The 72,089-nt window shown below is 39.3% G+C and overlaps 2 protein-coding genes across 2 annotated transcripts; both read left to right on the forward strand.

The window, feature by feature from the left end:
• Window positions 28,970-39,015, forward strand: LOC109240752 (E3 ubiquitin-protein ligase MARCH8-like). The gene is made up of 3 exons (XM_019407432.1): window positions 28,970-29,047; window positions 29,826-30,139; window positions 38,749-39,015. The coding sequence occupies exons 2-3, from the start codon at window positions 29,829-29,831 to the stop codon at window positions 38,987-38,989; spliced, it is 552 nt and encodes a 183-aa protein (XP_019262977.1). The 5' UTR covers window positions 28,970-29,047; window positions 29,826-29,828; the 3' UTR covers window positions 38,990-39,015.
• Window positions 43,199-45,668, forward strand: LOC109235271. Its single transcript, XM_019401327.1, has 4 exons — window positions 43,199-43,297; window positions 44,799-44,918; window positions 45,002-45,072; window positions 45,162-45,668. The coding sequence occupies exons 1-4, from the start codon at window positions 43,199-43,201 to the stop codon at window positions 45,409-45,411; spliced, it is 540 nt and encodes a 179-aa protein (XP_019256872.1). The 3' UTR covers window positions 45,412-45,668.

Genomic DNA, 72,089 nt, shown 5'->3' on the forward strand with positions numbered 1-72,089 from the left:
TTACCAAAGATCGGGTAAGGGCTCGAAATTACCTTGAGGGGAAGGTGTTAGGCACCCCTCGAGATCCACAACGGTGGGTCCCGGCCGAACTTAAATTAAGCGAATTAGTCTTAGAAGGGAAGAAAACAAATTTAGACAAATAGATATTACTTTAAAACAGGAATTAAAGGGGTCCTGGGTTTTTTAGCCTATAGGATCATTTTCATGCAGTACTTGATAACTTTCCTCAAGTCGGTAGCTCACGGGTCATCATCTCCTTTACTACCCAATTACTATCTTTCAGTTGTTACCTAAGCGTTCTAATAGTTTATAATGTGTACCTTATGCGTGCACTACCCGTCCCTTTCCTATGGTCTTGGAGGTATTTAGGATCTCTATTTAGGGTGGTTCTAGACTGACCTATGTTGCTTAAATGAGAGAAAGTTAGGCGACAAACAAAATTCAAATATGACTATCATGTAAGGAGCAGATAAGGGCTCGTGTTAACCTCCACAAATAGACAATACGCAATTAAACAGACAACTTTATTGAGTTAGGATCCTATAGGCAGGATATCTAGATGAGCAGAAAAGAATATAACAAAGCAGCTTATTAAAGCATTGGGACCTACGGGCTTGCCTACTAATTTGATTAAGTTCTGGAATCTGGGCATGTTTCAAGCAGCACGAGATAAAAGTTTTGGCCCAGGATTCTTTAATAAACCTACAGGTTTGCCTACTGATAACCAGAACAGAATCCTATAGGCATGATATCTAAAGGTTGATTAAAGACCTATAACATGGTTTCTAAGCGAATTACTGTTTTTTAACCCATGAAAACAGATTTTATCTCTTTAGATCCTATAGGCATGCTTTCTAATTTGCAGAATTAATTAACTCCTATAGACATGATATCTAGGTGTCGAAACTGATCTGTTTATTTCCTATAGGCATGGCATCTAAGTTGAAACTGATTTTTTTTTACCTCCTATAGGAATGATATCTATCAATCACATATGGACAGAATTTTTAAGCACATTGCCAGGAAAGGTTATTATTCAAACAGATAGAATCCTATAGGCATGGTCACTAATGCATGTAAGTTAAAAATGTGCATGGATCCTATGTACAGAATTTCAAACGCAGGGGGCCTATAAACAGGATTTCTAGCATGCGAGTAACAAACAAACTCAAACCGCTTCAGATCTAAAGGGATCTGACCCGATTTAGCCAGAAATAGTTAGATTATGTAAAAAATAAATAGAGGTGAAAAAGTTCGGTTTGAACGAGAGGTTTGAAGCCATAAACACGAAGATATCAGTACTCACAGACGTATGAGCGAACACAGACGGATTAACAGAGAAAATGGGAGGTTTAAACCAAATCTGGTTCGAATCTCTTTGAGATTCCATCAAGTATCATGAAAATCGAACAACTAGTAGAGATTTGAGGTCGGATAAGGCTTGAGGTTGAAGAAAGAACCCACGAAATCAAAGGGGTTTTAGTGATGGCGGGCTAGGGTTAGAAGGAAGGTGAGAGAGACGAGAGGAGGGAAGGGGTTTCAAGGGCGGCAGATTTGGGAAAATGGAGTAGGGTTTGGGGGGTTTAGTGTAATAAAAAAGGAAGGTGGATCCTGGACCATTGATCTTATGAGATCAACGGCCAGGATCAGTTTTAGGCTGGGGCGGATTTAATTAGACGGGTAGGGTAATTGAGTCAGGTTATTGGGCTGGCTGGTATTGGGCTAGGTCCGAAATTAGTTAATTAAAAAAAGGGCTATGTTTTAAATACCCATTTAAATTAATAAAATAATTTATAAAAATAATTAATAAATGATAAAAATGCTATTTGTATATCAAAATGATTTAAAAAAATTTCTTAATATTATAAAAATCTAAAAAGTCATTTTCCGTGTAAATAATATAATTGTGCATACATATGAGCTATTATTGCAAAATGTGCAATTCTAGCCTAAAGATACAAATAAAATTATGCATAAAATGATAAAAGCTCAATATAAATATAAATGATAAAAATTAAGCAATAAATTATTTGTGATGCAATTAGTAATTATTTAGATAATAAAATGCTAGAATAAATTAATTAAAATCCTTTTAAAATTACAGGATGTTGGCCAAGTAAAGGTTAGTTTTGAAGACTGACAAAGGAACTCAGACATGAACCAGGTCCATCACGTGGTCCATCCCTCAGGTTCACAAAAACGGGCAGATTCAAGCATGTGGGATGCACGTGAAGGAGATAAGCTTAACTTGGTGTATTTAATATCTCCTGATCGAAAAGGTTGCATAATTGATAAGGAGAAGGAGTCCTTAATCAAAGAGAACACAATCCAAGATAGGGAAGGAGTTAAAAGTTGAAATCAACTAACTCTTCCACCAAGGAAGAGTTGCATCAGAACTCTAGTTATTTCTTCATCTACTAACTCTATAAATTGCAAGATGTTCTCAAATTAAATTGTTGCACAAAAACGCAGAAGTTAAACGTGAATTTGGAGCAAAATAGCAAGGCTTTTTGCAAGCAGTTCGTGTGTGATTCAAGTGTGCAAACCAGAAGCTACATGAACCAGATTGAAGAACCAGCTCCATAAAGAGTTTTATGTGTCTTTCTTTATTTCTAGTTCAATTGTAGTAGGTGTTTCATATTGTACCTTTCAGCTTTATCTAGAAGCAATTGTAATAGGTATTTTGAGTATTCAAGTTAGAGTTAACTTGAAGTTGTCGCAGCAGTTAGAGGCTGGTTGCTACAACGGGATTAGAGTTAATCCTTAGGTTTACAAAGAGTTTTGTAAATGCTGTTTTGGCTCAGTGATTTTAGTGGAAGTTTGGGAAAATCCTACTGAGTAGTAGGTCGTGGTTTTTTCACCTTTTGAGCCAGGTGTTTTCCACGTAAAATCTCTGTGTTCTTTATTTTATGTACTTTTAATTCCGCAAACAGTAGTAATAAGTACACCTAGAAGAACCAGGTCCTTCCAGAAGCAGTTTAAGCGAAAAAATTGAGTACCACACAAATCACCCCCCCTCTTGTGTGGTATTGACGTTTAGAACATCACAGGAAATTATGGAAAAATACTGGTTGATGCTCATGCACTATATTGAAAGTGTATATGCTTTTTTTTTTTTAAAAATATGAGGGAAAAATTGGGTATCAACAGCTGCCCCTCTTTACCCGGGAAGGATGAAAGAGTTATCGGGTAAACAAATGATGACCGATTTTGACCGAACGGGATGTCTGTAAATGTGGGCCGCAGCCTGGTCTTTGAGCTGCCTACATATCCCTGGTTTTACAGGAATATGGCCGTGTGTAATTCTGGACCCAATGGTGAATGAAACCGATGGAATTATTATAGGAATAATCGTATGTTTCATAAAAGGTTCTTTTGGGAAGGATAGTATCCGATGGGTTTATGCGGAGTTATGAATGTGAATTTCAAGCGTAACGGTTGTATTACAGGGAAGATACCTGAACGGTCATAGAGTAAGGGCGAGTAATTGATGGGAGTCGGCTACGTTTGAAATAGTGGCTGGGTGTGAATGGTGTGAGCGAAAATCGGAGCGGAGGTTGCTCCTGTTTGAAGAACGGTTAACTTCAGAATTACCTGCAAAACTTAAAACACAATGCGTGCAAATATATATGGATTACTAGGAGAAATTAAACATGATGCAAATTTCCTTTGGACCATGAAGGTTGTCTTTGGACGGAGAGGATAACGTCCTTAGTCCATGACGTCCTGGGCCATGAGTCATGAGATAGGGGATTCGCAGGCCATGTGTCATGACCCGGATTTCCCACCCTCAGGAGTCGTGATGGCGCCTACTAATGTGAGCTAGGCAAGCCAATTACTGAACAGATTACCTTCACTCATTTTTAAATTCGTTAACAGTTATAATCCAACAGTTAATAATCAACAAAATTTAACAAGCGGAAGACAAAAATTTCAAGTTTAATAATACTGCTAATACCATTCCATGAAAAAACTACCCAAGATTGGTGTCACAAATTCACAGACTGTCTAAGATCACTACAAATAAAGGCTTGAAAGAAATAATACAACACTGTCTCTGGAAATACAAGAAAGAAACAGGAATAATAGCTAGAAGGAGACGCCAAGGCCTGCGGACGCCTGCAGGACTACCTCGGGTCGCCTGATGGACCAGAAGCAGTAACCTCACTGCGGTCTGAAATCCACAACACTGGGATCTGCACAAAAGAGTGCAGAGTGTAGTATCAGCACAACCGACCCCATGTGCTGGTGAGTGCCTAGCCTAACCTCGGCGAAGTAGTGACGAGGCTAGGACCAGACTACCAAATAAACCTGTGCAGTTATATAATATACAGCGGAAAGTAAAGCAGAAATAAACAAGTAAAGATGGGAGGGGGAAAGCATGCTTCGGGGAATAACAGGTAAAACAGAATATCAAGAAAATTATAAAGGAACAAAAATCTAACTACTAACAAGGATAAGGAAAACAAAGGCAGAATTCACTTTCATTTCACATCTTGTTGCAGGCGTGCAACCCGCTCCCATTTCATATATCTCGTTTCAGGCGTGCCACCCATTCCTATTTCATATATCTCGTGGCAGGCGTGCCACGCTCCCATTTCGTATATCTCGTGGCAGGCGTGCCACCCGCTCCCATTTCATATATCTCGTGGCAGGCGTGCCACTCGCTCCCATTTCATATATCTCGTGGCAGGCGTGCCACCCGCTCCCATTTCATTTATCTCGTGGCATGTGTGCCACCCGCTCCCATTTCATTTATCTCGTGGCAGGCGTGCCACCCGCTCCCATTTCATTTATCTTGTGGCAGGCGTGCCACCCGATCCCAGTTACAAATCGACAACAACCACAAAGAATCCCGGCAAGGGAACAAGAGCAATATAACAACATCCCGGCAAGGGAAAAGAGCAATATAACAACATCCCGGCAAGGGAACAAGAGCAATATAAAACCATCCCGGCAAGGGAACAAGAATATCAAAACAAACGTCCCGGCAAGGGAACAATGATGATAGTAACATGTGAGGCACAATAAACCACAACAGAGTCATAACAATTATAATACAAGACCCACGGGCATGCTTGACACCGACGTATAGATACTCGTCAACATGCCTATACGTCGTACTCCACAATTAACACGTAGCAAATAAGATACGACTCTTAATCCCTCAAGCTAAGGTTATACCAAACACTTACCTCGATGCCACGAACACAATTCACGTTTCAATTATAGCTTTACCCCTTGATTCCACCACCAATTCGCTCGTATCTAGTCACAAGTTACTTAATTACATCAATAAACGCTAAATGAATCAATTCTAATGCATAAAAATGAGTTTTCCAAAGTTTTACCCAAAAAGTCAAAAAATTGCCCCCGGGCCCACATGGTCAAAACCCGAGGTTCGAACCAAAACCCGATTACCCATTCCCCCACGAACCCAAATATATAATTTGTTTTGAAATCGGACCTCAAATCGAGGTCCAAATCCCCAATTTTTGGAAAACCTAGGTTCTACCCGAAACACCCAATTTCCCCCTTGAAAATCATTGGTTTTAAGTTGAAATCATGTTAAAAGATGTTAATGATTGAAGGAAACTAGTTAAAAACGACTTACCACTAATTCGGAGGAAGAGTTGTTCTTGAAATCGCCCTAGGGAGTTTGTGTTTTGAAAAGATGTGAAAATGGGTTAAAATTCGTCTAAGTATAGAAGTTGCAGACTGCAGATGTGGGAAATGCGAACAGGGGTTCGCAATTGCGAACCCCGACCTCTGCTAGCTTGGGAATTGCGAAACAAGGCTCGCATTTGCGAACCCTTCAGGAATTTTGGGACATTCGCATTTGCGAAACATGTGTCGCATTTGCGATACATCAGCCTTCCAGCCATCATCGCATTTGCGGGAGGCTGTTCCCAAATGCGAAGTCGCATTTGCGATGATGAAGTCGCATTTGCGACTCAGGCTGCCAGTCCACTTCTTTCGCATTTGCGATGGTTTGTCGCATTTGCGAAGCCTGCAGACCTGATAATCCAGCTGAGAAATCTGCAATTTTTCTAAGTCCGAAATGCATCCCGTGGCCTATCCAAAACTCACCCGAGCCCTCGGGGCTCCAAGACAAACCTGCTTGGCACCTCCGTGCTGCACCGTGTCTCTAAGGACACACAAATAGGGATCATCATACTGCCGATCTCGGATACACTCCAGTAGTGAAGAATGAGCGACTGTGCAAGCTAACACACGGCTGGGCTCAGAAACATCCAACCTCACGAACTGATTGGCCAAAGCCTGAACGTCCAATAGCACCCTCCACCCACTTCCATTTTTTCGTGTGCCCAAAAGCCCGCCCGCCCGGTTTTTGAGACCCTTTCTGATTCCCTGCAAGCGGTCTCTCACCGACCGGAATATAAGCAAGACTGCCCATACTGGCTGACTTCCTGCTCAAAGCATCGGCCACCACATTGGCCTTTCCCGGATGATATAAGATGGTGATATCATAGTCTTTCAACAGCTCTAACCACCTCCTCTGCCTCAAATTCAACTCCTTTTGCTTGAACAAATACTGCAGACTCTTGTGATCCGTGAACACCTCACATGCCACGCCATACAGATAATCCCTCCAAATCTTCAACGCGTGAACAATGGCTGCTAACTCCAAACCATGAACCGGATAGTTCTTCTCATGAGTCTTCAACCGCCGCGAAGCATAGGCAATGACCTTGTCGTCCTGCATCAACACCGCACCAAGCCCAATACGAGATGCATCACAATAAACTGTATATGGCCCTGAACCTGTGGGCAAAACCAACACTGGTGTCGTAGTCAAAGCTGTCTTGAGCTTCTGAAAGCTCGCCTCACACTTATCCGACCATCTGAACTGGGCACCCTTCTGGGTCAACCTGGTCATCGGGCTTGCGATAGAAAAAAACCCCTATACAAATCGACGATAGTAGCCTGCCAAACCCAAGAAACTCCGGATCTCTGTGGCTGATGCTGGTCTAGGCCAGTTCTTGACTGCCTCAATCTTCTTTGGATCAACCTGAATACCCTCTGCTGACACAACATGACCCAAGAATGCAACTGAACTCAACCAAAACTCACACTTCGAAAACTTGGCGTACAACTGACTATCCCTCAAGGTCTGAAGGACCACTTTAAGATGCTGCTCGTGCTCCTCCCGGCTGTGGGAATAGATCTATCATCAATGAAGACTATCACGAAAGAATCCAAATAAGGCCTGAACACTCGGTTCATCAAATCCATAAAAGATGCTGGGGCATTTGTCAACCCAAATGACATCACCAAGAACTCATAATGCCTGTACCGAGTGCGGAAAGCTGTCTTAGGGACATCGGATGCCCTAATCCTCAACTGATGGTAGCCAGATCTCAAGTCAATCTTTGAAAATACCTTAGCACCCTAAAGCTGATCAAACAAATCATCAATCCTCGGTAGCGGATACTTATTCTTGATTGTAACCTTGTTCAATTTCCGGTAATCTATACACATTCGCATCGATCCATCCTTCTTCTTAACAAACAACACTGGCGCACCCCAAGGCGAAACAATGGGTCTAATGAAACCCTTCTCGAGCAAGTCTTGCAACTGCTCCTTCAACTCTTTCAACTCAGGCGGGGCCATACGATACGGCAGGATAGAGATAGGCTGGGTGCCCGGAGCCAAATCAATGCAAAAGTCGATATCCCTATCGGGTGGCATACCCGACAAGTCTGAAGGGAATACCTCAGGAAACTCACGAACAACGGGAACAGACTCAATAGAAGGAACCTCAGCACTAGAATCACGAACATAGGCCAAATAGGCCAAACACCCCTTCTCGACCATACGCCGAGCCTTCATATAAGAGATAACACTGCGGGTAGAATGACCAGGAGTTCCTCTCCACTCTAAACGAGGTAAACCGGCAAGGCTAAGGTCACAGTCTTGGCATGACAGTCCAAGATAGCGTGATAAGGTGATAACCGGTCCATCCCCAATATGACATCGAAATCAACCATGTCCAGAAGTAGCAAATCTACACGAGTCTCAAGACCCCCAATCACAACTATACAAGAATGATGGACTCAATCTACCACAATAGAATCACCCACCGGTATAGACACATAAACATGAGAACTCAAAGAATCACTAGGCATGACCAGATACGGTGCAAAATAAGATGACACATAGGAGTACGTAGATCCTGGATCAAATAAAACTGAAGCATCTCTGCTACAAACCAGAACAGTACCTGTAATAACTGCATCGAAAGCCTCAGCCTTGGGCCTGGCTGGAAGAGCATAACATCGGGGTTGGGCCCTACCACCCTGAACTACATCTCTGGGATGGCCTGCTGTTGGCTGGCCTCCACCTCTAGCGGCCTGGGCTCCACTTCTAATACCTCTACCTCCACCTCTAGCACCTCTACCTCCACCCCTAGCTGGCTGGGCGGGCTGAACGAGTCCCTCAATGAACCTCCTCACTCTCTCTCACTCAGTGGGAAGTATAAGAAGAGCATGATGGGCCAAATCAATAAACCTGGTCTCGTACTGAGTAGCGGTCATAGAACCTTGCTGGAGACGCTCAAACTGCCTCCAATAGGCCTCTCTCTAAGTAATAGGGAGAAACTTCTCCAGAAATAGCTGAGAAAACTGCTCCCAAGTCAAAGCTGGCGACCCGGCTGGTCTAGCCAAACGATAATCTCTCTACCAATTCTTGGCGGATCCAGACAAGCGAAAAGTAGCAAAATCGACCCCATTGGTCTCCACTATCCCCATGTTCCTGAGAACCTCATGACCGCTGTCTAGATAAATCCTGGGGTTCCTCAGAAGATGCACCGCTAAAAGTAGTAGTGAAGAGCTTGGTGAAACCTATCTAACCTCCACAAAGCCTCCGAAGACGTAGCTGATCTATCATCGGTCTGTGCTGCTGTTCAGCTGAAGAAGCGGTACGTGACCTCGCCATTCGTGAAAGGACAAGAGTAGAGGTTTCAATTTAGCATTGAGAGAACAAAATCGCACGACAGGAAAGAATAGATGTGAAGTTTTTCCTAACTCTGTAGCCTCTGGGATAAATACAGACTTCTCTGTACCGATCCCTCAAACTCTACTAAGCTTGTCTGTGAATTGTGAGACCTATGTAACCTAGAGCTCTGATACCAACTTGTCACGACCCGGATTTCCCACCCTCGGGAGTCGTGATGGCGCCTACTAATGTGAGCCAGGCAAGCCAATTACTGAACAGATTACCTTTACCCATTTTTATATTCGTTAACAGTTATAATCCAACAGTTAATAATCTACAAAATTTAACAAGCGGAAGACTTAAATTTCAAGTTTAATAATACTGCTAATACCATTCCATGACAAAACTACCCAAGATTGGTATCACAACTTCACAGACTGTCTAAGATTACTAAAAATAAAGGTCTAAAAGAAATAATACAACACTGTCTCTGGAAATACAAGAAAGAAATAGGAATAATAGCTAGAAGGAGATGCCAAGGCCTGCGGACGCCTGCAGGACTACCTCGCGTCGCCTGATGGACCAGAAGCAGCAACCTCACTGCGGTCCGAAATCCACAACACTAGGATCTGCACAAAAGAGTACAGAGTGTAGTATCAGCACAACCGACCCCATCTGCTGGTAAGTGCCTAGCCTAACCTCGCCGAAGTAGTGACGAGGCTAGGACCAGACTACCAAATAAACCTGTGCAGTTATATAATATACAGCAGAAAGTAAAGCAGAAATAAACAAGTAAAGATGGGAGAGGGAAAGCATCCTTCGGGGAATAACAGGTAAAACAGAATATCAAGAGAATTATAAAGGAACCAAAATCCAACTACTAACAAGGATAAGGAAAACAAAGGCAGAATTCACTTTCATTTCACATCTTGTTGCAGGCGTGCAACCCGCTCCCATTTCATGTATCTCGTTGCAGGCGTGCAACCCGCTCCCATTTCATATATCTCGTTTCAAGCGTGCCACCCATTCCTATTTCATATATCTCGTGGCAGGCGTGCCACCCGCTCCCATTTCATATATCTCGTGGCAGGCGTACCACCCGCTCCCATTTCATATATCTCGTGGCAGGCGTGCCACCCGCTCCCATTTCATATATCTCGTGGCAACCACAACAGAGTCATAACAATTATAATACAAGACTCGCGGGCATGCTTGACGCCGACGTATAGATACTCGTCACCATGCCTATACGTCGTACTCCACAATTAACACGTAGCAAATAAGACACGACTCCTAATCCCTCAAGCTAAGGTTAGACCAAACACTTACCTCGATGCCATGAACACAATTCACGTTTCAATTATAGATTTACCCCTTGATTCCACCACCAATTCGCTCGTATCTAGTCAGAAGTTACTTAATTACATCAATAAATGCTAAATGAATCAATTCTAATGCATGAAAATGAGTTTTCTAAAGTTTTACCCAAAAAGTCAAAAAAAATCGCCCCCGGGCCCACATGGTCAAAACCCGAGGTTCGAACCAAAACCTGATTACCCATTCCCCCACGAACCCAAATATATAATTTGTTTTGAAATCGGACCTCAAATCGAGGTCCAAATCCCCAATCTTTGAAAAACCTAGGTTCTACCCAAAACACCCAATTTCCCCCATGAAAATCATTGATTTTAAGTTGAAATCATGTTAAATGAAGTTAGTGATTGAAAGAAACTAGTTAAAAACGACTTACCATTGATTTGGAGGAAGAGTTGTTCTTGAAAAATCGCCCTAGGGAGTTTGTGTTTTGAAAAGATGTGAAAATGGGTTAAAATTCGTCGAAGTATAGAAGTTGCAGGCTGCAGATGTGGGAAATGCGACCTCTGCTAGCTTGGGAATTGGAAAACAGGGCTCGCATTTGCGAACCCTTCAGGAATTTTGGAACTTTCACATTTGCGAAACATGTGTCGCATTTGCGATACATCAGCCTTCCAGCCATCATCGCATTTGCGGGAGGCTGTTCGCAAATGTGAAGTCGCATTTGCGATGATGAAATCACATTTGCTACTCAGGCTGCCAGTCCACTTCTTTCGCATTTGCGATGGTTTGTCGCATTTGCGAGCCAGGCTTCGCATTTGTGAAGCCTGCAGACCTGATACACCAGCTGAGAAATCTGCAATTTTTCTAAGTCCGAAATGCATCCCGTGGCCTATCCAAAACTCACCCGAGCCCTCGGGGCTCCAAACTAAACATGCACACTACCTCAAAAATATCCTACGGACTTACTCGTGTAATTAAATCACCAAAATAACATCATGAACATCGAATTAAGCCTCAAGATCAATGAAATTTCTTAAAACTTCTTTAAACATCAAATTTTGCATTTATGGTCCGAATCACGTCAAATGGATTCCGTTTCTTACCAAACTTTACCGACAACACATATAAATCATATTGAACCTGTACCAGGCTCCGGAACCATAATACGGGCCCGATACCACAGGTTTCACATAACATTTCACTTCCAAAAACTTTTATATTTTTCAGAAACAATTTCTTTCAAAAATTCATTTCTCGGGCTTGGGACCTCGGAATTCGGTTTCGGGCGTACGCCCAAGTCCCATATTTTCCTACGGACCTTTTGGGACTGTCAAATCACGGGTCCGGATCCGTTTACCCAAAACGTTGACCGAAGTCAAATTAATTCATTTTATAGTCAAATTTTATCATTTTTTACAGATTTTCACATATAGGCTTTCCGGCTACGCGCCCGGACTGCGCACGCAAATTGAGGTGATGCTAAAGGAGGTTTTTAAGGCCTCGGAATGCAAAATTCATTTTAAACTTTTGTGTCATCACACCATGAAATGATGTTCTCGGGCCATGAAAATGGTGCCTCTGAACCATGATGCCTTTGAATAATGATGTGCAGTATTGAGAGATCCTCGGGCCATGACATGGTGTCTTCAGGCTATGAGGATGATGCCTTCGGACTATGACACCTTTGGATAGAGACATGATGATGGATCATATAAGCAAACAAGATAGAGCTTAGTCTTGTATAGAATCGGGACAGAGCTTAGTCCCGGAAAAGGCAGAATAGTGCTAGGTCTCAGATAGTGTAACATTCAGCATTAGATAGGGAAAGGCAGAGCTTAGCCTTATGCAATTGGGAGGAGAGGAGACAATGCTTAGTCTCATGCACTGGAAGGCAGTGCTTAGCCTTATGCAAATAGGGAGGCAGGACTTAGCCTCATGCAAGAAAGGGAGACAATGCTTAGTCTCATGCGACGGAGAAGGCAATGCTTAGCCTTATACAAATATGGAGGCAGGGCTTAGGCTCATGCAAGATTTGAGACAGGGCTTAGTCTCATGCAAAGAGAAGGCAATGCTTAGCCTTATACAAATATGGAGGCAGGGCTTAGCCTCATGCAAGATTTGAGACAGGGCTTAGTCTCATGCAAAGAGAAGGCAATGCTTAGCCTTATGCAGATAGGGAGGCAGGGCATAGCCTCATGCAAGATTTGAGACAGGACTTTGTCTCATGCAGAGAGAAGGCAATGCTAGACTTATGCAAATATGGAGGCAAGGCTTAGCCTCATGCAAGATTTGAGACAGGGCTTAGTCTCATGCAGAGAGAAGGCAATGCTTAGCCTTATGCAATAGACAAATAGAAAATAGGAGCAGAATATTTCTTAGCTAGAGATATATTTGCGTTCGGCGATCCGATTGTTATAAGGATAGTGATTTTGATATGTGTATATTTGCGAATACTCCTGTTATGTTCACTATGCCTGCACCCAAAGAAAAATCATGAGTTTTGTGGGGAGGTTTGTTCGTGTCTTTGTCTTCTTGCTCTGCTTTGCTCTGCTCTGGAGACCCTGTTCGAGTTACCCTGGGTAACACCTGGCTGTCACAGAAATAAAGCTTTCAAAAATATGCACTTATTTGCTAAAATAGAGTTATTTAGAAAACATAGTGGTATATAATGTAGAAAACATAGTGGTATATAATGTCATGTAAATTAGATGAACTAATGATTGTAACACTTTTAGAGACATTGCGGCTTCCTAGCATTAGAATTTTGAGGGTCATCCTCAAAATTCTGCCACAGTTTGGTGAATGATCTTTCGGCCTTTCTGCGTGTAACGAAGTTTGTTGGATCTGCTCCGGAATTTTGAGAATCCTTCTCAAAATTCTGCCCTAGTTACTTAACCGATTTCTGACTGTCTTACATGCGATTGCGTCGGATGGACTTATTCTGGAATTTTTAAGGTCCTCCTCTAAATTCTGTCCCAGTTTCTGGTTCTGGGGGAAATGAAGATTTTATTAAGATGTGACCGAATCCACAGGGCTGCCTACGTATCCCCTCTTAAACGGGAATCAGGTCAAGCGTATTTCAGTTACATCAGATGAAGGAATGTAAACAATCTAAACATAGTATCTCTTGACAGCATATGAATTGATAGGTTTTGGCCAAACTTCTCCGTCCATTTCTGCAAGTATGAGTGCTCCTCCTATTAGTACCTTGTGAACCATGTAGGGACCTTGCCAGTTGGGTAAAAATTTCCCTTTGGCTTCATCCTGATGTGGGAAGATCCGCTTCAGTACCAGCTGCCCCGGTGCAAATTGTCTTGGTCTGACCCTTTTGTTGAAAGCTCTAGACATTCTATTCTGATAAAGCTAACCGTGACATACTGCATTCATTCTTTTTCCGTCTATGAGGGCTAGTTGCTCATAGAGGCTCCTTATCCATTCTACATCACTGAGTTCGGCTTCTTGTATGATCCTTATAGAAGGAATTTCTACCTTGGCTGGAATGACAACTTCGGTACCATAAACCAGTAAGTAGGGATTTTCCCCAGTTGACGTACGAACTGTGGTACGGTACCCCAATAGGGCAAAGGGTAACTTTTCGTGCCATTGCTTGTGATTTTCTACCATCTTCCTTTGTATCTTCTTGATGTTCTTGTTGGAAGCTTCCACGGCTCCGTTCATTTGAGGCCTGTATGCTGTAGAGTTTTTGTGCTTGATTTTGAAGGTTTCACACATGGATTTCATTAGATCGCTGTTGAGATTAGCGGCATTATCAGTGATGATGGACTCGGGAACCCCGAATCGACAAATAATATAATCCATGACAAAATCTGCGATGACTTTCTTGGTTACAGCTTTGTAAGATGCAGCCTCCACCCATTTTGTGAAGTAATCGATGGCCACTAAGATAAATATGTGCCTGTTTGAAGCAGTGGGCTCGATCGGACCGATGACATCCATTCCCCAGGCAGCAAAATGCCAATGTGCACTTGTTGCGTTGAGTTTATTTGGTGGTACCTTTATCATGTCTGCATGTATTTGGCATTGGTGGCACTTCTAGACATACCGGATGCAATCTGTTTCCATAGTCATCCAAAAATATCCAACTTTGAGTATCTTTTTGGCTAGAACAAAACTGTTCATATGTGGTCCGCAGGTTCCGACATGTATCTCCTCGAGCAATTTGGAAGCCTCTTTTGCGTTAACACACCTTAACAGTTCTAGATCAGGAGTTCTTATATACAGGGTTCCTCCGCTTTGGAAGAAGTGATTGGACAGCCTCCGCAGTGTGCGTTTTTCAGTATGGTTCGCCTGTTCTGGGTATTCTCCTTTTGCCAAATATTCCTTGATGTTGTGGAACCAAGGTTTTCCATCCGTTTCTTCTTCAACATGAGCGCAGTAAGCCGTCCAATTATGGATCCTCACCGGAATGGGATCGATGAAATTCTTGTCTGGATGTTGTATCATTGAGGACAAGGTGGCCAGTGCATCTGCGAACTCGTTCTGGACTCTTAGAACATGTTTGAATTCTATCTTTGTGAACCTCTTCGTCAATTCTTGCACATAATACAAGTATGGTAGTATCTTGGTGTTTTTCGTAGCCACTCTCCTTGAACCTGATGTACCAGAAGATCCGAATCATCAATTATCAGCAACTCTTGTATATTTATATCGATGGCCAAATTGAGCCCCATGATGCAAGCCTTATATTATGCCATATTGTTGGTGCACGGAAACCTAAGCTTTGCGGACACCAAATAATGTTGACATGTCTCTAATGCTAAAACTGCTCCAATACCCACGCCTTTGAAATTGGCAGCTCTGTCGAAGAACATTCTCCAACCGTCGTAGGCTTCAGCAATGTCCTCCCCTACGAATGACACTTCTTCATCAGGAAAATACGTTTTTAATGGTTCGTATTCTCCTCCCACAGGATATTCAGCAAGATGGTCTGCCAATGCTTGTCCTTTGACTGCCTTCTGAGTTACATAGATGATATCGAACTCACTTAACAATATCTGCCACTTGGCTAACTTCCAGGTTGGCATGGGCTTCTGAAAGATGTACTTCAGAGGGTCCATCCTGGATATGAGGTATATGGTATAGGCACAGAAGTAATGCCTCAATTTCTGAGCTGTCCATGTCAAAGCACAGCAAGTGCGTTCGATCAAAGAAACCGTGCCTCGTAAGGTGTGAACTTCTCACTCAAGTAATATATGGCTTGCTCCTTTCTTCCTGTCTCGTCATGTTGTCCCAAAACACAGCCGAAAGCCCCATCTAATACGGCCAGGTAGAGTAGCAAAGGTCTCCCAGGTTCTGGCGGGACTAGGACTGGTGGCGTGGACAAGTATTCCTTAATTTTGTCAAAAGCCCTTTGACAATCTTCAGTCCAACTGGTTTCAGCGTCCTTTCTCAACATTTTGAAGATGGGTTCACATATTACTGTGGACTGTGCTATGAAGCGACTGATGTAGTTGACGTCCTAGGAAGCTCATCACGTCCTTTTTTGCTCTTCGGTGGTGGTAATTCGTGGATAGCCTTAACTTTAGACGGGTCCAACTCGATTCCTCGGTGGCTGACAATGAATCCCAATAATTTTCCTGTAGGAACCCCGAATGCACATTTTGCGGGGTTCAGCTTTAAATTATACCTTCTTAGCCTGTCAAAGAACTTCCTCAAGTCTGCTATATGATCTGTGGCCCTCTTGGATTTGATGATGACGTCGTCAACATACACCTCTATTTCCTTGTGTATCATACCATGGAAGATGGTCGTCATGGCTCTTATGTAGGTAGCCTCGGCATTCTTCAGACCGAATGGCATCATTTTGTAGTAGTACACTCCCCATGGTGTAATGAAGGCTGTTTTCTCTGCGTCTTCTTCGTCCATCCAAATTTGATGATAACCCGCGAAGCAATCTACAAAGGATTGGAGTTCATGCTTGGCGCAATTGTCGATCAGGATGTGTATATTTGGCAACGGGAAATCGTCCTTGGGACTTGCTCTGTTTAAATCCCGATAGTCAACACACACCCTTACTTTCCCATCTTTCTTCGGAACTGGTACGATATTGGCTAGCCAGGTTGGGTACTCAACTACCCTGAGGACTTTGGCTTTGATCTGCTTAGTGACTTCTTCCTTGATCTTTAAGCTCATTTCTGGTTTGAACTTTCTGAGTTTCTGTACATTGGATTGGTAGGCAACTTATGAGCCACTATGGATGTGCTCATCAGGCAGGTCATGTCATCATATAACCATGCAAAAAAAATCCTCATATTCTTTCAGGAAACAAGTATATTCTTCTTTTTTTGACGGTGATAGGTAAATGCTTATGCGAGTCTCTTTTACGGTTTCGGAATCTCCCAAATTGATTGCCTCGGTCTCGTCCAGATTGGACTTAGGTTTGTTCTCAAAATTCTCAACTTCTCTGACAACTTCCTCACGTATTTCATCCTCTTCTTCTGAATCACTATCCTTATATTGCGTTGTCTCATTACATGTCACAGTCATCGTTTCATTAGGAAAAGTAATAATAATGTTGTAGAAGAAGAAAAAATGTAGAAGATAATAGTAAATACTAAAGAACAATGCATTAATCAAATTTTGAAAATATCCAAAACAGGTACGGCTCGATGAGCAATTATTTCGAAACAAAATGCGTCTTTTTAAAACAAAATACTGAAAATATCTTAAATGCCTAGGACGGCTATTAAAACAGGTCATGCTAATTGCCAAGCTACCCAGGAACTCGGCGGGCCCGGGATGGTGTGGCAGTCCAATTCTTGAGAACAACTCCCTTCTCCACGGTCTGAATGGTGAGGCCTTCTTCCTCCTCCTCCTCAACTATCATGTTGAAATCCATATTCTCGTCTTCTAGAAAAAAATTCCTTAACCCAGCCAAAGCTTCCTCCTCTACGGATCCCCATATTGTATCGGCCTGGTAAAAGGTCTGACTCAAATGTGGCACTGGCTGCTCGAGAGGGTAATAAGGACCACGCCATGGTGGCGACCAATCATTATATTCTTGCCAGGTGTATGGATATACCAGCCCAAAAGTTGTGTCGTGACGTTTCAATTGTATTGGTTTGGCAATGCCCTGGAGTTTCTTCCCAAGCCCTTTGTCGGGTTCATACCCAGACCATGCCAGTATGCTTTCTATTTTGTTGCTCCACCACTGATCTTTCTCGATTGCGTTGACATGCACAATGTGGTGATAAGTTTCTCCACCTAGCCTTCTTCTATTCTTGACAACCGGGACAGTTTGACTGGTGTAAATGGGGTTACTTCCATCTCCGTGAATGATTACCTCCTAATGGTTCCATTCGAACTTCACGGCCTGGTGTAGCGTGGAAGCTACAGCTCCAGCCGCATGTATCCAGGGTCGACCTAATAGAAGATTGTATGTAGCAGATATGTCTAGTACTTGGAACTCAACATCGAACCAGGTCGGGCCCATCTGCAGATAAAGGTTAATCTCCCCAATCGTGGCCCTTTGAGACTCATCAAATGCCTTCACGTTCATACTTCCTGCTCGTATCTCATGGAAATCATTGCCTAACCTTTTCAGAGTAGTCAATGGACAAATGTTGAGGCTTGAACCTCCATCTATTAAGACCCTGGCGATGAACTTGTCTTCGAACTATACTGTGATATATAGTGCCCTGTTGTGACTTAATCCTTCAGGTGGTAGCTCATCCTCGTGGAAGGTGATCTTGTGACTCTCCAGTACTTGCCCTACCATATTGGCCATCTCCCCACTGGTGATGTTGTTGGGTATATAAGCTTCATTCAATACCTTCATCAGAGCACTCCTATGCGCCTCAGAATTTTGTAATAGCAACAGGATGGATATCTAGGCAGGAGTCTTGTTCAGATGATCGACGATAGAGTATTCCCTTGCTTGTACTTTCCTCCAAAGATCGTCTGGACCAGTTTCAATGACGGGTTGTTTGGTACAGCTTCCTTGCTTGTTCCTCCCAAATTTTCGGGTGTATAGATCCTTCCGGTTCTGGTCATCCCCTGTGCGGCACTAGATTCTTCCATCTTTGCTTTTCCTTTTCTCCTAGCTTCGGCAACGTAATCCCAGGGTATGGCGTTGGACTTGAAAGGAGGGTTGGGTGCTACTATCAGAGTGAAGGGCGTGGATACTTCTACTTCAAATGGAGCTGGTGTAGTCGCAGGTGCTGTTACTTCAATTTCGAACGGGACTGGTGCGGCTACTTCAACTTCGACTGGTGGTCGTATCTGTACCATAATAGGAGTGAGTGTGACTGCAGGTTTAGGGTCATCACCTTCCCGAATAAGCCCAATCGACCCCTCAGGATCCCATTCTTCATAGGTTTCTATCACATTGACTCCTTCACCCCTATGATCTGGGAGAGGATTGTTGCGGACATTTGGTGTGGCTTCCTTTGCTTGTATGACTTTGGTGTCAATCAGGGTTTGAATCTTATCTTTCAGGGTGCGGCATTCATCGATAGTATGCCCTTTCATGCCAGAATGGTATACACAGGTTTTGTTTTTGTTGACCCACTCGGAGGAGTTTTTCATCGCAACAGCAGGAATGGGGGTGACATATCCGGCAGACTTCAATCTTTCATATAGTTGGTCAATGGGCTCAGCAATAGGTGTGTATTGTCTGGCGGCCTGCAATCAAAATTGGTTCTGGGTTTTGGATAGTTTTGACGGGTTAGAGGTGAATGGTAATAGGCTGGCCGGGTGTTATAAGTGTGATAGGTGGTGGCGGGTTAAGAATATCTGGGAGGTGATGGATGGTATGTGGGTGGAGGTGTTTGGTATGTGAGTGGAGATTTTGTACCTTGGCCCACCATTACTGCCCCTACTTCTTTCTTCTTTGATATTCCCCCTGACTGCAATGCTTTGTTCGTGGCCTGCAATGCCTCGAAATTGGTTACCATCCACTCTTGATCCCTTCTTCAATCCTTTCTCCAAGTTTGATGATGTCGGAGAACTTGTGATTTTCCATGACCATTAACCTTTCATAGTATTGTGGATCCTGGGCTTTGACGAAGAATTTGTTCATCTGCTCTTCCTTTAGTGCCGGCCTGACTTTTGCAGCTTCCGACCTCCATCGAGTAGCATACTCGCGGAAAGTCTCCGTTGGTTTCTTCTTGAGATTCTGTATGTAGAAAACATCTGGTGCATTCTCCGTGTTAAACCTAAATCGGTCTATGAAGTCTGGCGCCATGCTTACCCAATTAACCCACTTCTTGGGATTCTGACTGATATACCAAGATAGGGCATCTCCAGTGAGACTTCTCATGAACAGCTTCATGCGAATCCTTTCATCTTTTCCAACACCCACGAGCTTATCACAGTATGTTCTCAAATGTACTTTCGGGTCACCTGTTCCGTCAAACATTTAGGAGGTTTGTAACCCTCCGGCAGTTCCACGTCTGGCTGAATGCACAGAACTTCAATTCCTTTGCCTCCTTCAACACCCTAGACTCGGCTCGTGAGCTTCTTGATCTCTTCGGCCATGTTCTTTATGATCAGGTCCTTCTCGGCAAATTTTGGAGCGTATGATATTGGTTGAGTAGAGTGAGGTAAGGTTTCCACGTATATGGTATTGTTTTGGTGGGTGCCGGGGGTTGGAGTGTAGTGGTGATCGTTAGTGGAGTTTTGCGGATCAGGGATAGGCTGCGGGATATTCTGGGAAGTGTGGTAAGTGGTTTGTGGATATTGGGTAGGAAGATGTTGGTGCTGAGAGGGAGTGGGAATTGGTGGAGGATTAGGATTTTGGGGAGGAGTTGCGCATTGATGGGATGCGGGAGGATTTTGTGGATGTTGGTTTGGTGTGTTTTGAGAAGGTGCTGGGTTTTGAGCATTTTGTTGGTTAACGTCTGGGACATTTAGGGTGAGGGAGAGGTTTGCCAAGTTGCGGACCTGCTCAAGTTCCCCTTGCAACTCCAGTATTTTCTGTTCCAATCGCAGGACCAAATCATTCTGGGCCGGAGTACTCCGACCGTCTGAAGTTTTAACATTCTCAGCATGTACAGCGTTTTCTTTCCAGATACCACTCATATCATCCATATTAGTTTTTCCTTTGCTTTTCAGATTACTCGGATGAGGAGGAGGAGGAGGGCCTCTAGATCTGGTGTGATATGCTGACAATGCCAGTATGTGCGAACCAACCTTAGGGGATGGGAATAATCAAAATAAAAAAAAGGTAGACAAGTCAGTAAGGATTCTGAAAAACATTTGCAGGATTTAAACACATATTGCAAAAACGTAAATTCGTGTCCTAATTTGGGAAACCTCGTTGTGCCCGAGGTAGGCCTAGCGACAAGTAAATTTGGAGAGATTTAATGCCGATAAATGCCTTATTTCATTAATGCAATAAATAAGTCGAACCTAAAAACGAAAATAAATGAGTTATTGATGGCATCTGCCTTATTACATTTGAATTCCAAAATGACTCAAAACAGATAAACTTAATCTACTTGGTCCCGGAGGGACCTTCCCCATATTTGGCCCTCTTGGCTCCATCGACCAGATTCCCCAGTTCGTGCATGTCCAGCAGCAGGTATGCCCTTGCTAGATGCCCTCCTTCGTTGCCTTCTGCATTCTGACAATCTACAACCCTTTTCCTCATCTTCCCTTCCAGTTCCATCAGACCCTGCTCTAAGTACTCCAACCTTTCTGCCGACCTTGTAGCCATTTCCTTCCACTCGTTGATTGATTCCATGTCGAACTTATGTTGCTCCAAATGCTTGGCTTCGGATTCAAGGACCCTCTTGCGTAACTTCTCATATTTCACTTGTGCTTCAGCGACTTCATCTATGACCCTGTTTCCTTGACCAATCCTTGGCTCGAATATTCCTGCTATGTTATCTTCTAACCATGACGGGTAGAAGTACACATGACTGGCGTGATATCGATCTGGCTTGATGGTATCCTTCTCCACGATAACCTTCAAGTGCCACATGTGCTGGGCCTCACATTTGTATGGAACGGCATCATCCTGAAAATCGGCTCTGTAATGGCTCATTTTGGAGATTCGTGGTATGACTTGTTTTTTACCAACTTGTCTCATAACCCTGACAGGAACATTGGGATATATTCCCCTAAACCCAATCAGCACCAAGTGCGGAACATCCCTGGATCTGATGATGAATTCATCGGTAGGGAACCACTCGAACATCCAATGAACCTGGTCCTCGGTCAAATTGTTGAAGAACTGTGCCCATTCTGTGGCATTCTCTGGATGTGCAAATCTGTCTGGGATAAAGGTCATTCTTTTAGGATGGTGGAAAGCGATGTGATCATTCCATGGTCTTCGTGGAAACTCTTGACGGTACTAACCCCTCTGAAGATGTTCTAACAACCAAATCTGTAGTAACATACAACCCTCAAAGTGTTTGAACCCCTTCTTACAACGATCTAGAGCCCGGTATATGTCTGCTACGATTATCGGGACAATAGTATAGGTTTGTCCCTCAATTCGCTCCATTAGTGCTCTCGTTACCATAGCCAACCTGGTTTGAATTCTGTCCCCTTAGCTTGGGAACACTATCATACGCAGAAAGCAGACGATGAATACAGAAACCCTGCGATGAGTCCAACCTAGGGAAGTGATGGAGAATTCGTCATGAAAAATACGGTAAGATTTGTTATGCCCGTATCGTTCATAGAGGAAGTCAAAGGGTATGTAAGACTTCTTCAAGCACTCCAAGTCCTCATTCTTTCTCAGGCCCATCATTTTCAGAAACCCCCTAGTATTGCGGTTTTCTAGTACTAGCAAACCGGGACTATCCCATGGTAATCCAGCGAACCCTCCAATTTCCTCCAAGAGAGGAGTCATTTCTATGTCACCAAAACGGAATATAGCTCTTTCTCCATCCCATAACATAGTAGCAGCTTCGATCAGCATGTTGTTTGGTTGAATGTCCAATAAGGAAGGTAGATTTCCAAGGACCCTTTTCACGTGGTTTTTGTCGCTTGGCGAGAGATTTTCCCACCAGTCTAACAACAGTGGTGGTATACTTCGGACCATGCCGAACCTGTGGACTTCGTGCCTCATTTTCTACAAAACAAACAAAGTTAGACCATTGCCCCCTCCGGATTCGACTATTTACACATTAACAATTAGCATGTCGGCATTTATCTCTCCAAATAATGCACGTATCGTGATTGCATCTATTGGGATTATGGAAATCCCGGTGGACTTTGGACAAGGCTTTCTTAGAGGGTTATTATGTGGACAGCATATTAACCCCGGCTAGGTATGACCATGATGCATGTACAGTTATTATCAGAGCAAGATTTCTATAGAAGTCTAGACTGGTACCCTCAAGCGGACAACTTGAGGGGGAAAGGCACGGCACCGTCGACGGCACCGCTGATCGACTAGTTTTACCGCAAATAAGCCTTTCCGAATTTAAAGGGCGATTTAGGAAGAGCCCAGACACTCATCAAGTGTCGTTATGGTATTAATACGCATGAGTGGAATATGATGTTGAGCATGGAGTTATGCAAAAGAAAATAACACGTTTCTTAGTATTTGCATGATGAATAATGATAAAATGCGGTATTTAATAATTGTAAAGACATTTAAGAAAAGAAAAACAAAGAGACAAGTCAGTTTCCATAGTAAAAGTAATAAAGCAGGAGAGGAAAATCATAAATAAACAAGGATAGCCAAATAAATCCACATAGAATGGGAAGGGGTGTGCAAGAATTAGCGGAATAATAAAGACATGCTTAAAGACCAATTCACAGACAAGTTAGTTATGGTAAGAGCCTAAAGATATCCCCAGCAGAGTCGCTATGCTGTCGCACCCCCTTTTTCTCGTGAAATCGGGTTTCGACATTTCTGGGACAACTCCTTTCCTTTTGGGATGGGGTAAGGGATTTGAAGAGTCGACACCTAATGGATTAAGGTGCGTTAGGGCACCTAAAGTAATTAACTCATATAACCAGTTTACATTACCAGAGATCGGGTAAGGGCTCGAAATTACCTTGAGGGAAAGGTGTTAGGCACCCCTCGCGGTCCACAACGGTGGGTCCTGGCCGAACTTAAATTAAGCGAATTAGTCTTAACAGGGAAGAAAACAAGTTTAGACAAACAGATATTACTTTAAAACAGGAATCAAAGGGGTCCTAGGTTTTTTAACCTACAGGATCATTTCCATGCAGTACTTGGTAACTTTCCCCAAGTCGGGGTGCCACACATAGCATTAGCGCACGGGTCATCATCCCCTTTACTACCCAATTACTATCTTTCATTTGTTACCTAAGCGTTCTAATAGTTTCTAATGCGTACCTTATGCGTGCACTACCCGTCCCTTTTCTGTGGTCCTGGAGGTATTTAGGACCTCTATTTAGGGTGGTTCTAGACTGACCTATGTTGCTTAAATGAGAAAAAGTTAGGCGACAAACAAAATTCAAATAGGACTATCATGTAAGGAGCAGATAAGGGCTCATGTTAACCTCCACAAATAGACAGCAAATGCACGCAATTAAACAAACAACTTTATTGAGTTAGGATCCTATAAGCAGGATATCTAGATGAGCAGAAAAGAATATAAGAGAGCAGCTTATTAAAACATTGGGACCTACGGGCTTGCCTACTGATTTGATTAAGTTCTGGAATCTGAGCATGTTTCAAGTAGCACGAGATCACAATGTTGGCCCAGGATTCTTTAATAAACCTACAGGTTTGCCTACTGATAACCAAAACATAATCCTATAGGCATGATATCTAAAGGTTGATTAAAGACCCATAACATGATTTCTAAGCGAATTATTGATTTTTAACCCATGAAAACAGATTTTATCTCTTTAGATCCTATAGGCATGCTTTCTAATTTGCAGAATTAATTAACTCCTATAGACATGATTTCTAGGTGTCGAAACTGATCTGTTTATTTCCTATAGGCATGGCATATAAGTTGAAACTGATTTTATTTTTTACCTCCTATAGGCATGATATCTATCAATCACATATGGACAAAAAATTTAAGCACATTGCAGGAAAGGTTATTATTCAAACAGATAGAATCCTATAGGCATGGTCACTAATGCACGTAAGTTAAAAACGTGCATGGATCATATGTATAGAATTTCAAATGCTAGGGGCCTATAAACAGGATTTCTAGCATGCGAGTGAAATACAGAACAAAAACAATCAGAAAATCCTATAGGCATGATCTCTAAACAAGTGGTAACATTCACATAATTACCAATAAACCTATAGGCAGGATTTCTACCCGAGTTTCAAACAAAGATATAGAGAAACCCCCCCCCCCCCAGCTTTTACTAATAAACCCCAGATCTGTTTATTACAAGATTATTACAGCCCGGGATGAATAAATTACATAACAATGTCTATTACACTATATGGAGCCTTAGCATGCCCAATATAAACCTGGGAGCCAGGACTTCAAACACAACAGCTTTGAAACACTAGCAGCGATCCACAATACCTTAAACCAGGCTTCCAGTGTGTCAAAGTTCCCAAAGAGCCTCAGGGACCCCGCGCAATGCTCACACTAGAACCACACATTCAACACAGAATTCATATGAGACTGGAAAACCAACCCCAATGTGTCAGAGTTCAAAGGAGTCTCAGGGACCCTAGAAAGTGCTCACACTGAGGGTGGTAGGAACCTAGGTAACTAAGAATTGAAGTTTGAAAACCAGTACATAAGGGGGTAGGGGGATAGTTTTAGAAAATAGTTTGATTTTTAGGAGCAAACAGATTCAAATTACATGACTGCAAACAAAATTTCACCTGGAACAAACAGAATTCCTATTTAGTAAATAGTTCAAATAGATTGGTGTTGATTCAGACATGGATACTGTACTAGCATTTAAGCAATCACAAAAGAGCCAGGATACTTGAACTAATAGACAGAGTTGGCAGCATATTACATGTTTGCAGAACAGGGAACATACAATCGTTTATACAAGGTTTCATATTACTAGAGATAACTTAGTTAACCTTATCACTAGGTGAAATCATATATAGCAAACAGAAGCATGCTGAAATAGGATTGAATAGGGTAACAGAGACTAAAGCATGCTAGTTGAGAAAGCAGTAACAGAAAAACATGTTGAGGTCGAAATAAATTATAAGACAGAATAAGATAACAGGAACTGAAACATGCCAGTTGAGAAAGGAGTAAATAGGAATCATAGATCACACAGAAACATGCTGTGGTTTGAAATAAAATAACCACATAAGCACAGGGAACAGAATAGGACAACAGGAATTAACACATACCGGTTAGGAAGAAAGTAAACAGGAGTGTAATGGTAATTTGGATCCAAAGAGTTTAGCCTTGGCTTTCAGCCGGCTAAATAGTGCAGAAATCAGAGTAGTCGCACAAAGAGAGGACTTAAATTCTTTGAGGAAAAGGAGGAAGCTTTTGAGTTGTAAAGTAAAAAAACTGTAAGAGTGTGTAAGTGTGAGTGTGAGTCAGTAAGCGTGAGCGTGTGTTAAAATCAGAGTAATGAAAGGTTTTTATAGCATACAGTAGAGTAAAACCAAATAAGGTAGGAGAATAAATGGCACCCAAATAAGGCAAAGAGATCAGTTAATCAGTCAATTAGGGCTAACAAGAATCAATTAATAGACAGAATCACGGAAGTATCACTTAAATTAGCACGGAATAAATCAGCAGTCAAGATTGAGGTCTAAATAAGGTAAGTAGTAAGTCCAGAGATCAACTAAAAGTCGGTTCTAATAATTAAAGTACACAAAATCAGGTTAGCAAAAGAATTAAGGAAAGTAGTACCAATTATAAATCACACATGAGGAAAGAATAGGTAAAAATTTGACAAGGAAATATCAGTTTTAAAAAGGAAAGCACAATTTCTAACCCTAATTAGGCAAGTAAATCAATTAATCACTTTAATTGACAACCAAAGTAAACGGGCAAACATTATAGCAAACAGTAGAACAATTGAAAACCCTAGGCAATAAAGACATAGAGATGAAAATCAGTCGAAAAAGTAAAGGAAAAAAAACGGAGTTAAACACTTAAACATTTTAAAACGTTTCTGCAGAAATCTCTTAGAACCAAAACCCTAGCTTTTAAGAAAATGAAATCGGTTGACAATAGTAGGAAAAACAGAAGAATCTTAAAGGAAAAGTAACAAACAAACTCAAACCGCTTCAGATCTAAAGGGATCTAACCCGATTTAGCCAGAAATGGTTAGATTATGTAAAAAAATAAACAGAGGTGAAAAAGTCCAGTTTGAACCAGAGGTTTGAAGCCATAAACACGAAGATATCAGTACTCACAGACGCATGAGCGAACACAGACGGATTAACAGAGAAAATAGGAGGTTTGAACAAAATCTGGTTCGATTCTTTTTGAGATTCCATCAAGTATCATGAAAATCGAACAACTAGTGGAGATATGAGGCCGGATAAGGCTTGAGGTTGAAGAAAGAACCCATGAATCAAAGGGGTTTTAGTGACAGCGAGCTAGGGTTAGAAGGAAGGTAAGAGAGACGAGAGGAGGGAAGGGGTTTCAAGGGCGGCGGAATTGGGAAAATGAAGTAGGGTTTGGGGGGTTTGGTGTAATAAAAAAGGAAAGTGGATCCTGGACCGTTGATCTTCTGAGATCAATAGCCAGGGTCAGTTTTAGGCTGGGGCGAGTTTAATTAGACGGGTAGGGTAATTGGGTCAGGTTATTGGGCTGGCTGGTATTGGGCTAGGTCCGAAATTAGTTAATTAAAAAAAGGGATATGTTTTAAATACCCATTTAAATTAATAAAATAATATATAAAAATAATTAATAAATGATAAAGATGTTATTTGTATATGAAAATAATATAAAATAATTACTTAATATTATAAAAATATAAAAAGTCATTTTCCGTGTAAATAATATAATTGTGCATACATATGGGCTATTATTGCAAAATGTGCAATTCTAGCCTAAAGATACAAATAAAATTATGCATAAAATGATTAAAACTCAATATAAATATAAATGATAAAAATTATCAATAAATTGTTTGTGATGCAATTAGTAATTATTTAGATAATAAAATGCTAGAATAAAGTAATTAAAATCCTTTTAAAATTACAGGAAATTATGGAAAAATACTGGTTGATGTTCATGCACTATATTGAAAGTGTATATGCACTATATTGAAAGTGTATATGCATTTTTTTTAAATATGAGGGGGAAAATTGGGTATCAACAACATAAATGGTTAATATAATATAAAATGTAATGTAGTATGAATTTAAATAAAAGTGATAAATAACTTTTTATTGTAGTATAGCTAGGCAAATATTTCATTTATTTATTGTTTTAATTTATTAATGGTTGAGGTTCATTATGGATAAACAAACCTAATAAAATGGATGATGACAGTATACATTATGTGAAATAATAATTTATAGATAGAAGTGGAACTCATGTCTAGAGATTGATGATATTATTTTATAAAGCTTACAAGTTCTTATTGTGTAAACTTGCAAATAAATTTTGTATTCGGTACCTTAAAAAAGTTAAAGCAAAATTCTAAAGGATTTGAATTCGTTCAATTACAAATATTTAGTTGAATAGTTACTTGGTTGGAAAGAAATGTAAGACCTAATTCATTTTTTGTATGGTATTTAACATTTGACAAGGAAAAAACAACTTTATATATTTGGCTTCTTCCACCAAAGAATTGTAGTTCTTAGAAAACTTCTTATCCGTACAAATTTGAGTCGATTATTTGGGTCACATAACAAGAGATTAAATACAGACATAGGAATTTTTTTAAAGAAAATAATAATGTATTCTTACGAACTACCTCTAATCCATTAAAAATAATTATATTTGCTAGCCAAATATACTATATGTATATTTAAAGAAAATAATATATATATATATATATATATATACACTATATTGGATTATACTAATTATACTAATAGGAATGTAAAGATCGGAAGAGCGNGCTAACATATAATATTATATGTCTTGCCCGAAAGTAACTATATGCTTTCGGCATCTGGGTATTTCGAAGAGTTTATGGGAATAGTGTTTTATAAAATATAGAAAAAGAATAAAAAATAATGATATGAACTCCTATTCAAGTTGAGAACGATTTCCTGTGCAAACGATAATTCCTCAACCACACTTTATTTTAGACTTGATATCTCAGTTAATTTTAAATTCTAAAATTTTAACTTTTTGACATTTTATCCAACGTAGAGTTAATTAGCGCAAGATATCTTAAGGATATTTTGGTTCACCAACATTATATTCGTAAATATTGCATTGGAACCTTGTCATGTAGGATTCTTAAAGTGTAGTATTATGTCCTAAAACTAATAAGATTATAAAGCTAATATCTAGAATTCCGGTTATGTCCTTTTATTATGAGTTATTATACTTAATATTATAAGGTTATTTTTGTAATCCGACATTGTATTCATGCTTTTATAATAATATAGATAGATAGATAGATAGATAGATATAGAATAGATAGATAAATAGATAGATATAGATATAGATATATATAATTCTAACAGATTAAGTATAACGTAATTATTGTAATTAATTAATCCATAAAATATCCGTAAGACCTAATTCGTTGTATGGTTTTTTTTTTTTTTTTTTTGGGCGATGTATGGTAAGGTATTTAATAAGGGAAAAACAACGCTATATATAGGGTTCCTCCTACAAAGAATAGCAGTCCTTAGAATTATAGTATTTGCCAATACAAATTTGAGTCACACAACACAAAATTGCAGAGGGAAAAACTTGATTCTTTCTGGGTTTCTAGCTTAATTCAGCAGGTATATACTGATTTTATACTACATGAAAGATGATCATGTAACAAAAAAATAAAAACACAATATAGCTACTGTGTTGTTCCGTTTTCCACATCTAAATTGAAGCAAATATTTCGATATGAAGTAGCAGATTAACTTGGTGTCCTATTAGATTATATTTTTTTTATCTTTTCATATGATCTCGTGTGTTAAACTGTAGCAAAACTTGGCTAGAAATTCTGGAATTACAGAAAAGAGAAGAAGAATTATCTGTTACTTATTCCACATGTGGCTGGATTTGGAACTGATTTTTAGTATATACTATGTTGTAAATTTTGATTTATATAAAATTAATCTTAAAATTGAACTACTACTAGATTTTGTCCATTCTAAGTGTACTAACATTCTCTCTGCCTTCTAAAATTATGGTTAAATTCAAAGTATACTCACATTCTCTTTGGGCTGGGGTTGATAATATTGAAATGATAGGGAATGTTTCCTCTTCTTCTTTTTTGGGAATACATTGAAATTATGTACAACAACAACAACAAATCCAGTGTAATCCCACAAGTGAGGACCGGGGAGGGTAGCGTGTACGCAGACCTTACCCCTACATTTAAGAAGGCAAAGAGACGGTTTCCACTAGACCCTTGGCTTAAGAAATTATGTAAAAATGTTTTTTTTTTCAAAGTGTGATGTCAAATATTTCGTACAAATTCATCAATATAATATGGTTCAACTTTCTTTTTTTTTGATTCAAAGTTAGAATAGTGCGCTAAATAATAGTAGCAAATTGTTGCAGGGGATGGAAGAAATTAAAGAAGATGAGACAAAACAAGGAGAAGATGATGGCAATTTGAATACTACTAAATGTGGAGGTAATTCAGAGAAGGTTTCTAGTAATGGAGAAAGACAAGAATTAGGAGAAAAAATAGAGAAAGGTACAGAAGTAGTAATAGATATTGATGAAAATCAAGGAATGGAAAAAGTATGTCGTATATGTCATTTGAATGAAGAGTCCAAGGAAATAATTGAGCTTGGTTGTGACTGTAAATCTGAGCTTGGTATTTGTCATCGCCATTGTGCTGAAGCCTGGTTCAATCAGAGAGGCAACAGGTATTCATGCCTTTAACAGGAATTTAACTTATTCACACTGATAGCGTAAAAAATTCATGCAGTATCAATATGTTTTAGTTCGTTTATAGCAGGTAATTTGTCTTATTGAGACGTGAATAATATCATATTCACGAAATGTGCATTTCGCTGCTTTGAGTCACATGTGGTTGTGGGATGTGAATCATCGATCTTATCTTGTTTCTAGGCTAACGCTCCATCCTAAGACAGATTAAAGAAGAGTGGGGAACCGCTTGCTGGTTTTAGAAATTCGACATTAGGGAGTGTTTTCACACCATCGACCATAAAGTCAGTTTCGAGGTGAGGTACTCCGCAGCAGATTTAGACTAAATTTGATTGGTTTGTAGGGGGAGTTTAAGTGGTCTGTTTGAGCATTTAAAACCATAGTATCACCCCTAAGAATAGATATGAACTTATTTGCATCTATCCAGCGAACTATCTAAAAATATAATCGGGCGCATTTCTAAAGGATCTGACACGGGTGCATGAGGGTGCATATTAGCTTGACTTAGAGACTTCTTGGTGAGCTGCTATATGGATTCACACTTGCGGAGTCCTCCACCCAATCAAAGACGTCCATGTTGGACTTTAAGCCATTGGGCTTTAAAGTAGAAGAAGTGTGAATTGGAAATGGAGGGAAATAAAATGGAGGGAAATCGAAAATTAAAAGAAGTGAACTTTTATCTTGCACTTTGTCTCTCATTGGTGAGGGACAACCATATTTGTGTGCTTATATATAGAATCACTTCTTAAAACTCTTAAAAGGAGTTGAAGAGAATTAACCCTCGCGCCGTCGTCGTCGCTCGCTCGGCTCGGCTTCGGCTTTGGATTTGGATTTGTCAAATGATCGATCGATAAGATTATTTTTGGACAAAATTTATTTAATAATTAATTAAATGCCAAATCGCTGCTGAAAATACGCCAGAACCTTGCTGAAGGTTCAGAGGGCCTCTCTGGCCGCGGTTCTGCCGCGACCACGGTAGAACCGCGGCAGGCAGGTTCAGAAAGCCTCTCTGACCGCGGTTCTGCCGCGACCGCGGTAGAACCGCGGCAGGCAGCGTATTCTTCTGAAAAGGCACCTTTTTCCAGACACATCTTCTGATAATTGCCTATAAATTCTGAGGCAAGGCTCCATTTTCTACACACGAAAAACACTCCAGAACTTCTTTCTTTCTGAATATACTGCATCCTAATTTGCAGTCTCTCTCTCTCAAATTCGTAAGTGTGATTTTGCTCCGTTCTTTGAGTTCGTTGGTATCCTGCAGTTTGTATTGCCACTGTTGCAGGAAGGTTTATTCCGTTTTATCCTGGGAGGATTTAATCCACTACCTTGGCAACGTGTGAGGGGGTTAAAATTCCTTAAGGACACTCAAGAAAATTGTGGACTCGGAATATTTCTTAAACTCTTCTGTTTTTCCAGTTTCTTTTATTTTTCTAACAGTTTTTCCTGATTTTTGGTTTAACACAGTAACGCTCACAAGCTTAAGGAATTTTAATACTAACGTTTCTGTGTTGAAACATATACTAAACTGTTATTCATATTTTGTATACTGTTTTGGAGACTAAAGCCTTGTTGCTTTCTACTCCAATAATTCTTTCTGTCCGGTTTAAAGTACATAAAAACTTTGCCGGAATAATAAACGTACGGGTTTGAAGTATATAAAAACTTCACCATTGTTACGTGTTGTATGTTTGGTTTGATATTCAGTTTGAAGATATCAAAACTTCACTGATTTAACAAAGTTCTGTATTGTTTTCAACTTTACAGAAGTATGACGAATGAAAACCAAACTAATGGAAGTGTTGCCGGAACGGGTGCTACTGTTACGAGTGTTGCTGCCTCGTCAAGCCGTTCTACTCCTGCTCATGCTAGGCACCGGCAGAAAAACCCGGAAAGTTTTCCGGTATTGACTTCAAACGCTGGCAAATGAAGATGCTCTTTTATCTTACTACGTTGAGTTGCGACGTTTCATGAAGGAGGATCCTCCGGTCATGGCTGAAAATACTCCGGATGATGAACGACTTGTTGTAACTGAAGCATGGAAACATTCTGATTTCCTGTGCAAAAATTACATTTTGAGTTGTTTGGAAGATGGCTTGTACAATGTCTATAGTGTCATGGAAACTTCAAAAGCGTTATGGAATGCGCTTGAGAAGAAGTACAAGACTGAGGATGCCGGACTTAAGAAGTTTGTGGCTGCAAGGTTCTTGGATTTCAAGATGATTGACACTAGGTCAGTGATAACTCAAGTCCAAGAACTACAAGTCATTGTACATGACCTCCTTGCTGAAGGTATGGTCATAAATGAGGCCTTTCAAGTCGCTGCTTTCATTGAGAAGTTACCTCCGTTGTGGAAGGATTTTAAGAACTATCTTAAACACAAACGGAAGGAAATGACACTAGAAGACTTGATTGTTCGTTTGAGGATAGAAGAGGATAACAAAAATGCTGAAAAGAAGTCACGTGGACACTCGACAATAATTGGGGCAAACATTGTTGAGGAGGCACCACAAAATAAGAAGAGGAAGAAAGCTTCTGGACCAAAGAATTACCCAAGCAAGAAGAAGTTCAAGGGTAATTGCCACAACTGTGAAAAAACTGGGCATAAGGCAGTGGATTGTCGTGCGCCAAAGAATGATAAGAAGAAAAAGAATCAAGCCAACATGGTTGAAGATGAAATGGAAGACTTGTGTGCCATGTTGTCTGAATGCAACTTGGTAGGAAATCCGAAAGAATGGTGGATAGATATGGAGCCACCCGCCATGTTTGTGCTAACAAGGAGTTATTTTCTTCTTATGCCCCGCAAGTCCCGACGAGACAATCTTCATGGGAAATTCATCTACGGCCAAAATTGAAGGAGGCAAGATTGCGTTGAAGATGACGTCGGAAAAAATAGTAACTCTAAACCAAGTCCTCCATGTTCCAGAAATTCGCAAGAATCTTGTGTCTACGTCACTTCTTGTCAAGAATACAAATGTATTTTTGTTTCTAATAGTGTTGTACTAAGTAAGAACGATTTGTATGTAGGAAAAGGTTACCTAAATGAGGGCCTTTTTAAGCTAAATGTAATAGCAGTTCCTATCAATAAAGTGAATGCTTCTTCTTACTTGCTTGAGTCAAACACTTTATGGCATTCGCGTTTAGGTCACGTAAACTTCAAAACATTGCGAAAGATGATAAATCTAGAAGTATTGCCAAAATTTGATTGCATTAATTCTAAATGTCAAATATGTGTGGAATCAAAGTATGCTAAGCATCCTTATAAGTCCGTTGAAAGGAATTCAAGTCCTTTAGACTTAGTTCACACAGATATTTGCGACATGAAGTCAACACCATCTCGCGGTGGGAAAAAGTATTTTATTACTTTTATTGACGATAGCACGAGATACTGCTATGTTTATTTACTTAATAGTAAAGATGAGGCAATTGATGCTTTCAAGCAATACAAGAGTGAAGTTGAAACGCAACTAAACAAAAAGATCAAAATGATAAGAAGTGATAGGGGTGGCGAATATGAATCTCCTTTTGAAGAAATATGTTTGGAAAATGGCATTATTCACCAAACAACTGCCCCTTACTCTCCACAATCTAATGGAATTGCGGAGAGGAAGAATCGAACGTTGAAGGAGATGATGAATGCATTGCTGATAAGTTCTGGCTTACCACAGAACTTGTGGGGGGAAGCTATACTTACAGCTAACCGAATAATCAACCGTGTACCTCATAGTAAAACACAATCCATTCCTTATGAGAAGTGGAAAGGAAGGAAGCCTAGCTTGAAATACTTCAAAGTGTGGGGGTGTTTAGCTAAGGTACAAGTTCCTAAACCTAAAGGGTTAAGATAGGTCCAAAAACGGTTGATTGTGTGTTTATTGGATATGTAACCAATAGCAAGGCATATCGTTTTCTGGTTCATAAATCAGGAAATCCTGAGATTCACGTTAATACGATAATAGAATCAGATAATGCTGAATTCTTTGAAACTATTTATCCGTATAAAAAGGAAAGTGAAGTGACCTACCAAAAGTCAAAACGACCTCGGGAGAAAATAATAGATGATATGCCTAATGAAGAAAATTCGAGAAGAAGTAAACGTCAAAGGACATCTACTTCATTCGGTCCAGATTTTCTGACTTTTCTGTTAGAAAATGAGCCTCGTACCTTCAAGGAAGCAATGTCTTCCTCAGAGGCACAATATTGGAAAGAAGCTGTCAATAGTGAAATAGAATCCATATTGAGCAACCATACTTGGGAATTGGTTGATCTTCCTCCAGGTAACAAAACGTTGGGTTCTAAATGGATTTTCAAGAAGAAAATGAAAGACGATGGTACTATTTACAAATACAAGGCAAGACTTGTTGTCAAAGGTTTAGACAACGAGAAGGTCTTGACTATTTTGACACATACTCGCCGGTAACAAGAATTACATCCATTCGGATGCTAATAGCGTTAGCCGCCTTGTATGGTCTTCAAATCCATCAAATGGATGTAAAAACAGCCTTCTTAAATGGTGATTTAGAGGAAGAAATCTACATGGACCAACATGAAGGGTTTGTGATTCCGGGAAAAGAAAAGAAGGTGTGTAGACTTGTTAAGTCTCTTTATGGACTAAAACAAGCACCCAAACAATGCCATGCGAAATTTGACCAAACAATGTTGTCAAATGGCTTTAAGATTAATGAATGTGATAAATGTGTTTACATTAAGAACGTTCCAAATCATATAGTCATTGTTTGCTTATATGTTGATGATATGCTAATAATGAGCAAAGACATTGCCGATATTCAAGCTACTAAGCGCATGCTTGCTAGTAAGTTTGATATGAAAGACTTAGGAGTTGCCGATGTAATTCTAGGAATTAAAATCCAGAGGACTCCTCAAGGTCTAGCTTTGTCTCAATCACATTACGTGAAAATGGTACTTGAAAAATTCAAACACTTGGAATTTAGAAGTGCAAGAACTCCAATTGACTTAAATCATCATCTCATAAAGAATAAAGGTGAAAGTACGTCTCAATTGGAGTATGCTCGTGTGTTGGGAAGCTTAATGTACATCATGAATTGTACACGACCTGATATAGCTTGTGCGACAAGTAAACTTAGTCGATTCACAAGTAATCCCAACAAACATCACTGGGTAGCAATGAAACGAGTTCTGGGATATTTGGAATATACCCAAGACTACGCTTTGCACTACAATAAATATCCTGCGGTTATCGAAGGATATAGTGATGCTAATTGGATAACCGGCTCATCAGAAACAAAGTCCACAAGTGGATATGTTTTTACTGTTGGTGGAGGAGCAGTATCTTGGAAGTCTTCCAAACAAACGTGCATTGCTCGCTCTACAATAGAATCAGAGTTTATAGCTTTGGATAAAGCCGGTGAAGAAGCTGAATGGCTTCGGAATTTTTTAGAAGACATTCCGTTCTGGCCAAAACCTTTGGCTCTTATTTGCATACATTGCGATAGTGAGGCTGCAATAGGACGGGCAGGGTTATGTATAACGAAAAGTCTCGTCATATACGACGAAGACATAACACCGTTAGACAACTACTTTCTAGTAGAATTATCACTATTGATTATGTAAGATCAAAGGATAATATGGCGGATCCGCTTACAAAAGGCTTAACTAGAGAGGGAGTTGAGAAATCATCTAAGGGAGTGGGACTATGGGCGAGGATAAGTCAACATGGCGGTAACTCTACCTAGAATTTTGGATGTTCCGAGATCTAGGTTCAAGGAGCTCAAACAAAGTTGTGATTGACCGGTTCAACATTGTCAAAATAAAATCTTTGGTCCATTCTCGTGATGAAGACAATGTTCAGTAACAAGGATAGAACTTTACACGTTCTTTAATGATTACCTAAGTTTGATGAGGTATTTATCAAATAGTATCAATCTAAAGGATTACACGTTTAGGAATCACCTATGTAAGTGTGAAGTGGAAGCCGCTTCAATGAGAATTCTGTAAGGCCAATTCTCTACGCACTTATGAGACCAGGCGGTGTTCATGGCTGAAACGAACACAACAATGAGGACTAAAAGACGGTTAAGGGTTGATTGTGTGACATATGGTTGTCTAGGTATACACTAAAGTTCGACGGTTCAAAGATATCAAATCTACCGATTACCGAGTATGTCCGACATATGTTCACTACGGAAAGTTCAAAGGGAAACCTACTTATCCAGATGCAATTAATCCTTACTTGCAAAATCACATAGCTTTCATCTATGATCTTTCTTGATATAGCCATTCACATTCATGTGGGGGATTGTTGGACTTTAAGCCATTGGGCTTTAAAGTAGAAGAAGTGTGAATTGGAAATGGAGGAAAATAAAATGGAGGGAAATCAAAAATTTGAAGAAGTGAACTTTTGTCTTGCACTTTGTCTCTCATTGGTGAGGGACAACCACATTTATGTGCTTATATATAGAATCACTTCTTAAAGCTCTTAAAAGGAGTTGAAGAGAATTAACCCTCGCGCCGTCGTCGTCGCTCGGCTCGGCTTCGGCTTTGGATTTGGATTTGGATTTGGATTTGTCAAATGATCAATCGATAAGATTATTTTTGGACAAAATTTATTTAATAATTAATTAAATGCCAAATCACTGCTGAAAATACGCCAGAACCCTGCTGAAGGTTCAGAGGGCCTCTCTGGCCGCGGTTCTGCCGCAACCGCGGTAGAACCGCGGCAGGCAGGTTCAGAAAGCCTCTCTGACCGCGGTTCTGCCGCGACCGCGGTAGAACCGCGGCAGGCAGCGTATTCTTCTGAAAAGGCACCTTTTCCAGACACCTCTTCTGATAATTGCCTATAAATTCTGAGGCAAGGCTCCATTTTCTACACACGAAAAACACTCCAGAACTTCTTTCTTTCTGAATATACTGCATCCTAATTCGCAAAGTCTCTCTCTCTCAAATTCGTAAGTGTGATTTTGCTCCGTTCTTTGAGTTCGTTGGTATCCTGCAGTTTGTATTGCCACTGTTGCAGGAAGGTTTATTCCGTTTTATCCTGGGAGGATTTAATCCATTACCTTGGCAACGTGTGAGGGGGTTAAAATTCCTTAAGGACACACAAGAAAATTGTGGACTCGGAATATTTCTTAAACTCTTCTGTTTTTCCAGTTTCTTTTATTTTTCTAACAATTTTTCCTGATTTTTGGTTTAACACAGTAACGCTCACGGTCCATACCATAGAGAATCAACCTCGGCAAAAACGAGACTAGGGACCATGCTTCCCATTTTCTTCCTGTGGTTACTATTAGAACATAAGCCATGAAACTCAAAACCACAACACAACCATCCTTTATTACTTGTTTTGGAGTTTTCGTCCTTTGCTTCCGGCTTTGATGAAGGTAAATGGTCAAAAAAGTTCCTCGTAGAACGCGAGCATTGCGGTTTTATTTTTTATTTTTCTTACTGTTTTCTTGATTCAGCTAGTACATTTATATTTAAGACTCAGTTATACTCTATTTAGTAGCTCATGACTTGTACTGCTTAAGATTGATGTAGTATTTTCTGCAATTGTCTATTGTCTTGACACTTATTCATGCTATTATTTATATTATGTAATGCCTTTTAATGATATGTTGTCATGAGTGTTATGTGTGTTAGTTCGCCTATTGGGTCGAGTTAGGTACCATTACGATCTTTATGAGATTTCGGGCCGTGACAAATTTGGCAATATTTTTAGAGAGTCCATGCAACAATATCATAAATAAATAAAATAGTAAAAGAAAAAACTATGCTCCTTAACATTAAAAATTCAGGTACTTAAAAAGTGATAAAGTGAAACAGACAAAAAAGACAACTAATTTTCATAAGGTACTTAATGCAAATAGGATTTTAAATGGAACGATATGGACAACAAGGATTTATATAGTCTTAGAATTGAGTTTGTAATTGTAGTTGCACTTAATACCAATAAAAGTCTCTCGTGTTTTATATATCTAATGCGCATATTGATTAAGGAACGTAACCAAGGGCGTATTTATGTGTTGGAGCATGGGGCACGTGAACTCATGTTTCTCTCAAGATACTAGGTATAATAATGTTATATTTCATAAAAATCCCTTACAGAAACATGTGGTCTCCCAAGTTCAAAGATTCTTGTGTTGCAGGTGCACCTTTACAAATAAAGTTAGAGCTTCAAATATCATCTTGTTGGCATGTCTAGAATCCCTCTTGTGTTTTTAATTAAGTACTTTTTGTCTTTTTTCTTCTTTTTTTATTTGGTTTAATTGTTAAAAATCCCCAAATCTAACACCATGAAATCCTTGATCTCCTTTTATTATCGCAAAATTTTATATAAAAAAACGAATAGCAATAAATGATGTAGCACGGTTTAATGATTCCATCATTTTTTATATGGAGTATAGGTATATATGTGAAAATTCACTAAAATTGCAAGAATTTTTTTTATTTTAACTATTATTTCTAAATGATAATAGTTTCATGGTAAGAACCTAAAGGTTGAATTCGTCAAATATAAATTCTAGACTCAACTCTTTGTAATAGTGCATCCATCTTCTTGGAATCATATATCCGCCTCTCAATGTAACATCATTCTTAAAATCTTGTGATTTTGCAGATCATGCGAAATATGTGAGAAGACAGCAAAAAATGTGCAAATAAGATTACAGGAGAGTAGAATAATGGTGACAGAGTGGAATGAAGGGGCAGTAGAACCCATAAATTCATACACAACCACTTCATCTACTACAGAAAATGCTTGTTTAAGAAGATGTCAGCAATACTTCTGTAATTTACTGCTTGCCTGCCTAGTAATTTATTTTCTTTTTATTTTACATTCTTTCAACGCTAAGAAATAGACTCTGAATTATCTCTGTTTCTATTTTTCTACCAAATTCTCATACCTTGACTCTATGTATAGAAGGAAGTACTAAATTTATATTTGTTCTCCCATTTCATTGTCTCTTTTATTTGGAGGGGTGGCGTAGTAATTACTGAATTACATGTCACGACCTATTTTTCTCAATAGGTCATGAGGGCGCCTGACACCCTTGTCAGGCAAGCCATTTCGGAAATATTACCAAAATAATTTTATTGCTTTTAATTAGAATTAAGCAAAATAAACACTCAACTTGGAATTTAAAGCCAGAAGAGATAAATACCATAATGAAATAGTTACACGACCCCAAAATAATCGTCTACCAAAGTGTGTGCTAGAACCTGGTATCATAAGTTACGGGCAACTAGTAGAATATACAACCCAAAAGAATACCACACTACCCTACTGTCTGGATCAGAATAGACAGAAAATAACAATGCAAAAGAAAATTTCTTCGGCTGCGGATCGGCATGGAAGGAAAAGCAGCTCAAAGTAGAAGTCCCAAGCCTACTCACAAATGTGCACTAGAGAAATAACCGGATCCACCTGCCTCAGACCCTGTACATTTAAGTACAGAAGCGTAGCATGAGTACATAAACAATATGTACCCAGTGAGTATCCCGCCTAACCTCGAAGGAGTAGAGACGAGAGGTCGACTTGATACTCACTAGGGCCAAATAATATCATAAGTTTAAGTTTAACAATGAAAATCTATAACATGCAATAGTTTACAACTAGGCATATAAGTCACATTCTCGCTAAGATTCTGATTAATCAATTACTTCAGTCACAATTATCAATTCCTTTCGAGTTATGAAAAAAGCGATTCTAATAGTTAACACTCTCAGGCAAAGCTATACAAGCATGCGCAAATATGCCGAGGCGACCCGATCCAACAGAAATAAACTGTGCACTTGCCGAGGGTCGACGGCGCGCCTATAGATGCATCTATTCATACCGAGGCGATCAGCCCGATCCACAAATAAGTAGGAATATCAAGTATACACACAAGGCACATCAATAGTCATAAATGCCAAGCAAGACTTCAACAATTATACAAGTACGTTCTTATTCCCTTTTTAAATCTCTAGCATACCCTAGGTGCTCATAGTAACAAGATAATAAAGAGAGTCATGTAAAATAAGCATGATGTGGGTCCTAAGCTACCCGGACCATCAACATAGTAGTAGCTACGCACGGACTCTCGTCACCTAGCGCGTGCGTAGCCCCCGCATTTAGCAACATTTACTCAATTATTAATCCTATGGGGACAGTTCCCCCTCACAAGGCTAGAAAGGAGACTCACCTCGCTCCAAAACGCGCTCCCAAATATCAAGAACAAGCCCAGGCTCTTAATTCGAAGCCGAACGATCGCAAACTAGTTAAAATAGGTAAGAACTAGTCAATAAAGGCTTAAAAGGCCGAATTCTAACTATTTAAGTAATTTCCCACAAGTTTCCTAAATTCCGACCCCGGGCCCACGTACCCGGATTCCGATATTTTTCGAAGGAAATTGTTCTCTACAACCTAAGGATCAATAATATATTATTTCTAGTCCATTTCATAACAAATTCCGTGCTTAAATCTTAGTTTTGCTAAAACCCTAGGTCTAGCTCTAACCCTTGATTTTTACCAAATTTTAATGTTTAATCTACCTAATGTTCATGTAATTTAACTTATAATGGAGGGAGATTACTTACCTTGCAATAATATGTTGAAACCCTCTCTTTGGAACCACCAAAATCGCCCAAGTGAGGAGTAAGGTATGGGGGAAATGACTTTGAACTCGGATTAAATGCATTCACTGCCTTCCAGCGATTTCCGCTTCTGCGGTTAGAGGACCGCATCTGCGGAAGTGGGCGAGGGAGGGTTGGACCGCTTCTGCGGTCTGAGGCCCGCACATGCGGAACCGCTCCTGCGGTTACCTGGCCGCTTCTGCGGCTTGGGCCTTGAATAGCTGGACCGCATTTGCGGTCTGGGGATCGCATAAGCGGGACCGCTTTTGCGGCTTTCCCTGGGCCTCCCCCTTTTCGCATCTGCGATGACATGACCGCATTTGCGGTCCCGCTTCTGCGGCTCAAGAACCGCATATGCGGTTATGACAAAAGCAGCAACCTCCAGCCCTTTCTAAGTTTTCTACTTCGCTCGAACCTCGTTTGTTTGACGCTCGAGGCTCCCGAGCCCCGCCCGAACATACCGACAAGTCTGAAATCACGAGGCGGACCTACTCGAACCCTCGGAACTCCCAAAATAATGCTAAATCTTAGAATCACCCCCTAAAACTAAATGAATCAAACTATTGAATCCTTAAGTTCTTAATTCTCCTCTAACGTGTCAAAACACCCTTAAACTACTCGGATAGACACCAAATTTTACGGGCAAGTCTTAAATGACATTACGGACCTGTAGAAAGCTTCGGAACCAAAATCCGAGCCTGATACCTAGGGAATCAATAATTTCTTAGTTTCTTTAATTCTTTAAAGCTTCAATTAAATAATTTCGGATAAAAATTCATTACTCGAGCTAGGGACCTCGGAATTCGATTCTGGGCATACGCCCAGGTCCCATATTTTCACACGGACCCTCAGAAATTATCAAATCAAAATTCCGAGTCCGTTTTCCCAAAATGTTGACCGAAGTCAAACTTGGTCTTTTAAGAAAATCTTAAAGAAGCAATTGAGCATATTTTGCTCTAAACCTTTCCAATTTCCGAACCACTCGCCCCCGCAAGTCGTGAATTAGTTGAAGCAAGTACGGAAGGCTTAATTTAGGGGAGCGGGGTTCTAGAAGGCAAAACGACCGGTCGGGTCGTTACATTACAGTTAGTCATTTTTGTAGAACTATCTTAACTTTAATTTCATATTAACTGCTCGAACAAGCAATTAGATATTATTATTAATTTTTAGTACTCAAAACTAGTATTAGTACCCGCGCGATGCGCGGACAAAAATCATGTCAAATTGTGATGTAGGTTGTTTGAATCATGTGCGAATAAGCTTAAAATATAAATCTCTGAGATAAAAAATTATATAACATTAGATATTAATTATGAAGCAGGATATGAAATTATTGTTCAAATCTCATAGTGGACAACCTTTATATATAAATATATATATATATATATATATATTAGCATAACCCTTAATTTTAGTACTTGCATTACGTTTCGCTGTCAATATTAAAGAATACTAAACATGTCATGTGTGATCTGTCTTGTTTGAGCACATTAGATAATATTATTTTAACAAAATTATTACTATCACTTTGTTTTTATTTCAAAGTCAAATATGTCTTATTTATCACATCATTTTTATGCAAATTCTTTTTTTTGTTCTTTTCTCATAGTTATTGTATATTTATTATTTGTTATTTATTATACTATCATATAATTTTTTTATTAGCTTAATAATTAAATTAATGTCTTGCTTATTATCCTTTAATAGTCTTTAATAAATATAAATGTTTTATTCTTGAAATTTGGTATATTTTTATGCTTGTACCCTCTTATTCGGAAAGTTTTAGTCATTTAAATTTATAAGTAATATTTTAAAACATAATTTAATTATTTAATTTATTTATTTTTAAATTAATCTAAAGTATAAGTATCCTCACACTATCTCTATTTTTTTTATACATTCTCTTCCCTACTATAATATTTAATTAGTTTTTATATTAATGTTTCACCTATAACCAAAATAATATCATATTTTATTTTAAATTGTAACTTTGAATTAAGTTATTTGATTATGATGTTCCAAAGGTTTGAGTTCTCTTATAATTATTTTTGTATTAGATGCAGCTAATTTTCTTTCGTTTTTAGCTTTAAGATGCAAATTTAATTTTTAATTTTTATTAGTAAAATTACCTATATTAAAATTTTATTTTGTTATTTTAAAATTTTATTTTAATCATAAAAATATTTCTTAATTATTTTAAACACAATATATCTGAATGTTGTAGCAATATTTTCACTCTCATATTNTATCCGAAAACATTTTAGGCGGTTGCTCATCCATATTTTTGAATTGTGAGGGTTATAGCAATCCTAAGCTTTGATATGGAACATAAGCCTCTTTTGTTGCATGAGGAATAGTTCTTTTTTTTTTTAATCAAATTCCATCATCTCGATGGTGGAGTTAGGCCAGACTCCAACTTGTATATTTCAAAAACTTTGATTACACGGAGGATCATGAGGAATAGTTCACTATATGATTTACATGCCATAAGTAGGGAGTTTGTTGCTGATTTTGTTTTCTGTAAGGTCTTGAATGCAAGGTTTTTTGAAGTGGTAAAAAAGGTTAATAAATTCTCTGTTATTTATTTTGTGGAAAGATCAATCTAAGATGTGCACGTCTTCCTTTTCCTTCCGGTAGTAGTTGCGTATTCTAGTATTTCCATATGCTTAAAAATTTATTACTACTTGGTATTGCCTGTGTTTTGGTTGCTCTACTTCTTTGTTGTTTCGTGATTTTTACAGTACTGTATTTTTTCTCTATACTGTTGTGATTTGCATGCTTGCTTGGAGCTGAGGGTCTACCGGGAACAACCTCTCTACCTGCATAAGGTAGGGGTAAGGTTGCGTACATACTATCCTCCCCAGACCCCTATTTGTGCGATTACACTGAATTTGTTGTTGTTGTTGCTGTATCAATCTAAGATGTCTTTCTGTTGGTTGAATAAAAAACTATTAGCTTTTAAAATTCCCGATCAAAAAGCCATTATGTTTAATTGACTGCAGATGGCCAAGGCAAAGAGGACATTAAATAAATTTGGAGTGAGAAGTTTCTTTGCATTTGTCTAGGATTTAACTTCTCCAGCAATGTCAAGTCGTGAACACCCAAATAGATATAAGTATCATGGAAGCTCATGTGCTAGTGCATACACTATTAAACTAACTCCATTTCCAGTTCCTTGCTCTATAGCACTTTAAATTCGGAAGTTAGGTTTAGTATCTTCCCATAGTTTGGTTAAAGAGCAGTGTAAAGAGAAGTCATCTGTCTCCTTCTATGCCTCTTTCAGGAGGCTGCATCTGGCAATATAACCTAATCTTTTGCTATTAATGTGAACGTTTTGTTCCGGATACTGAAACCAACGTGCCATGCCCGAAAACAAAATTTTGTGCTTGGGTTCAAAAGAGGTGTTTTCCATTTTGACTAATTTTGTCAGTGACTCAGGTCATTTGCAGGAGCAATCAACAAATGCAGGGTAGTGCTCTGTTCATCTGGTTTCCTCTCCACATTCTCTCTAAGGGTTACTTCAGAAAGGAGGGGAGGATAATAATGGGAAGGAAATAGAAGAGGAAGTGAAGGAGATCATTTTTATTTCCTGAGTTTGGTTCAAAGGGACTTGGGGAGGGAAGTAAAGTTATATTCTTCCCTCCTTTGGAAGTTAAAGAAGTTACTCGGAAGTAAAACTTGTGTTTTTCCTCCTTATGCTTCTAACTGGTAAAGCAACAATCAAAAAGAAAAGTTCAGAAATTTCGTGGATTTTGTCTCTCGTTCCCTTTAATCCAAAGAAATAAGAGGTTGTCAGAATTAACTTTTAATAGTTAACAGTCGAGTGTTGGCTTGCTGGTACTTCAAGTCGCATGAGTTGAGCTTAAGCATCTGTTGGAAGTTAGCTTCATGTTTTTGTAAGTGTAAAGTGTCGTAAATTCATACACAGAATGTGTTCTTCGTCCTTTACAGTGTCACACTGTGGTTAGGGCAAAAAGAATTGTGATTGCTTGAAGTCTCAACCATCCTTTACTGTTGAGCTAATTATCACCATGTCATTGGTTCAATTGATAGTCTGCAGCTCTAAAGGAAGCCATAGATGACCTTGAGTGGCCAGGATCAAGCATTCATCTAATCCTACAGCCTACACCACCATCGGTTACCTTTAGAGGTGAAGGTCATGGTGACTTACAGGTAGGGCATGACTTGATGTTTTAGTACCATTCTCTTCTCATATTCTCTGCCCTCTTATGTTTTTAGATTCATCTGTTTTGCAGATAGACTTTATGTGTTATGCCAACACTGATCTTCTGGTTGCATTTCATTGTGATCGTCAAGTCTCTCACAGGTTCTTCTCCTAACAGAATGATATGATAAACCAAATGCTTTACATTTGCGCAAGACTGTATGATCTGATCCAGTTCCTGACATGGACAGGTATAAATACAAATTTCTCCGTGCTACAACCTCAAACATACCCAGCAGTGTCATCCGGGATAATCGAGGAAGTAAGTTGACCATTGGGAGAGGGGGAATGCTCAAAGTTCAGCATCTGGTCTCAGTTGCAAAACCAGCAATGCCTCACCCACATATTGATTCTGCTGGCTATCAGCAACCCAGCCGTATTGCATATATTGAATTCTTTGTCAAGCCAGAGTTTGATGATGACGGTGCGAATGATACATAGGAAGTTCTTGCTTAACAAAATTAGTTGCTCAATGTTCTTATTAAAGGGGATATTGGCAGCTTGATTTAAAAACTTCCTCACGTGTGGAGTTACTATCCTAATTCCTCTGACAGCTTAAGTAGTCAGTGTTAGGATATGCATTGGAGTTGTGTTCTCTTAAAATCAGTGTTTAAGGGATTTGTTTTGCGGATCGTGATATATTCAACTTGTGATGGGTAGACGCAAGACATTAGCATCATGATATTAAGGTTTTTTGCTCACATAAAAAGGTCCAAGTTAGCTCTTCCATGTGAAACAGTACATTAACAAGTGTGCTAGACTTTTCCGGGTTTGTCAAAAAAGAAACATCCACGGAGATAGAATTCTGGCAATGGAAAATCAATCCTGGCAGGAAATCTATATATCTATATCAATATCAATATCAATATATATATATATTAAAGGAATAAAGTTTGCATTGTGGTTAAGCCAAGTGGCTAGCTATTAAGAAGCCACTTGGCAAACTTAGAACAAAGAGATGATTAATTGATGAAATCAAAATGGAAAAAAATTAATTCAAATTTTAATTTACCTTTCTTCCCTTTAATTAATGAAAAGAAGGAGGAAAAATAATTAACGCAAGTAATCTTTAATCCAAATCCACGTCTTTTCTTAAGTAGTTGAAATCAAGNTTTCTTAAGTAGTTGAAATCAAGTTGTACACTGTAAAATAAATGTAATAAATATATTAAATTGAAAGATAAGAAATTTTGAATTAAAATTAAATAATTCTAATCTATATATCTTAAAGGAATAACGTTTGCATTGTGGTTAAGCCAAGTGGCAAGCTATTATAAAGCCATTTGACAATTTAGGACAATATGTATAATAACATTTAATTTAAACTGAAAGGTAAGATTTTTTTTTAATTTAAATGGGAAGAAAGTAAATAAAAATTTTCTGAAGATACGAGCCTACTGATATCTATTAAAGAAATAACGTTTGCATTGTGGTTAAGCCAAGTGACAAGCTATTATAAATTTATTTGGCAATTTAGGACAATATGTATAATAACATTTAATTTAAATTGAAAGGTAAGATTTCTTTTTTTAATTTAAACAGGAAGATAGTAAATAAGATTTTTCTAAAGATACGGCCTACTGCCCTATCTTAACTAATAAATTTTTTAATAAAAAATTGAGTTTAAAGATAAAAATAATACCCCTATTTTATCTAATTTTAAAGATAAAGACGTAAGTATTATAAGCTCCCTCCTTAAGCCAAGTGGCATCCTAGAAAAAAACACATGGCATAAAAAGTTAATAATTAGTTATTTAGTTATTGGTTATTATTTTTGAATTTAAATATCTATAAAATAATAAAATAAAATATTTAATAATAAAAAACATAAATTAAAAAAATTTCCATTCAAATCTATATATACACATAAGATATATATATATATATATAACATAAATTAATAATTATTAAAAATAATGGTAGGTTTTTTTATACAAATAATAAAAGGCTTATCTCTTTATAATTTTGATGAATTTAAATTATAACTTACTAAAAAAAATATTACATTATTTAAATTATCAGTAGCTTACAAATTGAGAAAATTAATGAAATATTATAGTAGGAAAAATGACGAAAAGAGGGGGATAAGGATAATTTTATAGATAGTTATATTTTGAAATTAATTAAAAAATAAAGATAAATAAATAACTCTCAAAAATATTATTGATAAATTTGGACAATTAGAGAATTTTGAACAGTATAACATAAGTTTTAAGAAAATAAAATATAGAGTAAGAAAATACATATCCATGTTATATTAAAAGAGAATAGTATCAAAATATTAAGTCAATTGACAAGATTATAAAAATCACATTAGTAAACAGATAATACTAAGTACTTGCTAATTTAATTAAAATAAATAAGGGACAATAATTTATTTGATTACTATATGATGTGTATTCTTTGATTTTGTATAGATTTGTTATATTCTGCTTACAACATTAAATAAAAAATAAAAACTAATATTTATTAAAATAATAAAATATATTAGTTCATAATTTTATAAGATTAATATTCTGTCAAATTATCCGTACATCGCGCGGGTACTGACACTAGTGATATGATAAAGTAACAAAAGATATATTAGCTATGTATATTTACGTGAGAAATTTTTGTTTGAAGATAGATGTGATGCATTTCTGATACATAAGTTTTACGATCCTTTTTTAAAAAAAAATAATAAGTATAAATTTTTCGAGTAATATTTTACCAGTCTTCTACCTACATGCCACGTGTCAATAGCCGAAGGCATTAACTGCAAAATGTGACGTGGCCAAGGAAATGAGGTAGGTCCAGTGCTATTTGGATGGCCCACGGAAATTAGATTCTTAGGAATACTCTTTTACTTTTCTCTTTTTTTTCCTCTTAAGAATTCTAATGATTCGACCCTAGACCTAAGAATCTAAAGATATTGAGAGTGGAAGTGTCACATAACACCTGCAACTTGTGTGAAGTAGTTAGCTGGCAATTAGCCGTCAATTAGACTAGTCAGTTAGGCGGTTAGTGGGCTGAGATTATAGTTAATTATACTATGTAATTGTTAGTTAGAGATTAGCAGTTATCTTCTATATAAACATTGTATTGTGTATAGTCAGATTAGATGAAAATGAGAAAGCAAAATTCTCTCCACCGACTCTCTCTCTAGAACATTCGATCCTCCATTACTGAGCTCTCAATTCATCTCTTCTGCTTAAACTTTGACATGGTATCAGAGCATGGAGCAACCACACATAAACCACATATTTTTAGAGGTTGAAAATCAGGAGCAACCTAAGCAGAATCTAGATGCACCAGTGGATCCAGTTGCAGATATTGACTCAGCACAGGAGGAAATACAACAAACAAATATGAATTCCTTTCCTGCAGACATGCCACATGAGAATCATCTTCCTGCATCACCAACTCAATCACATAACACTCTTGCAGTTGCTCCACACAGTACTGACACAACTGTTTCATCACAGATGAATCTACCACCTCCACAAGAGCTCAGAAGGTCTACCAGAGATAAGAGAGTGCCAATATAGATGACAGATTATGTCATTCCCTCACAACAGCAGCAACCTTATTCTATTAGCAATTTAGTATGCTACTCCAACTTGAAGCCAACTTATCAAGCCTGCTTGCAAGCTTTCTCTGCAGTAACTGAACCAAGATCTTTTAATGAAGCCTCACAAGACAACTTACGGATTGAAGCTGTGAGAGCTGAAATTCAAGCACTTGAAGATAATAAGACCTGGGAGTTGGTACAATTGCCAATAGGGAAGAAGCCAATAGGCTGCAAATGGGTGTACAAAGTGAAGTATAAGGCAGATGGCACTGTAGAAAGGTACAAATCTAGGCTCGTGGCCAAGGGTTACAATCAAAGGGAAGGGCTTGACTTTCATGAAACCTTCTCTCCGGTGGTGAAGATAGTAATTGTTAGAGCTGTATTCTCTATTGATGCAGCTGAAGGTTGGCACATCCATCAAATGATGTCTATAACGCCTTTCTCCAGGCGACCTGCATGATGAAGTATACATGGACCTACTTGAGGGCTTTACCAGCCAGGGGGAGTCTAAAGGGATGGTTTGAAGGCTGGTTAAATCCCTATATGGCCTAAAGCAAGCGAGTAGACAATGGAATGTGAAGCTAACTGAAGCATTGATCTAACAAGGGTTCACTTAAAGCTGTTTGGACTACTCATTGTTTACGAAGAAGCAGGGAAGTAACATTGTGGTCATTCTGGTGTATGTATGATATTTTAGTTACAGGCAACAACTTGCAAATGATTGAAGATACTAACAAGCAGTTTCATCAGTCATTCAAAATTAAAGACCTAGGGGAATTGAGGTACTTTCTGGGGATTGAATTCTCTAGATCACACAAGGGGATATTGATGAACCAAAGAAAATATGCCCTGGAACTCATATCATACTTGGGCTTGAGTGCTGGAAAACCAAGCTGGACTCCCCTTGATAGTAATCAGAAATTCACTACTAGACAGTTGGATGCATTAATAGGGTTACAAGCTAATGAGCCTTTGGTAGATAGAGAAAAATCTCAAAGACTCATAGGAAAGCTATTACACTTGACTCTAATCAGGTTGGACATTTTATTCTCAGTTCAAACACTTAGCTAGTTCCTACAAGAGCCAAAGCAGTCACACTGGGAAGCAACACTAAGGATAGTAAGATATGTGAAGGGGGATCCAGGAATAGGAGTGTTATGAGTAGCAAAAGAGAAAATAAGCTGACTGCCTTTTGTGATGCTGATTGGGTTTCATGCCCAAATACAAGAAGGTCAGTGACAGGTACAGAAGCAGAATACAGGAGTATGACATCAGTTGTATCAGAATTGGTTTGGCTAATAAATTTGTACAAGGAGCTGGGAGCAGAAGTGGAACTACCAGTAAACATACATAGTGATAGCAAGACAACTTTGCAGATAGCAACCAACCTTGTGTTTCATGAGAGAACTAAGCATATCAATATCGATTGTCACTTCGTCAGAGAAAAAAATACAATTAAGGACAATTAAGATTGTACATGTATGCTCAGGGGATCAACTGGCAGATGTTTTGACCAAGGCATTACCAAGGCAACAACATGAATATCTCATTTCCAAGCTGGAGATGCTAAATGTATTCGTACCCTCCAGCTTGAGGGGGAGTATTGAGAGTGGAAGTGTCACATAACACGTGCAACTTGTGTGAAGTAGTTAGCTGACAATTAGACTGGTCAGTTAAGCGGTTAGTGGGCTGAGATTATAGTTAATTATACTGTGTAATTGTTAGTTAGAGAGTAGCAGTTATCTTCTATATAAACATTGTATTGTGTACGGTCAGATTAAATGAAAATGAGAAAGCAAAATTCTCTCCACTGACTCTCTCTATAGAACATTTAATCCTCCATTACTGAGCTCTCAATTCATCTCTTCTGCTTAAACTTTGACAAAAGAAAATAATACAAAAATGCTCAAGTTATTAACCTCGAAGAATTGGATTGTTAATTAACAAACATTAAATTGTAGGCTAGATACAACTTACAAGTGTCGATATATAGCCGAGTAACGTAATATTTGAATTTTCACATCGAATTGATAAATTATTATTTTTGGTATGAAAATATTAATTTAAAAATACCTTAGCAACTAATTGTATATAAAAAAATGTGCTAGATATTGGACACTTTCTTTGATTCCCAATATTAGCACTTGTGTTATTTGCATACATTAATATTCCCTCAATTCGCTTTTACTTGTTCATTATACTAAAAATATATTTTTACTTTTTATTTGCTTATTTTAGCCAATTATGAGAAAAGATAATTTTCTTTTCTTGTTGTATCGTTATCATTAATTACCTATTTTTCAAGACATTTTGAAATGTCTTGAAAATATGTATTTCCTTTATTATTTCTTAAGGGATTAAAAAGTACATTATGAACAAATATAAGGGAATGTAGCGAGTAATAAAAAATTTAACGTTGTAAAATAACTTCTCTTTCTTCTGGTCTATGACAATCTTTTCATAACTTGATGTAACGACACGGCCAATTGTTTTGAGAATTTATGCCCTGAGCCTCTATTAACTGCTTCCCACGTGTCTATTTTTGCTATTGTGATTTGTCGGGATGGCTCATCTTAAGTTTCAAAGTGTTTTGGGATACTTAGTCCCTAAATGAGAGTTTAAGTTTTAGAATTTGGACCGTAGTCGGAGCAGTGTGACGACGGCTCCGGAATGGAATTCTGTCAATTTTGTTAGCTCCATTGGGTGATTTCGGGCATAGAGGCGTGTCCGGATTATGTTTTGGAGGTCCGTAGCTTAGTTAGGCTTGAAATGCCGAAAGTTAAATTTTTGGAGTTTTCGAATCGATAGAATGTTTATATCGGGGTCGGAATCCAATTTCGGAAGTTGGAATAGGTCCATAGTGTTGAATATGACTTGTGTGCAAAATTTGGGGTCAATTGGACATGGTTTGGCTGGTTTTGGCATCCGTTGTAGAATTTTGGAAATTCAAGTTCTTTAGGTTTGGATTGGAGGGTTGTCATGCCCCAACCTCGGGAGCGCGACCGGTGCTCAATCGAGTAAACCCAACTGAGCAAGCCTTAACATACACTTTCTAACCCAACTTAATACGATTAAGGAAACCATGCTTCCGTTTATTTAGACAATAGGAAAGATAGTACACTCAACATTGTTGGTTCATTTTATAACACAACCTTGAACCGTAGTTAAGTTTCCAAGATTCCATACGATTACACTTTAGAGAAGCAAGAGTTATAATGACAACATAGTTCATAGACCCATCCAACACCCGTACATAATCCACACATACGTCTACGGAGCCTCTAAGGATAAAAAAGACAAGTGTGATAATGCCGGCAACAAGGCTCCGGCTATACCTCAAAGTGGAAGTCCACAACAAAAGATGTGCAATATAACCCCTTGAAGGAGAAAGGGGTTCACCATGACTTTGAGAAGAAGGTACTCCGCTACGCGCAATCGGCGATATCCGCAATGGAGCCACCTACATTCATTTAAAATAATGTAGCATCCCCGGCAAAAGGGACGTTAGTACCATGGAATAGTACTAGTATGTATAACTAAACACCATCTAGTTAGAAAGAACTTTAATACAAAAAAATAAGGGAATCACAAGTATAACTCAAAAGCTTTAAATGATTACAACATTATCAAGGTAAAAGAATCATACAATTTCCACATCATGTTTCCATAGCCTTTAGTTTGGGACATTTCATAATGTTCAACATTGTTCACAATACCCCCGCTATCTTGAGCGGAGTCCGATCACGACCCGATCGGCTAAGTTGCCTCATTTGAGACATATACTTCAATCACCATTTCAATATCAGCACATTACCACCATGTCTGCGGCATGGTGTTCGATCACGGCCCGATCGGCTAGGCCGCCTTACCTAGGCGTTGTTCCTTTCTCATTAATCATCTCATTTGAATCTTTATTTCACATCTATCATATCAACTCATTGGCATTTAGGGCCACAATTATCACATCATTTCCACTTTCAATGTTAGGCTTGTAATTTAGGATAATATGTGCACACTAGAGCAATTAAAATTGTAAGCATAGATGAGACTTCACATAAATGGACTAATATATGCAGCTTCAATCTCAAATTAAGGTCTAAACATTTCAATACATGATTCATATTCCTTGCATCTTTTCAAGTTATCAAGAATAGCATATTAATCATATTGAGATACATCTTTCACGCATATAAGGTCGCAACCCCAAATTCATGTGAAACAACAATCAATACAACAATTCAACTTTAATCTTACCGTATTTACACAAACACCGACGGAGCTCAATTTCTAAAAGACGTGGTTTTAGCCATACATACCTCAAATTCGCCCCTTAATGATACTACAATGATCCAATACACTTAAGCAACTTCAATCTACAATACAACATTCAATGGGACCAATATTAGTAACAAATTCCATAACTTAAGCCATTTAGGCATATTATCAAACACCTTGTAGGTATAGATCTTTACGTCTCATAACCATAGTATTAGTTCATCCAACTATCACCATTAACCAACAATTTATTCCACCATCATTCCTGACCAATTTATGACTTCCAACAACATATGTATGACCATCCATTCTCACCCAACCAACAAATCCTATCAAATAATCACCTTTTAATCTCTACAATAAATATGTATTTATATAGGGAACTTATGGCTTCCAATCACCACACCAAGAGTTCCAATACTTAATTCATACACATATTCCCATAATATATCCATATATGTAAGTCTAAGGGTGTAGGATTTACCTTTTTGGAAGAAATCTTGCAAACGCTCCTTTGAGTTCTTGAGGGAATTTCTTGAAGATCTATGTGTTTTAAGAGTAGATTTCATCAATACTAGTGTAGGAATGATGGAATTTCACACCAAGTTAATGGAGGTTTCTTACCTTGAAGATGGGGGAGTTGAAGGTCTTGAGAGGGTGAAAGAAGACCCCAAAGTTCGGCCAAGATAAATGGGTAAAAATGAACCCCGAAATGAGTATATAATGTTTTGAGTGCCACAGGTGGCACTGGGCGCTGCCTGTGGTGCTGATTCCAGTATCTCAAAAACTTCCGGCGCCACGGCTAGCGCCCGGCGCTACCCAGGACGCTGGCGACTGAAGAGACACAAAAACGGGCATAACTTTCTGTATACACCTCCAAATGATGAACGGTTTGATGCGTTGGAAACTAGACTCAAAGAGCTTTAACTTGATAGGTTGTTCATCACACAACTACTTATATACCTGTAGATATGCTCGTCCAAAGTGAGGTCTTGTGCGTATTCATTTGGAATTTTTAGTCTATCATGTAATTTCCAACTTGGCTTAGACTTAGGACTCTCCTTAGACCCCAAATCACTTATAATATGACTTATACACTTATTACCATATCCAATTGATATCCACTATATCATTAATCCTTGTTTCACACAATAAAATAATTAGCCTACCTTGGCACCACGAAATCTTAAATTACTTAGCAAAATTTTCCGGGGCTTTACAAGGGTGATTCGTGGTTTTAGCGTTGTCTGATGTGATTTGAGGGTTCGACTCAGTCCATATGATGTTTTAGGACTGGTTGGCATGTTTGGTTGAGGTTCCAGGGGCCTCGGGTGAGTTTTGGATGCTTAACGGAATTGAATTTGGATTTAGGCAATTTCTGATGTGCTGAACCCGTTGGTTTCGCACCTCCGGATTTTGGACCGAAGGTGCGGCGCTGCAGGAGCGGTTTGGAAATCGTAGGTGCGGTCTGAGGCATGAAGATCACTGGTCGCAGATGCGGCCCATAGACCATAGAAGCGGAATTGCATCTGTGAGGAATGGAGCGCATGTGCGGCGCCTGGAGGTTTAATGAATTTTCACAGGTGCGGTTCCCTAGTCGCAGAAGAGGCCCCATGACCACGGATGCGGTAATCGCTGGGCAGAAATAGGAAATTTTGAGGGTTTGAAGTTCATAACATCAAATTCGATTTTGAGCTCGGGAGAAGGCGATTTTGTGAGGTTTTTGAAGAGGAAATCAGTGGGTAACGATTCCTAACCCTATTTCGTTCATATTTCATTAATCTATTGTTGTTTTACACATCTAATCAAAGAATTTGAGTGGAAGAATGGGGATTTGGGGGAAAAGTTCCCCGACTGAGTTTTTGGGTTTTGATCGGGTTTTAGTTGTCGGAATTGAGTAATTTTTGGAAGTGATCTCGTGAGTGAATGGGTGTTCTAAATTGATAACTTTACCCGATTTCGAGATGTGGGCCCGGGGAGGATTTTTGGTCTTATTTCTAATTTCTCACCGTAGTTTTAATTCATTAGTTAAATTAGTTGCTTGTAATTTTATTCACATTATGTAATTGATTTGATTAAATTTGGGCCACTCGGAGTTGGATACTCGTGGCAAGAGCATGATATCAGATTGATTTTGAGCTGGTTCGAGGTAAGTGGCTTGCCTAACCTTGTGTGGGGGAACTCCCCTTAGGATTTTGGTACTGTTGTTATATGAATGCCGTGTACGTGAGATGACGAGTGCATAGATGTGCTAATTGTTGAAAAACCTCATTTTCATTAAGTAAATATCTGTGTTTTTCTTTTAATTGAGCAAATGCTAGTATATGAAGCCTCCAGATTAGCTTAGGAAAGCATTCTTACGTGACTTAACTGTCCTATCTGCTTTAGCTGCTTACTTGAATTCTGTGTAGCATGTCTAGGGTAGAAGTTACCTGTTTTCCTTGATACGAACCTGAATAGAACTGTAGACTTCCTTTTTGAGACTACTGTGTGTATTGGTTTGGTTGTGTATTTACTTTGGGACTACGGATCGGTATTCCGGGAGATCCCCCCTGCACATTTATATTTGGGACTACGGGATGGTGTCCCGGGAGATCCCCCTGCACATTTACGAATTGGACTATGGGACGGCATCTCGGGAGATCCTCTGCACATTTACGTTTGGGACTACAGGACATTATCCTAGGAGATCCCATGTTGATATCTCTGTGTACTGAGTTATTTCTTTTTGTGATTTCATCTTTATTGACTCTTAGTATTTTAGTTAGACTGTCACATTTCATACTGTTTACCTTGTTATATATATAACCAGTAGGGCCCTAACCTCTCCTCGTCACTACTCGACCGAGGTTAGGCTTGGCACTTACTGGGTACCGCCGTAGTGTACTGATGCCCTTTCCTGCACATGTTTTTCGTGTGTAGATCCAGGTTCTTCTGCTCAGCCATACTATCCGTGAGGAGAGGTGATCCAGAGACTTCGAGGTATATCTACCGCGTCCGCAGACCTAAAAGTCCCTCTCTATTCTCCCTGCAGTTATAGACTTCTTGTATTTTCTTTCGTATAGACTTTTGGAGTTAGAGCACTATGTATTTCTTTAGCTTGTGATTCATGAGATTCCGGGTTTTGGGAGTGTTATTATTGGTCTAGAGTGTTATTATTGTATATGCCGAGCGGCATTTTAAACACTTTAATTATATTTACCTGTTAGTTGGCTAGTTCGTACTTTTAATTCTTTTCCCGCTAATTGTTAGGCTTACCTAGTCGTAGAGACTTAGGTGCCGTCACGACAGTTCATGGAGGGAGAACTTGGGTCGTGACACTTGAAGAAAAAAATCATAGTTTATCATTAAATCAGCTCATTTATTCATAATTTGGTGTGCAAAACTCATTTAAATCAATCATGTAAACAATTTAATATCTAGTAATTTAAAATAAAATAATGGATAAGTATCGAATGTATTGACTTTATCCCAAGACATAATAATGTGTAAGTAAAACTAATAAGAACATAAATTTATGTATATAGACTCTAGACAAAATAACTATTGGGTGACTAATTGTTAGGCTTACCTAGTCGTAGAGACTAGGTGCCGTCATGACAGTTCATGGAGGGAGAACTTGGGTTGTGACAAGTTGGTATTAGAGCTCTAGGTTCATAGGAGTCATGAATCACAAGCCGGTTTATTAGAGTCTCGCGGATCGGTACGGAGACGTCTGTACTTATCTTCGAGAGGCTATGTGACTATTAGGAAAATTCCACTTCATTTGATTCCTTGTCGTGCGAGATTATTGATTTCAAAATTCTAAACCTCTGTCTTCTATTCTCTCACGGATGGTAAGGACACGTGCTACCGGAGATGACCAAGCACCTGCGCCCCCTACTAGAGCCGTCAGAGGTCGGAGCCGGGGTAGAGCCGAGGACGCGCACGTGGTGCAGCCAGAGCACCCGCGCGAGCTGCCATAGAGGAACCACCAGCAGCTCCCTCCAGAGCCCAGGCACCTGGTACGCCTACTGCTACTACTACTCCAGCTCTCTAGGAGACCCTTGCACAGTTTATGAGCATGTACACCACTTTAGCTCTGGCAGAGTTGATTCCCCTTGCTGCAGCCACATCTTAGGCCGGGGGAGGAGCACAGACTCTCACCGCCCGCACCCCAGAGCAATGGGTTCAGGTTGATCAGATCCCAGAGGTTATACCAGTACCGCCTGTAGCTCCAGTTCAGCCCGAGGATAGGGAAGTAGCTTCAGAGGAGGAGCAACGGAGGCTTGAGAGATTCAAGAAGCACCAGCCTCCTACATTTAGTGTTCTAGCATCAGAGGATGCTCAGGGATTTCTGGAGGAGTGCTACCGTATCCTCCACACTATGGGTATATCAGAATCGAGTGGGGTTTCTTTCACTGCCTTCCAGCTTCGAGGAGCATCCTATCAGTGGTGGTGTACTTTTGAGTTGGACAGCCCACCTGAGGCAGCTTCCCTTTCATGGACCCAGTTTTCAGATATGTTTTTGTGGGAGTACGTTCCCTAGAGCCTCGGGAACGCGTGGCGCGCGGAGTTTGAGCATTTACGCCAGGTCTCTATGACTGTTTCGGAGTATGCTGTCATTTTAGTGACTTGGCTAGGCATGCACCGGCCTTGGTTTCTACGGTTCGTGAGAGTGTTCGACGGTTTATTGAGGGACTCATTCCCAATATCAGGTCTAGCATGGCCCAGGAGTTGGAGATGGATATTGCTTATCAGCAGGTGGTGAGCATTGCTAGGAGAGTAGAGGGCATGCTTGCTCGGGATAGAGAGGCGAGAGAGGCCAAGAGGTCTCGTGAGTCAGGCCATTATTCTGGTGCCCGTGCTCCAGCTACAGTTCATCATGGTAGGGGTTATATGAGTCGCCTCGTTCATTCAGCTCTTCCAACAGCCAGTGGTATTCCAGCTCCTCCTAGACCTTAGGAGCCTTATTATGCACCTCCAGTATCTAGTGCGACTCCTGCGCGGGGTGCTTTCAGTGGTCAGTCCAGCAGACCTAGCCCGAGCCAGTCACAGCCGCCACGCCCTCCTAGAGCTTTTTTTGAATATGGTGACACACGACATATGGTTAGGGATTTCCCTAGACTTAGGAGGGGTGCACCTCCACAGACTTCTCAGCCACAACGTGCTCCGTAGAGTTCCCAGGCTATGATCACAGCACCAGTTGCTACCCCACCTGCTTAGCCAGCTAGAGGTGGAGGTCGGGGAGGTAGAAGTCGCCCTATAGGGGGAGGCCAGGCCAGATACTATGCCCTTCCTGCCCGTACTGAGGATGTCGCCTCCGATTCTGTCATCACAGGTATTGTCCCGGTCTGTCATAGAGATGCATCGGTTCTATTCGATCCAGGCTCCACTTATTCTTATGTGTCATCTTATTTTGCCCCGTATTTGGGAGTTCTCGGGATTCTTTGAGTTCCCCTGTATATGTTTCTACTGCAGTGGGATATTCTCTTGTTATGGACTGCGTTTATCGATCGTTTTTGATTGCTCTTAGTGGTTTTGAGACCAGAGCCGATTTATTATTGCTCAGCATAGTGGATTTTGATGTTATCTTGGGCATGGATTGGTTGCCACCCCATTATGCTATTCTTGATTGTCACGCCAAGACCGTGACGCTGGCTATGGCAGGTGTACCACGAGTAGAGTGGAGGGGTACCTTAGATCACACTCCCAGTAGAGTTATTTCATTTCTTAAAGCTCAGCTGGTTGAGAAGGGGTGTGTCCCGTATCTAGCTTATGTAAGAGATGTCAGTATTGATACCCCTATAGTTGATTTAGTCCCAGTAGTGCGGGATTTCGCTTATGTGTTTCTAGCTGACCTTCTAGGCATGTCGCCCGACAGAGATATATCTTGGTGGGTTCCAGGTTTATGCAATGGTAGCTTCCAGCTAAGTGGGAGAGCCCCACCGCCTACGAATTGGATTGCATGGTTGTCTACTCATGAGGTTTCTGGTTATCGGCATATTGGTGGGATATCACAACTAAGGAAAGGAAATATCCATGGTAATTTGAGCAAAGGATTGGGGAAATGTATACTATATTTGGCCTTAATCGATTCATGTTCAGACTTTGGGAAGACTCAGGGTTGATGCATCGTGTAGATGTGATGTACAATGAAAGGAATTCAGCGGGTTGCTTCTTTGAGAGGGTGTTCATGTGCTAGCAGAACCTTGGAATTGATTATATTCGGGACCAAGTCAGAGTGGGTGACTTTCAACAACGGTTCTAGTGGACTCAAAGGTTAAAGTGTGGTGCCTAAGGATTGCAAGTCCGTAGGGTGGTAGAGTATCGGGCCTTTGCATCAGATTATTAAAAAAAGGGGCTTAGAATGTTCTATGTATCTTCGATCTGTGGCGTAGCATTGGATGAATGGAGAAAATGACTTCGGAATCATAAGGAAATTATCAGAAATAGGTGTGCCAGTTGAAGATGCGAATATGCACACAAGGAGAATATGAGATGGTCCATGGGTATTGAGGCGATGTGGTCTCATGGATTGGGTCACTCGGAATGAGTGTTGTTGGGTTTTATTACGTTAATGAATGGAGCTATTATTATTTCTACGGCAAGTTAAGAATAATTAGAAAAAGTTGGATCAGTTAGCAATGGTTGAATCGGCATAATGATGGCAATGATCATCTCCTTCGGCATATGAGTTATACATGTGATTTGTGACGGTACGTGCGAGGCTTGACGGTCGCCATAATTGATTTTATTTGGGGGCTTTCGAGTATTATGCCATGTTATGTGTAAATGGATCCCAGAATAATTATGGTGGTTTAGACCACTACTTGAGGTTGGTATTTTTCGCGGGTATGAAAAAAATTCAGTCACGTGTGTTGATACCCAATTTTTCCTTCATATATATTTAAATATACATACATACTTTCAAAATATTGCACACACATTTACAAACATGAACAAGTATTTTTATAATTTTTTCTATAATTTTTAAAGGGGTTAAAACAATTTATTTCTATATTTTTATTTATACAAATATTCGATAACTATTCCTCATATTATTTTTAGGAAGATTTAATTATCTAAATTCATCATTTTATGCCCATATAATGCTTAAGTATTTTAATTGCATTTTCTACAATCACATTTGCATTGTTAGGCTAGAAATGCATATGTTTTACAACAATAGCCTATATATATGCACAATTATATTATCCATATAGAAAATGACTTTTCATATTTTTACAATACTAAGTAAGTATGTTAAAACATTTTCATGCACAAATCACATTTTTATTATTTATAAATTATTTTATAAAATTATTTTACTAAATTAATTGGGTATTTAAAATCTAGCCCTATAAAATACCAGTTTCAAACCTAGCCTAGTCTAATTAGGTTCAACCCAAACCCAGACCGAAATACCCGTTTAATTTAAACCCGCCCACCTAACATTTAACCCTAGCCGTTGATCTCAGAAGATCAACGGCCCTAAATCAACCGACCCTTTTTAATATAACAAAATCCCTAACCCTACCCATTCCTTCTAGATCCGCCGCCCTCATATGCTCTCATCTCTCACCCCTCTCTAACCCTAGCGTCGTCACCTGTTATCTCCTCCGATTCCGACCTAAAATGGAATCAGCTATGGATTCCCTAACATTATGGTCTCTCTTCACCATTGGTTACTCGTCTACGACCCTATTTAGTTGCTTCCTAACATGGCAAAGCAAATCTGGCCAAGATCGAGCCAGACCTAGTTGAAGGTCTTTCATGTCTTGACTATTTCGTCTATATTCATTCCAATACTTGTGAGTACGAATACCTTCGTATTTTAGCGTTTCAAATCTCCGGTTTAAACCAGATTTGGTTCAACTTCTATTTATTTTATGAATCTGGCTAATTTTTGGTTGAATCTGTTTAGATCCTCTCAGATTTGAAACGGCTTCATGTTTATTTTGGTATTTCTTCTTTAAATTTTTTCCAGTACTTCCACCTCGATGTCTTCTGATCTTTCCCTATTACTATTCCTAGCTAATTTTGGTTTACCCTAAGATTAGGGTCTTGATTTCAACGGGTTTTTCTACAAATATTTAACTTTTAAATGTTTTCGTTTTTGAGTATCTATTAGGGTTTCCTTATTTACTTTTGTTTACTATATGCTTCTGTATTTCTGCCTAATCTCTTATAGTTCTGATTATTTAACCGATTATTTTGCTACTTCTGCCCGTTTGCCTTAAACTCTGTCGACTAATTGTTATTTAATTTAACTTACCTAAATTAGGGCTTGAAATTGGACTTCCTTAATACTGTTGTTTCCTTATTAGATTTTACCTTTCTTACCTTATGTGTAATTATTAATTGGTGCTGCTAGCCTGATTTTATGCTTTGATTTTCATAACCAACTTCTAATCGATTTTGGAGTTAGTTCTTGCCTTATTTAACCTAGCACTTAATTATTGATTGATTCCATATACAATTTCCCTTAAATTAAGTAATACTAGTCCGATTTTATGCCTAATTTGTTCATGACTGACTTCACTTGATCGATTGTTTGATTATTACTTACCTTATTAACCCTGCTCTGATTTACTTAGGGATTCCGTGTGAGACTTCCTTAAATTAAGTATTATTTATGTGATTTTGGCCCCTTAATCGAGTCATGACTGATTGTTAATTGATTTCCATACCTTTTGTGCATATGATTAGCTCATTACCTTATGTGCCCTACTCTATTGCATACTATAAAAACCCCATGTTCTGGTTCTCAAGAGGATATCAGTTCACAATACACACACACACTCAAACTATTCTCCTTCTTTGCTACTTGTGTTACTTGTGATATTGTGGGTCTAGCCAAGGCTAGACAGTGATGCTACTTGCTCTATATTCTGCACTCTTTTCCCTCAACTGGTATGTCTCTAGTTACATTTGATACCCAAACTCTATGTGTTCATCCCTGCATTAGTTCATTGGTTATGAATTTGACCTACTCTCCTATTTACTTTCTTTGTTCAAGCATGCCTAAAATTTTGCCCTGCTTTATGTGCAACTAATATGTTTACACTTCACATGTTTATCTGACGTTTGAACAGCCTGTTTGACTTATGCTTAGTTGTGTGATCATGTTGGTTACTTATGCCTATGGTTAATCCTGCTTGTGTGCCTGATTCCATCCTCTACATCTTTGCTCCATGTTTAGTTGCCTGCTATCCTGGTTAATTTGTTAAGGCTATAAGTGTTCTATGTATATTACAGCCTACATGTCTCCGTGCACCCCATTCATGCACCCTCAATAAGATCTCCATGTGTTCTCAATCCCTTTTCACCCATGTGTGCAAATATGTTTGCTAAAGTGTCTGTGGAACTTAACCTTCCATGATCTATTGACGGTCTACTGAATTTGCTCTCCTCTGAACTATTTTCAAAATGTGTTCTTCTAAAACTAGTTTCATTCCTAGCATTTTTCTTAAAACTGGTCTACTCCAGAAGATCTTTTACCCCTAAGAAGTTATCTCCACATTGTTTTCACTAAGTCTTTTCAAGCACTCTCACCACCCTGTAACTGATCAAAAAGGTCATCAATACGAGGCAAAGGATACTGGTTCTTCACTGTAACTTTGTTCAACTGGCGATAATCAATGCACGTACGCATAGAACCATTCTTTTTCTTCACAAACAAGACAGGAGCACCCCCAATGTGACACAATGGGCCGAATAAAGCCCTTATCAAGCAATTCTTGTAACTGTTCCTTCAACTCCTTCAACTCAGGAGGAGCCATACGATAAGGAGGAATAGAAATGGCCTGAGTTCCCGGCAACAAATCAATGCCAAAATTATTCCTTCTTCATCGTTGAAATGATCTTGCACAATCAACCCGCCAATTTTCTCGAAATCTTTCTGTTAGCATTTTATGAACACTCTGAATCCCTAGCCACATTTACATATTTGACCTCTTGCCGGATAACCAATAGAATCCTTTGTAGAAGCTTCGTCAACACCATACGACCGCTAACCTGCTCACAGGGGATAACCCACCTGTGGAAATTACACGACATCTTCCAACAACGCTGCACTGAGTATAATTACTACAAAATCAGTACCCATCCTGAGCCCGTGCTCATTCACCAGCTGTACAAGTCCATTCACTCCTCATGGACATCAACTAAAAGTATGACAATACATTCCCATCCAAAGTCATGTTGTATCCGTCTTCGTATCAAGCAACTCCTTTCTGTCGTATCCAATCTCATGCCGGATAATAGCCAATATTCCAAATTTAAGTTCGTATACCTAGTCGTTGTCCATCATGAATCCCAAATCACTCCAAATTCCCCTCAAGACATGTAGTCATCCTACCAAAGAACCCATATGCTACTCTGCCACTCTCCGACTTTGGTCAGGCTTATTCCTTCAAGCAACTATTCGACTCATATTTCTGACTCTTAGCCTCCTAGAAGTTTATCCACCGCAAGACACCTTCCACGTGTCCTTCCTCATCCTTCGCGGCCCAGTTATTGCCTTAAGTCAAAATCCATCTCTGTAGCACTAGAACTAATTGATCGCTACCAATTTTAAACATCCCCGAAGATCATCATCCTTGAGCCCTCAACACCAGGAACACTGATTCAATCCTGAACCACCACACACCGCTATCTCTGACAGTCGCTTCCCCGGTACTATTTCACAATACTCTACCCCAAAGGCAAATTGAAGAAGACCATAACACCGACGAACTTAACGCATTCAACAAGGACGACAACACCACATCACAGATGAAAAATTCTGCCACGCTCGAAAATATTAAGTCTCGTTACCCCATCGACCTTATGCTGAACATTCATAGTCCGATTTCCTTTCGTCCGCCGAAAACGAAATACTGAATTACCTGAATCAGGCACTGAGTAAAACCTCCTTTCAAGTCATTCATTGTTTCGACGCATAGACAAGCACCCTACAATTACACCAATATTATGCAATAGCAATGCACGAATTGTCATAACAATCAATGCCAAACCTCAAAACCTTAGGTAGTACTGATACTGAGATGAAACGATAGGACGACCTTCCGCAAGGCGACGATAATAGGCCAAGCAATTACGCAGGGAGAAACATCCTGCACCACATCTGTAGTACCATTATAATTCCTCAATTCCTGATTTATAATAAGTGCTTCACGTCGCAAAAGATTGAATAGGAACAAAACAAAGGCATAAGCCTCAAAGGAATCAAATCGCATGATGAGAAATCAAGAAGGGAAGTGCTCCTAACAGCCCTATAGCCTCTCGAAGATAAGTACATACGTCTCTGTACCGATCCGCAGGACTCTATTAGAATTGCTCATGACTCGTGAGACCTAAGTGAACCTAGTGCTCTTATACCATGTTTTCATGACCGAAAATCCGTTAAAGGCCGTGATGGCGCCGGACATCACTGTCAGGCAAGCCAACACTAAATAGTTAATTAAATTCTCATTTTAACATTTTTAAAATCATAAATTTGCTTCAATTTAACTAGTAAAAGGTGAACTTTACAGAATAAATAATAATATTTTCCAATTTCAATACTAAATATCTCATAATCATTCCATAACCCAGTGTCACAACTGCATGATCAATTACTAGGAAATAAAATAAAATGCAGCAACTGTCCGAAATACAAATTTGGACAGGAAAGAAAATACAAATACTCTGAAGGAGACTTTGTTGTCTGCGGATCGTAACCCAAGCTGCAGCTCACCTAAGTCCTCGTATCAACTGAGCCGCTGCGCCTACTAGGCCACTAGTCATACATGTGCCTGTACAACAAAATGTACAGCAAGTGTAGTATGAGTACGAAAACAATGCGTGCCCAGTAAGTATCCAGTCTAATCTCGAAGAAGTTGTGACGAGAGGTCGACTCTGACACTTACTATGGCCAACAATAATATACCGATAATATGATTAATCATGAATTTTATATGACGACTGTAAACTCAATAACATGAAGCAGGTAAATAATTCTTTTGTTAATAGGAGATATCCAAATTTATTTTCATCTTTTAAAAATTTATATCTCCGGCCAAGGAGTCCATATCAATTATCAATAATTTCAAAACAATCAACTAAGTCATGCACAAATCATTCTGAGGTCGTACGTCCCGATCCAACATAATATTTAAACTGTGCACTGCCGGAGGGTCGAACGGTGCGAACTATAGATGTATCAATTTAATCTGCCGAGGCGTTCGGCCCGTTCCACAAAAGGAAAACACAATTAAACAATCAATCAAGAATTCATCAAGGAGCAATTATCCAAGGAAATGTAAATCCCCTTTTTACTGGTCAAGAAAACGAAGTTTAACCTTATAGAAATTTATTTACCAAGTTCGGTATGATTTAAGCAATTTAAATTGACAATAAGGCTACAAATATCGCAAGTATAGCATACTTTTGGGTCCTAGACCACCCGGGCTTAAGCATAATAATAGCTACGCACGGACTCTCGTTAACTCGTGCGTATGTAGCCCCCACAAATAGAAGCACATATTAAATTATTTCACCTATGGGGTTATTTTACAAGTTTAGAAAGGAGACTTACCTTGCTCCGAAGTTCCATAACCGGCTCCCAAGTCATTCAAAGAACTAAAATCGATTCCCAACGCTCCAAAACTAGTCAATAATGTGCAAACCCATAAAAAATACTCTAATACAAGCAACAATTAGATTTAAACAATTTTCCAACTCTGCTCGAAAAGCTGATAAAATCACCTTTGGGGCCAAGTGCCCGGATTTTGAAAATTTTCGAAAATAAACTTTATCCATAACCCCACGAACTCAAATATATAATTTATTCCAAATTCCATGTCCAATTTCGTGGTCAAAATCCAAAAATACCAATTTCTAGGTTTCTACCAAAACCCCACAATTTCTACAATTTTCCATGTTTAAATCCTTATACAAGCCATGTATTTAACTTATAATAAGTGGAAATCACTTATCTTGACATAAATGATGAAAATCTCCCTTCCAAGAGCTCCAAAAATCGCCCAACCAAATGAAAAATGGAGGAAAATTGCCAGGCCCCTTCTTCGTGTTCGCGATCAGAGCCTCGCGTTCGCAAACGCTGCAGACACCACTGCTTCGCGTTCACGGCCGTAGCTCCGCGTTCACGAAGGCCAAACTACTCTAGGCTCCCACTCTGCTTTCTTCTTCGCGTTCGTGACCCAAATGCCGCGTTCCGTAAGCTTCCCTAGGCAACCCTCCGCGTTTGCGACCTCCGCTTTGCGTTTGCGAAGGCCAACAATCCAGCTGCCTCAAATTCCTCTTCGCGAACGCGGGGCACCCTTCGCGTTCGTGATGGAGGAAACCAGATACCAGCAACAACAGTCCAAAACAGTCCGAAATGATCTGGAACCAATCTGAAACACACCCGAGCCCCCCCGGGACCCCGTCCAATCACACAAACCAGTCCCACAACATAACAAGGATCTGCTCGAGGCCTTAAATCACATCAAACAACATCAAAATCATGAATCACACCCCAATTCGAGCTTAATGAACTTTAGAACTTCAAACTTCTACATTCGATGCTGAAACCTATCAAATCACGTCCGATTGACCTCAAATTTTGCACATAAGGCATAATCAACATTACGGACCTAGTCCGACTTTCGGAATCAGAATCCGACCCCGATATCAAAGAGTCCACTTTCGGTCAAACTTCTCAAAACCTTCAAATTTTTAACTTTCGCCAAATGACCCCCAAATGACCTACAGACCTCCAAATCTATAACCGGGCGCGCTCCCAGTGCTAGAATCACCATATGGAGCTATTCCCTGACTTGAAATTCCAAACGGAGATCGATAACATTGAAATGCACTTCAACCCAAATTTATGAAATTCTTTCAAAATAGTAACTTCCACAATAGGCGCTGAAGTGCTCCCGGGTCATCCAAAACTCGATCCGAACATACGCCCAAGTCTGAAATCATCATACGAACATGTTGGAACCTTCAAATCCCGATTCCGAGGTCGTTTACTCAAGAATCCAACCTTAGTCAATTCTTCTAACTTAAAGCTTCTGAAATGAGAATTCTCTTTCCAAATCCATGTCACACCTCCTTTTTTCACACACCCACCCCCGGAAGGATAATGTATAAGGGAGTTTCCACTTTAAGTGACATTATTCGAAATAGGATTATTTATCTATCAGAGTCGCCACTTGGGATAGGTTTGGCTTTTGGTGTCCCAAGTCACCGGTTTTATCTTGAATCCCAAATCGAGGAAATTTTTGACTTTCCAAGTGAAGTCTGCGAACCAGAAATTCTGACTAAGGAATTATATTAACCCGAGGGAAGGTGTTAGGCACCCCCGGGTTCCGTGGTTCTAGCACGGTCGCTTAAACTATCATAATTGGCCTAATATCTGATTTTAAAACATGTTCATCCTAAGTGCCATTTAAAATTATTTACCGCTTTTAATTAATTTTAAGGAAAATTGAACGTCGTTTAAAACGTGTCTTTGGATCGCGTCACATGAAATGCACCCGCAATCCGAAACACATTTTATTCAACGTTTTAGGATTTGGATTTGGGTCACATGAAATGCACACCCGAGTTTAGGAAGGTAAAATTATTAAAGAACGCACCTAAAGCAACTAACGCGTTGTTAACTTTGCGGGAGGCCATGAAAATTCACTAAATGGCACGTCCCGTGTTCTAAGGATTTTAAAAGGTATAATTAAAGAGGGCCACGCAATTTGTGAATTTTGTTTGGCGCGGCGCACCTTAGTTTATTTTAAAAGGATGTCCTAAAGATGCACTATTGTTATCTATTAAAGTTTGTCTCTAAGAAAAAAAAAACTTAATTAATTGACATTACGAATTAACTAACATCAAAGTATTCAAGAAAATTTGGGCCCCAAGATCAAGTTCAAACTCAAACAAGGACGATCTCCATTATTGAAGAAGCCCTTAGTTCGAGTCTGCCACTTAACTTGAAAGGCCCAAGGCCTACGATTAAATTTTAAAACCATTAAATCCAAAAATGATCCAGGACTACCAATACATTGGGCTTGGAACCAGCCCAGCCAAAATGAAGGGAAATTGGCGAGAAAACTGGCCCAGGGGAAGGGAAAACGTTTCCAGCTCTGTTCATAAAGTTGTCCAAAGTTTGGGCCCAGGATGAGCCCAATTCAGAAGCAACATTGAAGCTCAGACTCGAGATCAAGTCCGCTCAGACTCGAGATCAAGTCCTTACAGGCCCAAAACTTAGCAAAATAAATCGATTCAATGGGCTGATAGTATTCGGGCCTGTTATTATGCAAATGGGCCAACATTAAGCTTAGTCCTTATGGCCCAAACAGCCCAGGCAGTAATGCAAACATAATGGACATGAAACTAAAGACTTGGTTCTTTAATTCAAGACCTTCGCCCGTTGATTCAAATCATAGGCCAACTCTTTTAGACTTCACTTTTCAATATGCAAATAATGGGCAAAACAACAGTGATATGCACGTTAAAAAAAAATTAAGAAAATGCATGGATGATTGGATTTTATCTTTTTACAGACCTTAAAACTCTAGTCAAATGTCTTCAAGACTAAGTTATAGGAATTAAGCACCCAAAACATGGAATTATTTCAAACATCTATTAAACCACAGAAATAAGGCTAATACAAACACACCCAGTAATCCTGCAATTATCTTCAAATTCACGTAAAAAAAAACTCAAACTAACATTTGAAACATGATAATAAACCTTTGAGGTACTTGAAAATTCATACACAATGACAGTAGTAGACTTGATAAATTCCAAACTCATTACTACATTTAAACTAACGTGACTTGCAAGACTAATCTATACTACTATAACTAAAATAAACAGATAAGACATGATATAGTTCAAATAGTCCATAAGTAATTACAGTGTGAAGATTTAACTAAATCAGTAAAACTACTTGAAATACAATGAACCAAATGAACACATATCAGGAGAAATCATGCATAGCTTTTATTCCATTTCCAATTTGAGAGCTACATCAAAGCAGACTCAGAACGTGTACCTGGAGTTCACAAGAAAAGCAAAACAGGGAATGAGTGAGAAGCAAGAAGCAGCAGCAGGGACAGGGTTCAGCAAGAGAAATCAACCCAGAAATAATTGAGGAAGATCGAATTAAACCCAAACTTGAACCAGCAATATCTCAATGAGAACCAGTCATCAAAATCCAAACAAAGCTGACCCCCAAATACTCGAATATCAAACCTAGTTTAGCTCATTTTTGACTCCTGAATATTCAGGGCTCGTTTTAAACAAGAATACCTCAAAGATCTCAAGGAAATTTTAATGGAACAGTATTTAGAAATCTCAGTCGCCTGGAACTTTTCAGGATTTTTTAGTCCTTCTATTCTTGCCTTCAAAGGCAAGAATGATATGCTTTTATAGGCCAAGCCATAGGGCAACCCTCAAATTTTATTTTGCCCCTTAGGTCCCTGATTTTATGACTTGTTGGCCAAGTTATACTACTTAGTTTCTGAATTTCAAATTAGAACCCCAATCTAGAAGGTTCTAGGGGGTTCTATTTTCAGTTACTGCAAGGTTCTATGATTAGAATACCTATATTACCCCTGAAACTACTAACCTAGGTTAAACTAACCCCCAACCCTTTTAACTTGGTCAAAGATTGACCATGGTTAATTACCAAGGCTTGAATTATTCAGCAATAAACCAAACAAAATCCAATTATAACCAGACCCCCAAATTGAACTGCAAATCCATCTAAACCTATTTTAAGCTTGAATTAATTACTAAAAATCAGAATTAAAGACTACTATTAGCAATTATCAGTCAAACAGAAAATTAAGAAACAAACAAATATTAATCAAAACACAGAATCATGTTATCAACACGAACAGAGAAGAGGAAATTAAAAACTTAACAAAAGAATCTAAGAAAACTGGCAAGCAAAAATCAAGGCACCATTATTAATCATGACGAAGAAATAATATGAAGGGGAAGCCGACTTCAATCAAAAGAAAATTCAACTATGCGGAGAAAAAGAACAGGAGATGAAAAGAGAAAAACAAATAAGGAAATAAGACGAAACTTACTGATTCAGGCCTCTTACTTGACTGACTTTCTCATTTGATTCCCAAATAATGTTATCTGCTTATTCTTTGCCAAGAACAAGCAAATAACATCATTTGAGAACCAACGGAACACTGGGAAACCCTTGCACGGCCTGAACTTCAACTTGGACTTTGAACATGAACCCTAGATCTAGGATTCGAGAGGTTTCAGCTGGATTTGAGAGAGTCTGGTTTGAAATTTGGGGAGAGGGGGTCAAGGTGGGTCTAGGGTTTGATTTTGGTTGAGATTGGATGAGGCGCCGCCGGCCACGGCGGAGGAAATCAAGGGCGGCGCCCTAGGGTTTTGACATTTGGGGCTTTCCAGTCAGAATTGAGGGAGATTAGTGGTGGTATGAGTATGAGGAGGGTGAGAGGAGTCTTTTGTGTGAATTTGGGAGTGATTGGCCGATCGCCACCGGCGGAGGCGATTTTCGGCCGGCGATTTGCGGCGGTAGGCGGCGGACTTAGGGTTTGGGGGTCTGAGAGACGGTGGAGGGGGGGGGGGAGGGTGTGTTTGGACAGTTATATATTAACCCAAAGCCACTTCCCATCCGTTGGATTAACAACCTAGATGGCTAGGATTGATTTAGGCCAAATGACGTCGTTTTATGGGGAAGGGGTCTGGACCGGACCAGGGGTGATTTTGGTCTGGGTTGAGAGTTTTGGATGGGTTCAAGGGTGATTTTAAACTGGGCTGGTGCATAAAACTCTACAATGGCCCAACTCAAGTCTTTCACAAACAAGACTCCTTTTCTTTTAATTTCCTTTTTTTTTCCAACTTAAAGCAAAACTAAAATTAAACCTGAAAAATTAATTCAAGCTACCTATAAGCTATGATTAAAACTAATACCAATTTAAAGGAAACTAATAAACCTAAAAACTAAAATTAAAACCAAACAAAACAAATCAAAGTTTTCTTTGTGATTTTTTGTTTTTTTGTACATGCCTAATTACTAATTAGTCTAAAAATATGTAAAATTAAATCCTAAATGCCCATGCAATATTTTTATGAATTTTTATGAAGTATTTAAAACTAGAAGTGCACACACAAATAAAAATCCACACAAAATTACGCAATTAAATCCTAAAACTTGAATAATAAAAGAAAAATCCTAATTTAAGAATTCTATAGGAGTAATTCAAGCGAGGCAAAAATCACGTGCTCACAGCTGCCCCTCTTTGCTCGGAGACACGAAGGGTTTTCGGGCAAAGATAAATGAGCAATTATGAGGGATTTTTGCCTGCTTGGCACTCCATGAGAAGCATTTTTGAAAAACGTCTGACCGAACCTTGCTTCAGAGGTTGCCTACATATCCTTGGCTGTAAAGGAATCGGGTTAGTGTAGTTCTGGAAGTTTTGGTAGCTGGGACTACCAGGAGCTGTGATTTCACTGTTGTTGCTGCTGCTACTGCTTGCTGACCTCCTTATTACACCAAAAGGAAAATCAAAGCTAAGCTAGCTATGCCTATCAACTATGAGTTACAAGATTCCTATCTATAAATCTCTTGAAGCTTGATCTTGAGTCTTAGCTGATTTTGCTGTGGACTTCGATCTGAATCTTGATGCTCGCAAGCTGTAGGTGCTGGTTTTTTTCTTCAGCACTTGGATCAAAGCGGGACATGCGAGGCTTGTGACTTCAATCAAATTTTTGAGCAGTCCGCATCTTTCTCCATTTCAGCACTTTGATTTCAACTTTTTTTTGTTCTTTACTTCTTTTCTTTATTCTGGATTGAGACTCATTCTTTTGGTCATCTCGAACCCTGTGTCTCGAGGTAAAACCTGCTCAGACACCAAAATAAACAAACGAATGAAATTTTTCTGCCCCAGTTTTCACTAGGAAAATTTCGTGAGTTATTTGCGACAAAATCTAAACTTTTTTTTTCGAAAGCAAATAAAATAAGGATTGCATCTATCTAGAAGGGAAAAGATCAGGGGATGGAGCCCTATATCTAAAACGTCAACTCAGGGATTGGAGCCCTAATGTTGGCGAAAAAGCGACTAGGGAATGGAGGCCCTATGTCTAAAAGGCGCAACTCAGGGATTGGAGCCCTAATGTTGGCAAAAGGTAAAAAGCTCAACTCAGGGATTGGAGCCCTAAAGTTGGCAAAAGGTAAAAAGCTCAACTCAGGCATTGGAGCCCTAATGTTGGCAAAAGGTAAAAAGCTCAACTCAGGGATTGGAGCCCTAATGTTGGCAAAAGGCGAC

This window comes from Nicotiana attenuata, chromosome 1 (genome assembly GCF_001879085.1).
Source record: "Nicotiana attenuata strain UT chromosome 1, NIATTr2, whole genome shotgun sequence".
Lineage (NCBI taxonomy): Eukaryota > Viridiplantae > Streptophyta > Magnoliopsida > Solanales > Solanaceae > Nicotiana > Nicotiana attenuata.

What these genes read in the sequence shown, in the direction of transcription:
- LOC109235271 (XM_019401327.1), top strand. Translation starts at nt 43,199, where the DNA reads ATGAGGAATAGTTCACTATATGATTTACATGCCATAAGTAGGGAGTTT. An exon ending in AAGGTCATGGTGACTTACAG is followed by an intron (nt 44,919 to 45,001) that starts GTAGGGCATGAC and finishes TCTGTTTTGCAG; the next exon opens with ATAGACTTTATGTGTTATGC. An exon ending in GATCGTCAAGTCTCTCACAG is followed by an intron (nt 45,073 to 45,161) that starts GTTCTTCTCCTA and finishes TGACATGGACAG; the next exon opens with GTATAAATACAAATTTCTCC.
- LOC109240752 (XM_019407432.1), top strand. Translation starts at nt 29,829, where the DNA reads ATGGAAGAAATTAAAGAAGATGAGACAAAACAAGGAGAAGATGATGGC. An exon ending in TTCAATCAGAGAGGCAACAG is followed by an intron (nt 30,140 to 38,748) that starts GTATTCATGCCT and finishes GTGATTTTGCAG; the next exon opens with ATCATGCGAAATATGTGAGA.